This window comes from Vigna unguiculata, chromosome 7 (genome assembly GCF_004118075.2).
Source record: "Vigna unguiculata cultivar IT97K-499-35 chromosome 7, ASM411807v1, whole genome shotgun sequence".
Lineage (NCBI taxonomy): Eukaryota > Viridiplantae > Streptophyta > Magnoliopsida > Fabales > Fabaceae > Vigna > Vigna unguiculata.
In genome coordinates, this window is record NC_040285.1 from 11754441 (window position 1) to 11826529 (window position 72089).

At 35.6% G+C, this 72089-nt stretch overlaps 5 protein-coding genes across 6 annotated transcripts; 1 reads left to right on the plus strand and 4 right to left on the minus strand.

The window, feature by feature from the left end:
* Window positions 1-30045: 30045 nt before the first annotated feature.
* Window positions 30046-31369, minus strand: LOC114191638 (E3 ubiquitin-protein ligase SGR9, amyloplastic). Its single transcript, XM_028080936.1, has one exon. The coding sequence runs from the start codon at window positions 31260-31262 to the stop codon at window positions 30462-30464; it is 801 nt and encodes a 266-aa protein (XP_027936737.1). The 5' UTR covers window positions 31263-31369; the 3' UTR covers window positions 30046-30461.
* Window positions 31370-31827: 458 nt separating this feature from the next.
* On the minus strand, window positions 31828-35941 carry LOC114191636 (pentatricopeptide repeat-containing protein At2g37310). Its single transcript, XM_028080935.1, has 2 exons — window positions 33334-35941; window positions 31828-33167 (listed from the first exon to the last, which is right to left on the minus strand). The coding sequence occupies exon 1, from the start codon at window positions 35490-35492 to the stop codon at window positions 33576-33578; it is 1917 nt and encodes a 638-aa protein (XP_027936736.1). The 5' UTR covers window positions 35493-35941; the 3' UTR covers window positions 31828-33167; window positions 33334-33575.
* A 13967-nt stretch (window positions 35942-49908) lies between these two features.
* On the plus strand, window positions 49909-50781 carry LOC114191166 (zinc finger BED domain-containing protein RICESLEEPER 2-like). Its single transcript, XM_028080348.1, has one exon. The coding sequence runs from the start codon at window positions 49909-49911 to the stop codon at window positions 50779-50781; it is 873 nt and encodes a 290-aa protein (XP_027936149.1).
* A 1234-nt stretch (window positions 50782-52015) lies between these two features.
* On the minus strand, window positions 52016-52903 carry LOC114192767 (pathogenesis-related protein PRB1-3-like). Its single transcript, XM_028082579.1, has one exon. It carries the CDS (start codon window positions 52879-52881, stop codon window positions 52309-52311), a length of 573 nt encoding a protein of 190 aa, XP_027938380.1. The 5' UTR covers window positions 52882-52903; the 3' UTR covers window positions 52016-52308.
* A 9622-nt stretch (window positions 52904-62525) lies between these two features.
* Window positions 62526-65161, minus strand: LOC114191471 (protein GPR107-like). Of its 2 annotated transcripts, none has more exons than XM_028080650.1 (2): window positions 63613-65157; window positions 62526-63172 (listed from the first exon to the last, which is right to left on the minus strand). In XM_028080650.1, the coding sequence occupies exon 1, from the start codon at window positions 64955-64957 to the stop codon at window positions 63638-63640; it is 1320 nt and encodes a 439-aa protein (XP_027936451.1). In that variant the 5' UTR covers window positions 64958-65157; the 3' UTR covers window positions 62526-63172; window positions 63613-63637. The 2 variants fall into 2 exon arrangements, with proteins under 2 accessions (XP_027936451.1, XP_027936452.1); XM_028080651.1 differs by having other exon boundaries at window positions 62530-63071; window positions 63613-65161.
* Between the last annotated feature and the right edge of the window lie 6928 nt (window positions 65162-72089).

Sequence of the window (72089 nt, forward strand, 5' to 3'; positions counted from 1 at the left end):
TCAATCCCACTTTATCCATTATCACCAACCTTCGTCTTCTTGATAGAGAAGACAAAAACCATCATCACTGCCACGCAATCCCCATTTCTCATCTTCCTGCATTGAACCTGAACCACCCTCATTCTCGTCTTCATCGCTCACCTACAAGAAATTGCCAAACCAAACCTAAACACACAAAAAACCACAAATAGTTATATTTTGCAGAACACATCTTCACATGTACTTTTATCTTTGCTTACTCGCTCACCATTATCTTCATCTCACACCTGCATAAAAAATATAAAAAAAGAGAACTGAAACCCCAATTCCAATGCCAAACACGCAAGTCTCATATTCCCTAATCAGCCACATCCAATCATAGCAGAGAGATGAACAAAGGAGGGAGGACGCGCACTAATGGCAGTGGCCCTGGGGTTCGCGTGGAAGTAGTTCGAGTCGCGCCTAACATCGCTGTCGTCGTGAAGGTCACATATCCCTAGGCTCTCATCGTTGAGGTCCATGGTGGACGTCATTATCGTCGATGGCGTCTTTGGCTGGTTACATCGAGGTGACGATCTCTCGGGGATAGGTTTCAACGCGTGTGTGAGAATGAAATCGTTGAGTTTTGCGAAGGAGGTCGATGTCTCCAGCGTCAATTGGCGTCACCGGTGAGCCAACTACGTGGTGGTGTGGTGAAGCAAAGATGGAGGGCGTTTTGGTGGACAGTGATAAGTGACAGGGTCTTGGTGTCGAGAAGAAGAGGCTGCCATGAAAGAAAAGAACTTGGTGGCTCGAGGCAATGGAGAAGGGGCTATCGTTGGTGAAGTGAAGAAAGACTTTAGTTCTAATTAGGGTTTCTTTTCTTTTTCAAACAAATTGGATCTGACCCTTTATTTTTCTCCGTGCACCTTCCACCTTAATATTTGCACCTCCTATGTTTGCATAATTATTTTTGTGTGTTTGGTCCTTGTTTACTAACTGCAACCTAATTTTCATTGTTTACACCTTTTCTGTATTTTCAATCCATTTTTCAGCTTTTACCCGCGCACCTCCTATGTTAATTTTTATACTCCCATGAGTTCATTGTATTGGGCCAATTATATCCATTTGTTGCTCCCCTCATTTTTGCTATTCACACATACGTTGTTTTCTATTCATTATGGGCTGGAAGTTCATTACTTACTACAATCCATATTTCACTACACACACCTCCAATGACTACATTCTGCACCACATTTTTACTATCTTGCACACCTATAGTTTTTATTTTCTCTTTTTTGGTTTTACTTTTTGTTCTGGACTTTTATTTTAATTTTTTTAACACTTTTTAAACTTTCACCTCACTTCCTTCTAATAAATCACTTTTTCTCACACTAAACTTGTGCTTTCGTAATATTAAAATATAAAAAATTATAAAATTTAAAAAAATGAAAAAATGTTTTCTTTCCTTTCTCTTTTAGGGTCTGTCCGGCCGCTCGCATTGTGTGACATTGATTTTTAAATAATTAAAAAATACCAAAAAACATATAAAATTTTAAAAATATAAAAATATCAACATTTCCAAATAGTTTTTTAAGAACTACGTCATCCTTGATTATCCATTGTGAGATACGTAATTCTCATTTAACATAGGTCTAGCTAGTTCCTCAAGTGACCTATTTTTCCTTTCAACATCATTTTGTTGTGGGGTTCTTAGTGCAGAAAAATTATGTTTAATGCCATACTTTTCACAAAAGTGTTCAAACCTTTCATTTTGAAATTCTCCACCATGGTCACTTCGAATAAACACTATCTTGGAACTCTTTTCATTTTCAAGTATCTTGGCAAGTCTTTTAAAAGCATGAAAAGTGTAATTTTTGGCAGCTAAGAACAGAGCCCATGTGTACCTAGAGAAAGCATCTACTATGACTAATGCATAAAGATTTCCACCAAGGCTCATGGTTCGAGATGGACCAAATAGATCCATGTGAACCATCTCTAAAGGTCTTTAAGTTGAAAAACATTTTTGGGTTTGAAAGAGACCTTGGTCTGCTTTCCTTTTTGACATGCTTCACACACTCTATCCTTCTCAAACTTGAGTTTTGGTAGTCCTTCAACCAATTTTTTTTATGTTTAGCCAATTAAAATGCTGCATGTCTATGTGACAAAGTCTTATATTCCATAACCAAGTGTCATCCTCTTTTGTAAGCAAACAATGGATGTTAAATGATGCATGATGCAGATCAAGTATATATATATATTGTTGACTCTTTTTCCTATCAAAACAATTCTACCATGTGCATCATATATCAAGCAATTATTTGGTTCAAACATCACTTTAAAGCCTTTGTCACATAATTGACTTATACTTATCAAATTATGTTTGAGCCCTTCTACCAGCAGCACATTCTTGATGTTGAAAGAGGATCCATTGCCTATGACTCCATTTCCAAGGATTCTTCCTTTGTTGTTGTCTCCATAGGTTACAAATCCTTCTTCTTTCAATTCCAACTTTGCAAATTTGGTCTTATCTCTTGTCATATGCCTTAAGCAGCCACTATCTAGGTACCATAGATCCTTCTTTTCTTGTTTTATGACCTGCAAAACAACATAGTGTTACATGATACCATTTGATAGTTTGGGTCCAATATGGTTATGCCTTTCTAGATCCTTTTGGGATCCATTTCATAATTCCCTTAGGTACATCACACTTTCTAACATGACAACTCTTAAGAATATGACCTTTCTTCATACAATAGTTACAGGAAATGAAGGGCATAGCATTTGGCTCACTCTTGGAAAAGAAACTAGAGAACTTTTCATGGATAGGTGTATAACCAAGTCCAGCCTTTCCAAAAACAAAATTTTGAGAGCCAAGAACAGCTTCTAGATTTGTTTTTCCTCTTGTGAACTTTGCACAAGTTTTCAAAAGATATTTCACTTGATTTTTCAAAGTAGTGCAGTTTTCACAAGGTTTTCTAGCCAGTTGTTTTTCAGAACAATCGACTGAATTACTGTAAATCATTTCCAAATGTTCGAAATCAGTTTTTAAGTTGACTGTTTCTGATTCTAGTTGGCTAACTCTATTTTCTAGCCAGCTATTTAATCCTTTTAACAAATTGTTCATGAAAACCATTTTGTTTGCCTCACTATGCAACTCTTCAAAGTCATGCAACAATTATTAATAGTCATTCTTATCCTTATATGACAAGGAACTTACTTGGCTTGATGAAGATGATTCATATCTGGCCATGAGGCATAGATTTGCTTCCTCACTTCCTTCTTGAGATGAAGTACTTGTTGAATCATCATTGTCCTCCCAACCTATGTAGGCACACCTTTCCTTGCCCTTTTTCTCCTTTTTCTTGTCATCAACCTTCTCCTTCTCTTTGTTAACATTAGGACATTCAATCTTGATATGTCCTTGCTTTCCACAATTATAACATGAGAATTTGGAAGAATTACTTGAATCATTTTGTTTAGAATTGTACCTCCTTTGATTACCTTTGTTGCCTTTCCTCTTGAGATACTTTCCAAACTTCTTGACTAGTAGATTCAAGTTCTCATTGTCAGTAGATTCAACAACCTCTTCCTCGGTTTCATCACTCTTCTTAGAGCTAGCCTTCAAGGCTATGGATTTTACCTTTTTCTCACTTGTTTCAAGCTCACTTAGCCTTTGCATTTCAATCTCATGCTCTCTAAGCTTACCAAACAGTGCAATTGTTGTGATGATGGATAAATCCTTGGATTCAGATATGGCAATCACCTTTGGTTACCAATTAATATCAAGACACTTAAGCACTTTGATGTTTAACTCCTCTTTGTCAAATTCTTTGCCTAGACCCATAAGATGGTTGACTATGTAAGTGAACCTCTTTTGCACTTCAGCTATGGACTCTCCTTTTTGCATCTTGAAAAGCTCATATTCTTGAATCAAGGCATGCTTCCTTACTCTCTCCACTTCATTTGTTCCTTCATGTGTAACCTCTAGGACATCCCATATTTCCTTTGCATTATTACATTGGGAGACCCTAAAAAATTCATCCATGGTCAAAGATGAAGTGATGATGTTTTTGGCATTGCAATCATATTGAGCTCTTCTCCTTTCTTCATCATTCCATTCACTCCAAGGCTTGTCCACCTGCTTATTTTCAACAACACATTTAGGAGCATATGGTCCATTAACTATTGCATCCCAAATTCCTTTGTCTATAGATTCAATGAAAATTTGTATCCTTATTTTCCAAAACTAATAGTTTAGGCCACAAAACATAGGTGGTCTATGAATAGAGGCACCTTCGGCAAAAGGGAGTTTACTTTTAGCCATTTCAAAAAGATTTTTGATCAACTTGAATACCTTTCAAGAACCTTGCTCTGACACCAGTTGTTAGTTTTGAAATGGTGAGTTTAGCCAAGAAGGGGGGTTGAATTGGCTTTATAAAACTTTTTTGAAGCTTAAACATCTTTTCAATTGAATCTAATAGACTGGAAAGTTTGGATGTAAATGTAGCAGACCAGTACACTTTCAGTCGATTAAAATATAAAACAACAAAATAAATTGTTCTTGATGATATGAAACAGTCGATTAAAAAGACAAATCAGTCGGCTAAAATACTGGAGAATTATGCAGAATGCAGAATTCGCGAATTCAACTCAAACAAGAATCTTTTACATACAAAACATGTTTCAATCAGTATTTATAACAAGTATAAAGCCTCAGACTACACAAGAACGCTTTAAATCACACCAAAGATAAAAAATCTTGGTTTTTCTTGAGTTTTTAAAGAGTTTCAAAGAGAGTGAGATGAGGGAAAGAAGAATGCACAACTGTTTTTATACTGGTTCACTCAATCATAGAGCTACATCCAGTTTTCCAGGACAACCTAAGCCTGGTTTACACTATATTCAAAAGTTTTACAAATCACACAACAAGATTACACTTTTAAACACACAAACACACAAGATTTTTGACTCACAAAAATCTAGACACAACCTACAAGAATAACACTTGCAGACCTGAAATCGCATTAGGCAAACCATCCAAAGGCACAAGAACATCCAAACCTGATGGTGGTTGTCCCTAGCCAACCATAGATGTGTTCTTCAAGCTACTCACTAGCCAAAATGCACCTAAGATCAACCAAGATCAACCAAGATCTTCAAAACACGAGTTGCAGTTGTGTATTGCAGAGAGAGAACGCTTCCCAGAGATGAATAACATGATTTCATTCATAAAAACTTAGATTCGCACCTCTACTCGCGAAAAACACAGCTTATATATCTGGTTTAAGTGAAAACAGTTGATTGAATTTTTCGTACAGTCAGCTGATTTCACCTAACTTAAGTGAAATCAGTCGATTGAAAAATAATTCAACTAACTGAATGCATTCATACCAGAAACTATATACAACAAGTCTTTTAACCTATTAAAACCCATTTTAACATATTAAAAGAGACATACTAAGGCACACAAGACATATAACCTATGTCATATAGCCTATCAACAATGTATAACACTAACACATTACATTTAACATGTTATATACAGGTTTAACACACTAAAACTTAATCTTTAAGAGGATCTTCATCAATCTTCATCAAACACTTAAGTTCTTCATGCACATGGCTTTACCAATCTTTTGCTTTCAAGCTTGCTTGTGCCAACACATAGCAGCTGGACATGGATGTGCACAAATAATTTGGCTAAAGCATCAACTCATAGATTTTGGTGTCAAGTCAGAAAAGGTAATATTACAAGTGCAATCAACCTAACTAAAAACCCAATCCAGTATTCTAAAACTAAACACATTGAAATCAGACATCATTTCATAAGGGGTCATGTTCAAAAAGGTGAAAGTGAAATCAAGTTTGTGAAAAGTAAAAACTAATTGGCTGACTTATTCACTAAAATTGCACGTGATAGATTCAACAATCTTATAACTGAATTAGGTGTTCTAGATATGAAGAATGTGTGTTGATATTTGTTTGGTTTGTTAATTTTATTGGATCATGTGCTTGTTGCTTTTAAAGTGATAAATTCTGCAAAAAATGTGAACTATTAGGATTCCAATCTGTTGAATTTGCAAAATCAGCACATAAATTTCACTTAAACTGTCAAAATATGCATAATGTGTGATCTGACATGTTTATAATATGTTATTTTTCACAAAATAATACATAAATTTTACGTAAACTATCGTACCATGAATTTTGTGCAATCTTAAATTTTTAGTTTGTTAAATTTGCAAAACCAACACATAGATTTCATTTAAATTGGCGCTGCTTTCAAATTGTGTAACCTGGTGCATTTTTAATTGAATGACTCTATATTTTTATGTGATGATTTCACTTATACTGATGTGGATGTTCTCAAATTGATTTTAATTGATTGACCTAGTCAAATTACTCATCACGTGACTTTATTTGGAATGTAGTAGTAGTAGTAGTAGTAGTAGTAGTAGTAGTAGTAGTAGTAGTAGTAGTAGTAGTAGTAAATAACAACTAGTGCATTAGCTAAAACCAACTTTTCATATTGCATTAACCATAAAGCACTTTTATTGCATGATTTCCATTGTGCATGCATCTATTATGAATTATTTTGAGTGGATAGCACGAAGGATGCCTAGGAAACATCATGCTTTATGATCAGATATTGATTCCATTATATTTAATTGGCTTTGATTCCAGGTACTGCATTGAATCCATGATATATATGTAAATTAATTGACTAATTTTAATAATCAACACCTTGATTCTATAAATACGTGTATAATCATCATGCATTTGCACTTATATTTGCTAGTAAGAGCCAAACCTAGATACACCATGCCTCGTAGACAAAGAACAACCTAGATACAACATGTTAAAAGGTTTGTTGTATATAGTTTTTGATATGAATATATTCAATCAATTGAATTGTTTTTCAATCAACTGATTTCATTTAAGTAAAATGAAATCAACAGAATGTATGAAAAATTCAATCGATTGATTTCACTTAAGACTAGACTATGTAAGTTGTGTTTTAGAGAGCAGAGACACGATTTTGAGTTTTTGAGCGCAAAAACTTGTCATTCATCACTGGAAAAATCTCTCTCTCTGAATCACATAGTTGTAGGGTGAAGATTGAAGATCTTGGTTGATCTTGAAGGCATTTTGACTTGATATAAGCTTGACGAACTTGAGATTAGATGGCTAGGGAGAGCCACCTTCAGGTTTGTAATAGTGATTCTTACAAGGTTATGGTTGAGATTTCTATGTGAGTCAAAAATCATGGTGTTTTCTATTATTCAAAAGTGTAATCTTGGTTTGTGATTTGTAAAACTTTTGATAATAGTGGAAATCAGGTTCAGATTGTCTTGGTAAACTGGATGTAACTCTGTCATTGAGTGAACCAGTATAAAAACAATTGTCCAATTCTCTTTCCTTCATCTCACTCACTTTAAAATCTCAAGAAAACAACGCAAGTCATTCTTTGTTGTGTTTGAAAGCATTTTTGTGTAATTTGATAGTGTAACATTGTTAGATATACTATTTGGAACGAATCGCGTGTAAGAAAGTATTTCTTTTAGTGAAATTCGTGAAATTTGCATTATGCATAATTTCCCAGAATGTTAGCTGATTGTTTTGACATTTTAATCAACTGATTCATGGCTGTATGAACAAATTAACCTATTGCTTTTATTTTTGACCAGTTGAAAGTGTATTGTCCTACACCTTTTGCATTCAAATTTTGTTGTCTATTTGATTCAATCAAAAGGGGTTTTACGCTTTTGAAAAAGTTTTAAATAGCCAATTCAACTCCCTCCCCCTTCTTGGCTTAAACCATCATTTCATTACTAACATTTATCTACCCATGCACAACTCCAACACTCTAATATGCCAGAGTCAGAATAGTTTTCCATGATTCTTTCCCCTACAAAGAAACTAACATTTTGTTTTAACACTAACATGGTTCACATTAACAAAAAATAATTACTAAATGAAAAATATTACATATTGTTTTAGCATGCCACATTCACCTTAGAAGAGTTTTCCGCATTCCAAATCCATGAGACATGTATGTGTTATTTGATTTATTTTAATAATATGTTTGATCATGATGCATGGTAATATAAACTTAGAGTTTTAAGAATTATCTTGAAACATGGATTGGTGGAATGGTTGTGCATGGAATTAACATTGGCATGGTTATGGGTTCAAACCTTGGTGAATCCAAAATAAACTTTCTTTTTGCCGAAATTCCTTTGGACGTGAAGGTGAAAGGGCAGAGAAACCCTAGCCACCTTAGATGTGCAGAAAGGAGGGCTGCAAAACCACTAAATTATGGTCATTGAATAGTAATTCATTGCTAATTAATTTTCGTTTTGGTGAGTAAATGGCGTAATTATTGGGTGGTAGTGGTGAGAGAGAAGGGAATTAGAGGAGAGAACCACACTGCATTGTTGTGAGGTTTTTGGGCTGCAAAGTTTCAGAGCACCAAAGTTGAGTTGCAGAGAGATTAAGAGCTATTGATTGGAGAGTAAAGGGGAGGCCATTGGAGATCATCAAGAACCTTAACATTGGTCCAATTTTAAGCAAAGGAAACCCAGTTAGGGAGCTGGAATCATTATTCTTAATGTATCATTTAAATTGCATGAAATGTATGTTAACTAGATGCTCTTAATTTGTTAATTCTGCAATGTTTGTGTTTCTGGAAAAATTCCAGAAACCGCTTGGCGGGCTACGAGTAGCCGCCAGACGACTCATGCTATTATTGAGTGTTTTCTGGGTTTCTATGAGGAATCACCTGGCGATGAAGTCCTGTATCGCCAGGCGACACATCCCTGAGCACCCAATTTTCTAGGTTTTGTTGAATTGCCTAGCGATGATGAACACCCGCCAAACGATGCGAATCAATTTTGGTTCGATTTTGATGATTTTGGGGTTCTGAGTTGATTCTGATTGGGAGGAATAGCAGTTTTAACTGTTAATGAATGATTTGATGTTGAAACGCCATGGATTTTGTGTAATTGATGGTTAATTTGAATGGAACAGTCTGAATAGGTGTTAAGGTTGGAAAGTTTTGGGATTGATACTACGAGACAAATTGATGTTAATTGGGAAGTAATTGACTTGATAATTATGATGATGGTAGGGTATTGTAGGCACTTTTATGTTGCAAGGATATGGCAATTTAACTGGTTGAGGGAATATGTATGAGAAGGTGTGAGAAAGGGAGCCTGAACCTAAACCTGACTTTGTATTGTGCAAATACTGATATGGCGCCTGGGGGCAGAGATCGTTCGCTAGGCGATAGTTGCAGAGATAGTGAGGGATGAGGCGCTTGGCGCCTGGCGGCACGCGTTCCTCGCCAGACGATCTGGAGGCCTGTTGCGCCTGGCGACTCGCGTGTTGCGTCAGGCGATACTGTGAGGCAAAGGTACTTTGCTTGTTTTGGTGGTACGTGATCTACAAGGTTTTGGTGATATCTTGAAGGTTGGCTTGCTGGTGTTCCTTGAGTTGTGGCTCAGAACGTATCCCTTGAGTTGTGGCTCGGGATAGGGGCTAAGCACATAGCTTTCCTTGAGTTGTGACTCAGAATGGCATCTCTTTAGTTGTGGCACGATATGGCAGATGAACACGAGGAACTCTTTAGTTGTGGCTCAGGTTGGCAAGTGTTGTCGCTGTGAGTGTGCATGTTGTGGCGTGTACAGTGGGTCTAGATAGGTTGCCCTTCTTGATATAAAATCAACAAGTTTGGTAGTCTTAGGATGTTACGAATGTTATTCGTATTGGGAACTCCACTTGGCGTTACGATGTGTGATCAGTAACATGGTTTCTTGCACGTGCATTATCCGTTGTGGCTGATAGGTCTTGCAGCAAGACATCTTGAGATTCTCATCAGAAGACATAGAACACGGTTGACATGGTTATGGCCATGTGGCATGGAATCAAAGGATAAATTTCCTTTGGTGTGTTTATGGTACGTATGTGCTTGTATATATGACTTATTTTCTTGTTAGCTCACCCTATCTACTTGTGCTTGGCGATGATCGTGTACGCGGTACACTTGAACAGATGACGTTGCAGGTGGATCTGGTGAGACATAGAGCCAGAGCTAGGCTAGTTGGGAAAGGAGTTTATCAAAGTTTTTATTATGTTTTTGAATCAATTGTAAACTTTTAAATTACCAGACTCGGATTATATAATTGAGTTTTATATAATTTGTATTTAAGGTATTATTGATGACGTAATACAATTTTAAATTTTTTGCGTTTTTAGGAAATGATGTTTTAATAAATGATGCTAACGTATTATTTCTCTATTTTATTATTTAAATTTGTAATATCTGGTAGGGATGTTACAAACAACATATTTGATCGACTGGAATAATAATCAATCGGCTTATTTCACTTAAAGTAAGTGAAATCAATAGATTGAAAAGTATTTCCAACGAGTTCAATATGTTAATTAACAAGCTATAAAGATTGTCTTTTTTTTGGGAAAAAAAAAAGAGATATATGTTTTTACCGCAAAATCACTTGGGAAAATCTGAAAAATCTCTTTCTCTTTGAAGAAGTCAGTTGTACTGTTGTTTCGTGATCAACTTGGAGTGTTGGAGTTCTGATTGCTCTTGGTTTATGCATTGAAGAAAGGTTCTTGGTTGGTTAGGGAGAGTCATCGTTCAGGGTTGATATTTCTTGTGCACTTGTGGTGTTTCTTATGTGAGTCCATGTCTACAAGAGTATTTCTTGTTGTACATTTTGGTGTTTCTTGTGTGATTCAAGAAATTAGGTAGTGTGATTTATGTTTACAAGAATGCAAGGGTAAGAATAGTGTAAATTCTCATGTTTAGTGGAAGATCATGCTAAGGTTGTCTTGATCATATGGATGTAGCTCCATTGGAGTGAACCAGTATAAATATCTATGTGCATTGATTTAAGTTTTAGCAGTTTATTTTTTTCAAAGTTGTTTGTATCAAGAAATCAAAGTTAATTGATCTTTAACAATATTTCTTGGGTAATTGCATAAGTTAATAATCCGGTGCATTTGGAATTAGTTTGATTGGTCTTGATAATCACATCAATCAAGTTTGTAATTTGAGTGTTTTATGCGTTTACTATAAAATTCTCTATCAAAATATCAAAATGATATTTTGATATTTCAACTAGTTAAAATGTATGTTCCAAAACTGATACATTCTCCAATTTTGTGGTCAACTTCATTTTGTTCAAAAGAGTTTTAAACTTTAAAAGACTAAAGTTTTTTGCAAAACAACCAATTCAACCCCCCTTCTTGGCCTAAAAAACACTTGTACTTAAAATTTCGTCCTTATTTGCCTATTAGTATGTTGCTGGAAGTGGACATCGTCGGTTGGAGGGGAGAAGGGATGTAAATGGCAATTCGTGTGGGTAGGAGAAAGTTGCAATCTGTGGGTGGCACCACGAATGTGAGAGTTTAAATCATAAATTTAAGTCTTTTAGAGAATTAGCATACATAAAAACATAAATTGAAGTTTGTTGGGAAACTGAACAAATGCAAAATTTAAGTTTGTTCTTCTTTGAACAGACTTAAAACATAAATTTAAGTTTGTTATCAGACTTAAAGTAATGAATTTTATTTACAAAATACCACCACAAATTTTTTAAGTTTGTTCCCTTGTGAATAGACTTAAATTTACTTACTTAAAAGGTTGTTTTTGCTTTAGTAAATTTCTCTCTGATTGATAATTCTAAATATTGTCATATGAATATCAACTAATCACGAGACAACAAGAGGACTTGGCAGATTGAAGACTACAAGAGAATTTCTAGCTGATTAAAGCCTCAAAATTACAATGTTTCAAATTGTTAAAAGGTTGAAAGGAAAGAGCTAATAATTAAGTGAAAGCAATACCCTGTGATTGATTATCAAGAAATTCCAAAGTGAAGATATCTAAAGATATGAAGATATTTTGCATTCGCGGTCAAGTGATACAAGCACAACTATATAAAAAAAGACCTAGATGAAAAAGATATACAAGATAAGAAAGGAAAAGAAGAAGTATTGAAACATCATCATATCTATTCGTGAATAAAAAAGAGAAAAGATAAAGAGAGAATACTTTCTGAACATACATTGTCATTGTAACATCCCAAAGGAATATTACTGATATAAAATACTTAAAATTCGAATTTCATTAAATTCCACATTGATTATGAACTATTTCCCAAAAACACGGGAAATTTTAAAACTTTCACAATTAAAATCCATAAATCCAGGAATCCATGATTCATAAAAACTAAAATAAAAGTTAACGGCTCTAGCCGGATTTACATAATATTCTCAAAAACAAAACAGTAAACGTATACATATGTATCTACAAAATATCCCAAGATAGCCCCCGCTCCGAGTCTACGCATCTCCTGGCCCACCTGTCACATCATCTGCTCCCGGATAACAAGTTATCCGATCATCGCCACACACACACAGATAGGGTGAGCTATGCACAATAAAACATAAACAGATATATATGAAGTAAATATGCTTCCCCACCCAAAACAATATAAGTACAAAACTCAAAATTTCCAAAACACCCAACTAGGACCTCATAGTCCTTCATGAGTCATATGCATGAACTAGGTCTTGGGACTTCCCTGTGCTCCCACAAAACTGACTCATTCGTGGTCCAACCCTATGAGCCTATCCCGCTCATAGTCCTGCCCTACAGACTCCTCGTTTGTAGTAAAAACATCCATGTCTCACACTTGGACCCTGGCACGCACGCAATCACCATACTATGGACTCCTCGCCTAATAGTAGTCGACGGGAACATCACAGTTCCTTGCCCATCGTGCGCCCGACACATGCAATCACCATACTAAGGACTCCTCGCCCATTAGTAGCCGACAGGAACTCAACCAGTTCCATCCCCATCATGTGTCCAACCACCGAGCACATCCCAGACCCCTAATGGACTTAGCCCTTCAAGCCCACACACCACCACACATGCATATACAATTTAACCATGGTATAACAACTAAACACACTCAGAAGCACATAAAAACATAGTTAATCACATAAACTCGCTTAGGCTAGGGAACCCTCGCCCAAGCTAGACCCTCAATCTCGCTTAGGCTAGCCCACCTCGCCTGAGCGAGTTTAACTCAGCAACCAAAACACGCCATCTCGCTAAGGCGAGATCCTCTTGCCTGGGCGAGCCACACGTTCGCCCAAACATCCATTCCCATCTCGCTTGGGCTAAAATACAAGCACAACACCACACAGGACCAAGACATCTCGCTTAGGCGAGGTCATCTCGCCTGGGCGAGACTCGGGTTCGCTCAAACCTTAAAACCCCCTCGCCTGGGCGGAAGATCGCGCTCAACACACCTGATCTCGTCACCATCTCGCTTAGGCGAGTCACTCTCGCCTAAGCGAGGTATCACTCGCTCAACATTAAAACAGCTCGCCTAGACGAGCTACAAGTCCTCTAAACTAGAAACGTAGCTCTGCAATTCTCGCTTAGGCGAGATGGACTCGCTTGGGCGAGACTTGCAGGGTTTTGCCTCTGTACACGCTCTCAATTCACCAAAACCAATACCAAAACGCTTCAGATACACGATCGACACAATCCAATGGCACAACAACTCCAGAAACATGTTTTATACTCATTCAATCCACACAAAATAGAAAACTCAATTATTCCCCTCCATTCAATAATTGCGAAGACAGAACCCCCTTTGATTCCAAAACCTTTCTGTCAATTCACTCTCCCAAACCCGTGCTCCTCTCAAAGGCCAATTCCCAACACTGCCAAAACCCTTCCCTTTACCTAATTTTTGGCTTTTATAGGTGCCTTTAAGATAGTGCCCCATTCTGCTAGGCTTCTCTTTACCCCTTCACATTCATACCACAACTATTAGTTAGCAAAAATAAAGCTTATGCTTTGCCCACCAAGGTTTGAACCCGTAACCTTCCACTCATAAGGCCAAAGCACAACCACTATGGCAAATCACATTTGGTGATACTCACAAATCAACAATATTTTTCAACACTAATCACATACTCATACATATCCTTAAAAAATCAATAACAAAAATAATCACACATAATTGACATACTTAGGGCTTGAAGCCAAGTCTTCTCACACAACCAAAGTACTCCCAACCACTTGAGCTAGTACTTTTCCACGTCACGTTAAACAACAATTAATGCCATAAAGGAGCCTTCTACCCGCATTTATTAATTAATTAATTATTTAATTAATTAATTTTTCCTGGGTCTTACAGTCATATCCATCTTGTTAGAGAGTAATTTTAGGTTAAGCGAAACCATTATAAATCCTTCACTATCTAAAGTGAATCCTATGAGTGTCATTGTGACTCTCCTACATGAGAGAGAATCTTTATTGTAATTATGGGTTCTTTATCCTAGGGGGAGATTGAGACATGATACTTGGAAAGGTGTGTACTCGTGTTCTTAGAGAGGATGAACTCATAACCTGAAAAGGTTGATACTCGTTGCTAGTCAAAGGTTGATTAATGAATTTCTTAGCAGGTGGCTTAGTAGACTGGACATAGCCTCAGGTGAAGGTGAACCAACATAATTTTTTTTTGTGCATTCTTCTTTTCCTTACTCCTTACGTTATTTGTTTTTATTGTAATATGTCTACACAAAAAGATTTTCAAATTTCTACAAGCTTTATTTAACATCCCCTCTCCCTCTATAGCTACTTTGCACCAATAATGTACTACTATTCTTTCTTAATTTCTCCTTTTTGATAGTTTTAGAATAGGTTTTTTAAAATTCAAATTTCATACCATTTTTTTGATTCTTTATACATGTGTCTTTAGTGTTAATATTTTTGCTCAATGTGTATGTTTATGTGTTTAATATTCATATCATTCTGTGTTTGGGGTGTACAAAAGGTCGTTCTTTATATATGTTTGTTTACTAACACTTCTACTCGCTAAATTGCTCTAAAGTTTGATTTTATTTTTTATTCTTGCATTGAGTCATGGATAATGTGAGGGGTAGTGTTAACAGAAAAAGTATTGCACTAGTAGAAGCATATTAGACTTTAGTTTGGAAGTGTTTCTTCTATGGTAACCTTCTCTACAACTTCAAATGTGATCCTCTTTATAACAACTAGGTTCATTTTTTTTTCAAATTCAAGTTGCTTCAATGTGATTGCAAAGGAAGGATAATTTTGGTGAAAAGAAGATTGTTAAAGATCTTAATCTTACTATGGAGTGGGTTAGCTTGTTTTGTAGGTGTTCATCTTTAAGGCTAGCAACTCCTTCCCTTGCTCACACCATGTGGCTTGGCAATGGCAATTTCTCTTTACACCTCCAATAGTTTCTTCAACACCTCCAATTTTTTAAAAAATTTCCAAAATAACCTTTTGACTTCACTCCCTAAATATGAAGGTACTGAATGTCGAAATCTAATTAAGAAAATTAACTAACCAAATTTCGACATCCAAAATAAAAATACATTAGATTTCGACATTCGATATATGTAAGGCCTATTAAAAATGTTTCATTCTTTCTTGCCCAAAATGTAAGGGGCTGCCCTTGCGAATGGGCCTAAGAGCTGGTCCAGTAGATAAAATCACCATTCGTTGCCCTAAGTCTCACTTTTCTCTCATTTTCAGAAAACCTAAAACTACAGCCGTCAACCCCCTCCGCTAGGGTTTGCTTCCGCTGTCACGTTAAGCTAAAGGAACTTGTGCTCCATGTAAGTGTCTTTTCTAGCTGTGCTGGTTCCCTTTTACCATCTTTTCGTATTTTCGATTAAAAGCCTCAGTTAACTTCGTTTTTCTGGTTCCGTTCTGCCCTTTTCAGCCCATAGTTCATCCTTAGAGCTATTGTGCTCGTGGTCGTGTCGTTGGGGTCTTTGCTAAACCTTCCAGGTAAGGGAAGCTAGAACCTTATTGTTTTGGTACAATGATGGTTGTTTTGATGGTGTGTTCATGATTTGCGTGCTTATATGTCACTGTGAGTGTATGGTATGAATTATATTACTGTTTGGGCATGGATATGTGTTGATGGCAAAGAGGAACAGTGGCGAAGTCTGATAAACTCGCCCAAGCGAGTCTGTCTCGCGTAGGCGAGGTTAACAGGGGCTCGCCTAAGCATTTCTTCATGAATGATCGCCCAGGCGACCCACTACAGTTTTGAGCGAGCGAACGTCTCGCTTAGGCGAGGAGGGTCTCGCCTAAGCGAGAACGCGCGCAAAGTCCTTATGCTGGAAGTTGAGCTCTCGCCCAGGCTAAGGGAGCTCGCCTGAGCGAGGGTCCTCCTCGCCTGGGCGAGATCCTTCGGCATGAACGAGGTGCTGGGCGAGGCAGGGCGCAATGTGATTGTTTTCTTGACTTGGTTGGTGAATGTATGGCTTGAATTTAAGTATTGTGATGAGAGTATGAGATAAATGAGTATGCATATGTGAGGTAAATCATGAATTGTGAATAATGGGTTGGTACGAACTTAGCATGAAAATTGTATGAGATGATTCATGAAATTGAAATGATGAGTTTGGTATGAATTCGACATGAGACATGAAAGGGTTGGTATCAACGTGGCATGGTAACGATATGAGATGGAGTTCCATATTCTAGGTTCGAGAATAAGGAGTTTGTATGACTTGGTTGAGAATACGAAGGCGATGAATCATGAGAAATTGTATGAGATGTATGTATATATTTGTGTGTATGCATGCTGAATCTGTTTGGTTGATTAAGGAAGTTTGGTCTATGTCAGTGCGTAATTCCTTGGGATTCTCTAGGTGGGATTCCCAGGGTCGTGCTTTAGTGGTCGGGACGTAATTTCATGGCCCCTGTTAGTGGGTGTCCATAGTGGTGCCCCATCTGTATAACTAGGTAAGGATTCAAGGTAAGGTTGCATCCTGACACTCTAAGGAGTCAGTTAGTCTCACCTAGACCAAACTGACTCCTGTGGTGAGAGTAGCAGGAGGCCTGAAATTCATTAAGGGATAACCTTGTGGTGAGGGAAAATTGATCCATCGTAACACTTGTAACACATAGCTCGAGGGTGAGCAGCTCGGGGGTGAGCAGAGGTATCCACCACAAGTGCAAGCATCCGCTGAATCCGACCCGGTTATACGTATCCAGATGAGTCGAGTCGAGTCGTAGTGTATTGATTGAAAAGTCATAACATGCTTGGTTGTTGTATGGATATTGGATGGTGAAAGTATATTTGACTGTATGATGAAAATGTTATTGGCTCTAGCTTACCCTGTTTGTTGTATGGTTGTCTTGTATGTGGCTATTCTTTCTTGCGATGATCATCAATTTAAATTGATGGGAGCAGATGGGCGAGGTTCCCACGGTTAGCAAGGAAATGGCGATTCCGCTACTTAGCCATCTGGGTTGGACTTTATGTTTCTTTTCTTCATGGGTTTTCTTTAGGGCTACGACCCATGTATTGCTCTATGCTTTACTATTCTACTCTCATTTTGTTAGACTTTTATCTGGTTTCTGTTGGCATCGTGGTGTGTCCAGTTTGTAGGGGTTATGTTAAGGACCCCAAGACATTACTATTTTGTGTGATGTTTCTTTTAATTTCGCTTAATAATTAAATGGGACGTTACAATATATATATATATATATATATATATATATATATATAATTTTCTTTATTTCTTTTGTTAAAAGATTATTTTTTTAATTTAATTTATTTCACAATTTTATTTACTTCTTAATATATTATATGTTGGCTAAGCCTAGTCGACTCAATCTCCCAACATATTTCAACTTAAACAATTCCATCTTACCTCATGGACTTACAAATCTCTTTGTCTTAAGTCATATGACTTAGCTAAGAAATGACTTTTTATTTTCACATCAATATGTAAATTTCAACTTAGTTTGTAATGGTGTCTAAAATTAATGATTATACAATATTTTAAATAGTAAATTTTGCGCTTATGTCAAAATGAAATAATTGGTTTTTACTTTAAAGTTTATTGTATTACTTATTTATCTTAAGTATAGATAACATGGTGGAATGAAAAAAATTCAATCATATGAATTGCAATTTTTCATCACCAACAAACTAGTCATATATATATATATATATATATATATATATATATATATATATATATATATATATATATATTATAGTTTTCTTAAAACATTACATGAGTGAATATTTTACTTTTAATCACATAAATATTTTAATTAATATAATAAAATTGAGTGAATACTTTTAATTGAGTCTAATAACACATTAAATGACTCTCTCTATACTCTAACCTCTAACCAGACGAGTATAATAATATGCATTAAAGAGTTTGTTCATATGTTGATTAAATGCATTTAGGAATACAAAATACATGAGTTTGTCCATACATAGATCTACTTATTAGACGAATCTTAGAATTTGAAATTTAAAATTTGAAATTGAATTTGAAATCGAGATCTATGGCACCTTTTTACTTTGTTTGGCTTTAAAGTCTATATAGTTACTTGTACAGTCTTGGTCATCCGGGCCCCTACCTGATACTCAAAGAGGGATATTTCATGTGAAAAAAATTGACCTAAAGTTTATGGGTCTAGAAATTGGGCCTATGTTCATCATATATTTAGTTTAAGTTTTATTAACAGATACTACCATAAAAGAGATTTAATATGTGGTTTTTATCTTTGTAATCTTTATAATTTTTTGTTATTATCCTTTGTAACTGAAATATTCTATAATATCTCGAAGAATAGACGATTTGTAATTGTTTTGCTTATAAATAAAAAGTTAATATGTTTTTGATCTCTTAACTTTCAGTGAAAATTGGAATTAGTCCTTCTTTGAAATTTTGGACCAATATAGTTCTCCATCTTTAGAAATGCATGAATTTGGTACTTTTAACCAAAATTTATTAGGCTTATTTGACGTTTCAAATGCGATTCTCAGCTAAGATTGAAGTGAAAATGTTTCAAATGATGTAAACAATTTAAATGTTACCAAGAAATGTGTTTGAAACGTCAAATAAACTTAATAAAATTTGGTTAAAAATAAACTTAATAAAATTTGGTTAAAAGAACTTAATCCATGTATTTCTAAAGTTGAGGAACTAAATTGAGCCAAAGTTTTAAAGAGGGACTAATTTCAATTTTCACCGAAAGTTAAGGGGACAAAATCATATTTAACCCTAAATAAAGTACTAACTCCCATGACCAAGGGACAAAATTATTTTGGCCTTGGTGTTATTTATTTGAGTCAAGAGATTTTTCTACATCTTTTATTTTCGGTTTAAGGCCTATAATTTTTTATTGAAACAAATTGGCACACACAGGAGAAGTCGGTAAAACTTGATCCCAACCCCACTCATGATTAAAAACTCACTACCATGAGGAATAACATCAACAAATCTTGCAGACCATTCAGGAGTTGTGGTGCGATAATGATGATATTTGTCAACGATCCAAGGAGGCTCGTGCTCAGTTTAATGTTGCCCAAGCCGAACATGAGTGTTTGCGTAAAAAAGCGTAGAAGTCGCAACAAAGGATGGTGGATGCTAATGCGAGCAAGAACAACTGTGAAAAGCAAACAAGGAGTTGAAACAATGGATTCAAAACCGTGAGAATTCATGAAGATCATGATAGTCGGGGGTTAATCATACAAGAACAACTCGCTCCTAGAGGCGCTCCTCATGTTTTGGCTCAACACGACGAACAAGAAGAGAAACTTCGACATTTCGATAATGTATATTTTACGAAACCTAGATATTAATATACGTAATATAATTTTAACTAACTCAACTATTTTACAGTGATAAATTATTCGAAAAAATTTAAATATTTACATTGATATTTTAATCTAATAAACTTAAATAGTTTAAAGAGATATTTTATTCTAATAAACTTAAACATTTTACAATGATATTTTATTCTAACAAACTTAAATATTTTACAGTGATATTTTGTTCTAATAGACTTAAATATTTAGAGTGATATTTCATTCTAACAAACTTAAATATTTACAATGATATTTTATTCTAACAAACTTAAATATGTTACAGTGATATTTTATTAAAACAAACATAAATATTTTACATTGATATTTTATTTTAACAAACTTAAATATTTTACAATTTTATTCTAACAAAATTAAATATTTTAACAAGCTTAACTATTAAAATGATATTTTATAAAAATTATTTCATTTAATTCTTTATTTGATATGATTTTCTACATATGAAAATTATTTAATTAAAGTTAAATATTTATAAAAATAAAAATTTAAATAATATCTTGAACTATAAATAAATTTATTTTAATAATTAATGCCATTCACTAAAAAAAAAATTAATTTTAGTGGGAGTTATATTTGGCGTTTCTGGGGGTTTTAACCCCTACTAATGGATTTACCAGGGGTTTGAAATTTTCCTGGAAGAACTAGCGTGGCTAACAGATTAATGGAGGTTTTTATCAACCCCTGAAAAAGTGCAACTTACTGGAGGTTTACAAAACCCCTGGTACTGCCTAGGGTTTTTGGAACCCCCGCTACTGCTTGGGGTTTGTGGAACCCCGCTACTGCTTGGGGTTTCTGGAACCCTCATTGCTCCCTAGGGTTTTCAAACCCCTACTACTGCTTGGGGTTTTTGAAACCCCTGCTATTGCCTAGGGTTAAAAACCCCCACTACTGCATTTTTTGTGGTTTGAAACTCTCATTGTTGTCAGTGGTTTAAATCCCCATTTGTCATCAATCAACTCTAAATAATTTTCATTGGAGTTCCCTTTTTTGTTTTTTTAGTATTTTTTAATAATACATAAATCCTAAAATAAAAGCAAAATTATAAAAGGCAACAATTTTAGATTTTTGGTATTTATAATTTACAAATAATATTTATAAAAGGAGCAAAGAACAAAGACTACAATTTTAATATCAAACAATGTAAATAACAAAGCGTAAAAATTAAAATTAATAAGTCATTATTACAGTGTTAGTTGCTTTAATAAAAAAGTATACATAAAAAAAATTAAATAACATCCTTCTAATGTGGTGTTTGATATAATTTGTTCATTACAAACACTTTCCTTAATAAGATACCTTGTATCTCAACAAGGTTCATAATTTCTTTCGCAATTTGGATTCAAGCACTTTATTTCTTCTCTGGTTGGTGTTCCCAAGATCTACAGTACATTGCAACGCCCAAGTTATATATACTAACTTTTTTCATTAATAATTAAAGGATATATAAACCATACACTAAGATTGTTTATGTTTCAAAATAGATTAAAGCCTTGTAATTTATTACAAGTATATGATAGTAATAATTAAACTAACAGATAACATCAATTAATAAGGGCTAAAAAAAATTACAAACTATTAATAAATATAATTTATTTTTAGAATATGTTCACCTTTCAAGTATCTCTCTCTTACTATGTTGGATTTTGATGAAGGAAAAACAGGAACAACTTCACACATCTCTTACAACTCCTAACAATAACCTTTCCAGATACCTCCCTGGTTTTCTCTTATACTGTTCTTGGACATTAGTGTGACCATGCTCTTTATGCGAACCCAAACATGGTTTATGAATTAGCTTCCTAGACTGTTGTAGTATTGCATGTTCAGGGTTTTTCTTTTCCTCATGGATCATAGAAACTTAATTCATGCAAATAATGGAGACTCTGTAAACTCAGATAGTTTTGTGGCAGAATCATATTTGGTCTGTAGAAGAAAAGGAAATAAAAGTTAAAAAATATCTAAAAGAGTTTAATTACCTACAATGAGCATAATTTTCACTATTACAGCTCAACTTACATGGTTTTTTAGGATGATGAGCACTGCCGAAATTCTCATAGTCGATGATTGAAGAAGTACAATTCTTATATGATAAACACTACCAAGAAAAAACTCTAGTACGAGCATACCTCGAGAGCAAGCTTCTTTTGCCATCATGAAGCATGAACCTCTAGTGGTCTGGTACTGATAAACACTACCAACAATGTTAGCATCTTCACCTACAATATTTGAGTGGATTTTCAAAACAAACATATGTATGCTTTTACCAACAGTACAGGAAGGTGTTATCCAGATTAATGTTGTGGTTGTTGACGTGGAAATTCTTATTGCAGCAACTGAAGCTAAAATCGTTAAACTCACTCTAATTTTAAGCACCAAAGAGCTACTCCAGAGAAAAAGTATAAGTGAATGAAAAACCTCCCTCATGTGCTCAACACTAACCTGTATATAGGCTTCTACGAACTAACCTACAAACCTCTTAGAACTGTTCATGACAACTGATAATAACAGGTTAATTCAGTCCTTTAGATAGCCAACAACAGGTGCTCAAGCTTTAGCTTACAATCAGACACGTTAAAGCATTTTGTACACAACTTCAGCTCACTCTTTAATGCATATGTGAAAATATATGATAGAATAAACCTTAAAAGCCTTTAGAAATACATCTTCATCTTCACTATTCAAAGCAGTCTCTTCACTTGTAACTTCATCACGATTCAACAATCTATTATAAAGAGGAACATGAAATTAAATTCTTAAAATTTAACATATTTTACACCAAGAATGAAAGCTTTTTATTACCTGTCTATTACATCATCATCATAATCAATTTGGCTAGATTTTTCAGCTTCATCATTTTCATAATCATGAAAAGGATACATAACACATAAATAGCTAAGTAAACTAGAGTTGAGTTAGATAAAGATACAAGGTTGGGAGTTAATGAGAAATTACCAGAGTGAACTTAACAAAATAAATTCGAGTTGAATGATGGTAATACCTAAGGAGCCTCAACCGTTGAACCTTGATAGCACACCAAAATGAAGGAAAACATTTTACAGGATGATTAAATTTAACCAATAACAGGGTGAAACTAAAACTGAAAGCAAGAAGAACGGTGTTATTACCTTCACTACAAAAAAAAAAAAGTGAACATTTGTGATGGTTAAAATTACAAATCATGAACCTCCTTCCATATCTTTCTACCCTTCAAACGTGGATGGAGTGGTAAGATATCATCCGAAAAAAGTTATGTTCCAGGATTTTCTAATGCAAACTTCACCTGTCATTCCACATTCAAAGATAAAGAACACTTTCATCACCTACAGGTAATATTAACTTCCAAAATGCAAACTCATTTTTAAACTGACAAGAGATAGCATGTAAATAATCCCCGAATAGTATGCTAAACACAAGCAATACAAAGCTTAGAATCCAAAAAAAAATTAAAGAACTTACTATTTTTGTCATCAAATTCAGAACACTGATCCTTAAAAGTACCTTTTATATTTGAAGTCCTTCTTTTGGAACGCCATCTAAAGACACATTATAATCATTATTTAGAGTTATAAATTACTCTGTATCATCATATAATTGTACATAGATGGTTAAGATTATTTGTCATCAAAACTCATGTAAATAACTAGTGGTAACTGGCGAAAAAACTTTGTAAGAATTGAGCACAATCAAATATCAAGGATTTGAAAAAACTCTTATCTTTCTCATGAAATCTCACGAGCAGAGAGGGAAAATTAGTAAACTGAAAGCACACGGGAGAATAACAAAAGAAATTGACAAAATGTCAGAGTAATAACAATATAGTACCTATGAATGTAGGTGAATCAATAATATCTTCTATAATATGAATGTAGGTGGAGCACAAGGTTGATGTTGTGTTTGCTAGTCATGTCCATGCCTATGAACAATCTGTAAGTGCTAAAACTTAAAATTTCTAATGCTTCTGAAAGCCACCAGTGTCAATAAACCTCTTCTCCACTTTGAAGCCAAAACTAGGACATGTTAAATTTAAAATTAAAGTCATTAAGATCTTACAAGCAAACAATACAAAGAAGGAAAACTATTAATACCTGAAGTTGAACCACTAAAAGTTGTGCCCTCAGCTTAAACTCAGGTTCATTGTCAAACCTCACTTTAATGCCTAAAAATGTATCAACTCACATGAACTTTAGAATCCCTAACAATAATTCACTGATCTAGTGGAACAAAAAGTGTCATAATAGAAATTTATTTGACCAAAAGTTTAAAACTAAGTGACAACGAATGAGAATATTATCCCTCAAGACTTATTATAATCATTTCCTTTTCAAAGTAGATTGTTCATCTGTTGTAAGAATTGATAAAAGAATAATATAAATAATAAAAAATAGGCCAACCAAAACAAGTATTTCTGACTTTAATTTTTTTTCTATTTAGATTATTCTTTCAGTAAAAAAAGAAAGGTAATTGATCAATTGTATATAAAGGTGTAACACTGATTTCATTCGGCAAGTCGTTCTGTCTAAAGTTTATTCTAAAAAAAACATAGAATACCAATTTGAATCGAAGGTGTAGATAAAACTAATCACTTTTCTTTCAAGCATTGATTACTTTTTCTTTCAACACGTGTGAAAAAAATTTGTAATTCCTAGTTAAAGTGAACGACTATCATAACATATTAATTGTATGGAATGCACAGATTTTACTTCCATTTAGGAATTAGAAATTAATTCAATTATTTAGAATGAGTATACATCAAATGAACTAAAAACAATGTTCGATCATAATAAGAAATGTGAACAAAACAATGTATGACTAAACATCTAAATCAAAATAAATGGAATAAAGGTTGGTTTCATATATTTTCTGACCTGAAGATCCCCAATTGCTATTTCATTAAAATCTTATGGGTTTGGAAATGTGAGCCATTAGCATCCCAGACTGTAAACAAATACATGGACTTTGAGCCATGAGGTACAAATACAAAAACAATTATTCATTTTCTAGGTTAAAATGAAGTGGGCAGCAGGGAAATGAGACCATTAAGTACGGGATTTCTCAAACCAGTTTGCTGATTTCCATTTTGATGGTCAGCCTTTTTCTATTGCTTTGACACATCAAACACTAACTAGTTCAGTGGTCAAACAGTTTCAAACTAGTTTGAAACCAAAGCATCACAAAGCCTACCATATCCTATATGAAATAACATCGAAGGATAATTAGGTGTATATGTGTGTTTGAAATCACACTCACTAACTAACTAGTTTTTAGCTAAAATTTTGGTATTCAATTCAATCAGAATGGTAACAACCAAAATCCAAAAATCCTAGCATTCTTTTCAACCAGAACGGTAACAATTCTATAAAATTTGACTACTGAGAGATAAAAAAATAATAATAATATATACACACGTATACTTTTCAAAAATCAAGATTATCAATACCAGAAATCAAAATTGAACCAAATAATATTGAAAAGAATAGTAACTATATCAAACAACAGAATAAGAGAAAAATATAATAAACAGAAAATTTTCTCCTAAAGTGTGAGGAGTAACTTCTACCATAAATTATACTTAAAGAACTCTTTCATTTTAATCACAACTACACCTAATAATGGTTAAGGTTAGGGTGGAAAAAATATGGAAAATCAATAGAATAACAAGTTTCAAACCTATAAATCAAAGTATGATTGGAAAATACTCCTACCGTTTTACTAAGAAGAAGAAAGACCATATTGCTTCAAGAAAAAAGGAGACCGAAAAAGAGATCAAAATTATATTGATAATTGTATGAAATCTAAAAACGAATATTGTAAATGAAATTTGGGAGCGAGAATAAAGAAGCAAACGAAGAAGACGAGAACAACCCTGAAAATTAAAAACTAGAGAGAACAAAGATCAGAAGAAAAGAAGAATGAAAATTGCCAAAAGAGGAAAACATGAAAAAAATTACAAACCACTGAATTGTTGTGCAATAAGTACTCTACAACCAATTTGAATTTTGGTTTGATATTGTTTGCAACATTGAGCGATATGAAATCTCATTCCCTCGTCGAAATTCCCAAACCTATTTGAAAGACATTCCATAAGTAAAGTCACTCGAGTAACCTCACACCTAATAATTAAAATAAAAAAATTTAACTAATGTAAAATTTGCGACGGGTAAAATAATTGACAGAAACATTCTTATTTTATAGCGGTTTAATATAAATGCTAAAATTACACCGCTAATAAAAAATAAATTTTTTGTAGTGCTTGAGCTTCAAACACGCAGCGTGAACAATGACATGCATTATGAAATCAAAGAGACGAAATTAAACTGAAACAAAAATGAAAGCATGGAGATGAAATCGAAATTGCGATTATGAAATTGAAAGCAACGAGAACGAGGTTTATTACCTAATTTCAGGAAGAACGTTGAAATTGAAAGTACCAACGCCTTCCTTCTAGGGCACGAGCGAGATCAGCACCTTGAGCGAACGCAGTTTACCTTGATCGAAATTGAGAGAGTGAACGCAGAAAGATGAAATCAGAGACATGAATGAGAGGTACGCATTTTCCCATGAGCAAACACTAATAAGCACGAACCTGATTATCCGTCTTCTCAACACACCAATAAAGAAAAAGAGAAAAAGTAAAAGTCCCTGGCCAAATTAAAAATTTTAAAAGTTGCAAAGAAAATAAAATAAGATAGATAATAATTTGTATGGGGTTTCATAAAAAAACTTATGTTACTTACCGAGGGTCTCTAAAACCTCTACAATGTCTACTTTTTACTAGTTTTTACTAGGGGTTATTATAACCTATGCTATTAAACCCCTACTAAAAATATATATTTTTGTAGTGATTGTTATGTATATTTTGAGTTATAGATGTACATGTTATGTAAATTAACCTTGATTTGGTAGTTATATTCATTCCTCTGATTTAAATCAACTAACTCCAAGCTTGGCTGGGGGGATGCTCGCTTAAAGCGATATTCTAGCTCGATTGGGATCAGATAGTAACCTGACTAAAAAATACTAGAATCTTACAATTCTAACTCAATTGAGAATAAACATGTAACTTGGCTAAAAAATACTATAGATGATGATTCCAGCTCGATCAAAAGATGACATATAACCTAACTAAAAAGTACTACACACGATGATTCCAACTTGGTTGGGAGTAGACATGTAACCTAACTAAAAAATATTAAACATGACGATTCTAGCTTGGTTTGGAGAAGGCATGTAACCTAATTAAAAAATACTACAAACTATGATTCCAGCTCGGTTGGGAACAGGCATGTAACCTGACTAAAAAATACTACAAACTATGATTCCAGCTCGTGTGGGAACATGCATGTAACCTGACTAAATATACTACAGACTATAATTCGAGCTTGGTTGGGAATAGGCATGTAACCTGACTAAATATACTACAGATTATGATTTGAGCTCAGCTAGGAGCAAGAATGTAATGTGACTGATTTCAACTTGGCTTGGAGCCATTGTTCTTACAAATTTGTTATGTTCATATTATAATCACATTCATACGTTGAGTGTTCACTGATTAGCCTAGCATATTTGATTTATTTATTTACTTTTTACCCTTGGATGAATGCAAAGTTATATTGACCATTTGTAAAATTAAGAGGTTTGATTTGTCGTTAAAAAGATTGCTAAGATCATATTATTATTCGGCCTTGATAGAAATCAAAGTGCTGAAGGCTCACAGTTAAGCACTAAGGGGCTCATAGTTAAGCATTGAGGGCTCATAATTAGTTTAACTAGTTCAATTATTCAATTACTTTCTTTATTTATCAAAAAGCCTTAATGAAGAATGATAAGTCGAAAGATAGTCAAGCTTTATTCTTGACTTATAAGATATATTGTAAGTTTGTATTTGATTTTACTATTTTATTTTGTTGAAACATCACATGCATATGATAAGTAAGTTTTCACACCTAGTTATTCATTGGGAGTTGATGAAGGTCGTTGATTTAACATAAGAGTAAAGATCACGGATTATAAACTTGTTATTTATATAAACTTGTCATTTGTATTATTTTTTCTTGTCTTTGAGTGTTCATGAATTGCCAATTTCACAACGTAAAACAAAAGGAACTCAAAGCTCGATTTGGGGGGGTAGGGACGCCCATTTAAAGCAACTAACTCAGCTTGGCTGAGAGCTTACCTAAAGAGTTAGTTTAAATCAAGCCTGGTCTGATTGGGAGCTGTTTACTAGTCAACTAAAACAAAACCAAAAAGTTATTTATTTTGCAGATGAAGTAAATCAGACCATAAATTAATAGGTGGCTAAAGAAGATGCCAAATTTAACAAAAAAAAAAAAAAGAGAAACTTACCTAAAGATGGTGTGAGAAAAAGTAAAGTCATAGAGTGGAAACTAAAACAAATTTGCGCAAAAATATGATGTCAAATTTAAAAACTAACCAGACAAGAGAATTAGTTAAAACAAATCAAGTGAAATTTGACAAAAAGAAAAAGTATTTAATATTAAATTTAGCAAACTTTTTTAACCTTTACATCTCATAGACTTTGGCTCTAAAACTGGAATTGTGTACCGTTCCGAACATTAAATTATTTTATTGGAAAGTTAAATGATTTATTATAAAAAAATTCAATTACTTATTACAACTAATATATTATGATTTTTTTACATGAATCATTTATTTTTTTCAATCACTTCTAAACTCTTTCGGGTTCATTTTCAAAAAATATTTAATTATAATTTAAATTAGTATATGTAAGTTTTTAATAAATATTTTATTAACTATTTTATTAATTATTATTAATATAATTATTCTTATTTTAATTCAAAAATAATATATAAAATTAATAATCTTGTATATATTATAAATTAATTTTTATTATTAACTATTAAATTTTATTATAAAAAATGTTTAATTACTCGGATGATACCCATTTTGATAGGGTTATATGTGGTTGCCTGCGGGTGCGGTTAAAAAAGTTAATTGCGTCTCCACTTTTAAAAAGTATCTCAATTAGATCCCTTTCAGAAAAAAAAAATAATTAACATTATTAACAGCACGCCACATGTCAGTCTCTGGTTTTTTGATTTAATTTTTCTTTGTAAATTTTTTTTGTTACCACTTGTCAAGTCCTTGTATTGACATGTGACAATGTCAGTGACACATGACAATGTTAGTGTCATGTGGCAGGATGATGTTACATGTGCCAAATGTTATTGTACTGATTTTAATTTAGTATCCACATATATCTCATTGTTTCAATTTAGTCCCCACTTTTGTATTTTTTGTTCAATTTTATCCCAATTATTTTAGTAATTGAAGTATATTTTTTAATCCATTTTTTATAAGATTAAAACTAATTAAATATAAATATTTTTAAGTACTGATATTTATATTAAAATTTAGTGGTATAAAAAATGTTATACTAATAGAACAATATAGTCACCCACTTTTTTTCTCAAAATAGAACAATATTGTCTCTCTCCAATTCTAGACCAAATTTATTATATGTATAAATGTTATACTAATATTTTTTTATTAAAAATAACTTCTTAACATCTTGCATTATTGTATATTATTAACCCATATTTGTTAATGTATTTTTTGACTTCTAAATTTTAATATAAACTTAATTTTGTAAAAATATTTATACCTAATTAGTTTTAATCTTATAAAAAATGGATTATAAAAATATATGTTAAATATAAAAAAATTGAGACAAAATTGAATCAAAAATACAAAAGTGCGGACTAAATTAAAATAATGAGTTATATATGAAGATTAAATTAAAATTAATACAATAACATTTGCTATACGTGATATTATCCTGTCACGTGACACTGACATTGTCATGTGTCACACCACACGTAACAAAAAAAATTATAAAAAAAAATAGAAAATAGCATGTAACGTATTGTTAACAACATTAATTATTTTTTTTAAATCTAATTAAGACACTTTTCAAGAGTGAAAACATAATTCCCATGTTTTTAACTGTGCATATCAAATTGATATACTCTTACAAAATGATACATAATTAAACCTATAAAAAGAAAAAAAAAAAAAAACTCTTCATTGCACGTGTATAAATACTAGTGATTCTACATTATATTATTATATTGAAATAGCTATGGATAGAATGTTTGCCACTTCAAAATGAGTGAAACAATTATGAGGCTTGTGGCAAATTAGCATTTAATGCAAATCAAGTGGCAACTGCAATAAACAATGAGGAACACATTCTGAAACTAAAAGCTATTTAACAGTTTATAAAATATTAATATTTTAATATTCTTACTTGATTCACCTCCCAATGTTGAATATTTTAAAATAAAAATATTCTTTTATAAGTATTAAACAGGTGTGGAGATAAAAATGTGATGTTTATTTATCATCACCCTTCATCTATGACTGATTCTATGGACATATATCTATCCGAGTCTTACACTGTCTTTACATTGACGATTGTTACATCCAGAACCTCACACTTGTACGTTTTATCTATCTATCATCTATTCATTTGGCCACACAATCAAACACTTCGCCCTCTACCACATGAGTCCCTCTCTAAATTAAAAACATCAAAATCAAAGTCCTCACAATAAAATCACCAAATAACAAACCCCAAACTGTGGACCCACCTACCTAGGTAAGAAACTAAAAAATAACAGTGCAACATTAATCAACATTAAGTAAGATGTTTCTACCCCGTGAACCTCTCTGCCCAGATTCTGTAACCATTTGATGTTTTTCTTGTTGCAACGGTTAAGGAAGTAGTAGCTACGAATCTTTTGCAGCCGTTTTAACCAAGATTTCCCACAGCCGTTGGATCTCTCCGAAGACATCATCGGACGGTAACCGAAATCTGCAGCAAGGACACGTGTTCCTCTTCCCAAGCCAGGGTAAGATACACACCCAATGAAACAAGTGCTGACATGGCAACTCGCATACGTCTCTCCCTATTGTCATCTCCTCTCTGCATATCGCACACTCTATCCCACCGGTCCTCACCTCCACCGATGGCAGCGCCACCACCGCCGTAGCCGATGCAGCCACCTCCCCCGATTCCTTTCCTCCGCCGCAGTCCAGTGCACCGACGAGTCTCCAGCACCGCGTCACGGTCTCAACGAAGGGAATCAGCACCGTGCATGACCCAAAGGGTGCAAAGGAAAGAGTCAACAATGAATCGGAGAAGATGGTGCTGAGGTTGACCCTCCATTGGGAAAAGGGTGCCTCGAGGGCATGTGGATTGTGGTTGTGCGTTTCGCAGAGGAGGAGGAGGAGGAGCGCAGCGTCGAGGTCGCGCTGCCTCGTGGTTGTGGACGGCGGCGGGGAGGTGGCGGTGAGGAGGTGGAGAGAGGAGAGAAGGTGGCGGGCGATGAGGAGCGTCTTCTGGGGGAGGGAGAGGTTGTGGAGGTGGTGGAGGGTTAGAGAGAAGAGCGTTGGGGAAGAAAGGAGGAAGGCGAGGCGGCGATGGTGGTGGAGCGTAGTGGATAGAATGGAGTGCGTGAGATCTGAGAATTGGGAAGGGGTGAGGGTGGAGAGTGCCGCCATGATGATAGATGTTGATGTTTCTTCCATTGTGGGATCATGTGCTTTTGGACTTTGCTTTTCAGACCATGGAGGAGGAAGAAGAATGTGGCTTTTTATGTACGTGGATGAGTGTGTTGGGAGTTTCCGATTATTACTAAAATAAATACACAACTAGGTCTTGCACTCTTGATTGTATTGACCAATGTGTCCTCCGTTTCTGTTTCCGATTATTATCTTCTATGTCGGTTGTCCCTTATATTTTTGGGAAGATATGATTGGAAACGTCACTGCTTGACCTTTCACTTCATCATTCGGTATGTATAAGTATGACAATCATTTCTGTAACTTTGCAGGAGGTAATAATCATTCTAGTTCTAAACAGTTTAATGGTATTATTGTCAGGTTATATATTAAATTAAAGTAATAAATACACGGATCAGTAGAATGAAATATACATCGAAGAGATTTTCATTAGTAATTAATAACAATACATACCATTTGATACTCTTTGACTTGGTCATTAATGTTCTGAACATCAATAATCTTTCATATCGCAGTCATATTCAAATATGTAGTGAATGGAGAATGTAAAACTTACAGTTAAAAACAATTTAAACACATTAAAATCTGTTCAATAGTTGAAAAATATTTTTCTTCTAAACTTCAAATCAATCTGTCCTGAATGTTGGCAGTAACAGGTTGTGGATTTTATTTAGTTATTGAAGGCAGTAGAAAATCCGGGAGGGTTATGTTGAATGTGGAATAAATAAAGGTGGTGTGACCTGTGGTCATGGTGACCTAATGGTTTGTCCACACGTTAAATGTCCAGAGCAAGCACGTTTCTTACTCTAGTGCTTTTCGTTTTCTCTTTCAGATGTTTTCTCCCGACCGATTTTGCTAGGGTCAACAAAACAAGCAGAAGAGGAAGTTCCTTCATGGCCCATGCGCATGGCTCGCTCCTCTTGTCACTAAACCAAATTTACAAAAAGCATACAATAATGCATTTCCGCTGTAGTTGGGCATCTTCATTATCTTCATTATATCATCCTTTGTTTTCATGCGCGATCTAATTTCTCAAAGCTCCGGTGTCTCTACCTACCATCGTAGAAACCTTGCAAATTGTTTTCGTGGGGCGAATATGGAAGCGATAAAGTATTTACTGGGATCGTGGGCATTCTGCACAAAATATTAAAATATAAAGCCTCGTAGCCATTAGCCCATTGTCTATTATTGAGAAAGAGGGCACAATGTTGGGAACCCAGGCTATGATTAAAGGAAAGGATATTTAACAGATCTTGGATGCTTTATTAGCAAGAAAAGAGACACGAATGGGGTAAAGATGTGAAAAGGAACAGGGGGTGCAAGACAAGCCCCACAAAATAAGCCTATACAAATGAAACAATTATGCTTCCTGAGTTAAATTCCAACTGGCAGCGTCAAAATCAATGTTAAATGCATTCCCCCAAGTCTCATCTCACCAATTTGGCGATCTCCCAAAAATCTTCTGGCCATTTTCAACAGAAAGTGTCCCTTTGTTAGCTTTACACAAAATATTAGGTCCCCATCTCCGTGTCTACTTAAATATCATACATTTTAATGAGAAAAAAAAGAAATTCGTCCTGAAATTTGGGATTCTTAGTCGCATAACATGACCACAGTGTGGGTTTCTTTTACAATTAAATCAATATATGATATCATCATATCACAATACACTCCCCTTTTTACCTTCCCTTTTGCTTCTCACCTTCACCTTCTTCACCTTGGTGCCAGCTCAATTTTTCCCAAGACCCATTTCAGTAATGTGTTTCCTTTAGCCTAAACAAAGTATTTTACGACAAGGAAGCTCCTTTGCCCATAAACATAATGTCTGGAACTAGGACAAAAGTTATTGCTGCCAGCCAGAATATAACTTTTTAGCTTAATCGCAGAATTGTGTCACAAGTGACAACCTACCTGGATGCAAATCAGAGTAGCTTTATCAATTAAAGCAATCTTAACTGAACCCACACAAAGCAGGCAAGGGTAAAATCTCAGTCCTTCACCACCCAAAAGAAATTATTAATCAGCAAGAATAAATTTAGTATACACAGTAAAGCTTGATAAAAAGGGCAGTTCATACCTAACCTAGTGCACCCAGTAAAGCATCATATTTTGGCTGAGTATTTTGATAAATGTGTTATCTAGTTTCAGCATCTCAGAAGTTGAGTGACCTCTTTTTCTCTGGCTATACTAGAGGTGAATGACCATATTTCAGTATAAGTTACCTCATCCAGTTATTAACTTAAAATTCTCGTAGTCTAACTCTTCCTGTAAAACATATCCTTCTTCCCTCATCAAACCAAGCAACCCTTCCAGCAACGCCTAAATTTCATCAGATCTACCAATGGACACATCCTTGGCAATGAAACTCAGTAACCCTCCACTCGTTTCAATCCAGCTACTTCCACGGACCTTCTGTAACCCAATTTCTTTCATTCTTTCCCTAACCTCCCTAGCTTGTTCCCATTTCCCAGCATTTGATAATAAATTGGCCATAATCATGTAATTCCCAGTATTTTCAGGCTCGATCTCAAACAAATGATCACAAGCAAACTTTCCCATTTCAACGTCACCATAAACCGAAGCCCCATGCAGCAGAGCACCCCAAACTTTAGCACTTGGTTTAATTGGCATTTCAGAAATGAACAGTTTTGCTTCTGAGAGTTTTCCAGCTCGACTAAGAACACCCACCATGCACGCATAGTGCTCTACCAAGGGTTGAAAGCCACACTGTGAAGGCATCGAATTAAAGATATCCCAAGCTTCATCGACCAATCCGGAATGAGCACAAGCTGTCAATACAGAAGTTAACGTCACCGGATCAGGTTGAATTCCTTTATCTAGCATCTGAGTATACAGACCAAGTGCCAAACTAGCATCACCATGAGCAGCGTAAGCAGATATAATCGATGTCCAAATAACCAAGCTCCTATTCGGGGAAAGATCAAAAACCCTTTTTGCCCCATGAATATACCCGAGCTTCGCATAAGCATCAATAATGGAGGTTGCCACATATACATTTTGCTCATAACCTCTCCTTATAGCATAACCATGAACCTCTTTCCCTCCTCGCAGGTTTGAGAAATACGAAAAAGAAGGAAGAACACTAGCAAGTGTGACAGCATTGGGACACAAACCAGAACCCTGCATATCCCGTAACAAATCAAATAACCCTTCAAACTCTTCATTCTGAACCATACCAGAAATCACAGCATTCGACATATTCAATCCAGGGTTCTCCACGCGTCGAAAAATATTCATGGCTTCTTCCACAAACCCGTAATCCATGTACCCTGAAATAATTGCCCCATAAGTAACCTCATCCTTCTCCCGCATTTCTTCAAACAACTTCCGCGCATACTCCAAATGACCACACTTAGCATACATAGCGACCACAGCATTGGAAAGCGAAATATCCATCTCAATTCCATTCTCCTCCAAGAAACGGTGTACCTCAATTCCAAACGCAAGATCCATGGACTGTCCACATGCCTGCATCATGCTCATCGCCGTAACCACATTGGGTGCGACTCCAGAAGAAGTCAACATCTCCATGTACAACCTCTTACACTCGTCGTAGTACCTCCTCTGAGAATACCCACCAATCATCGCGTTCCACGTCACGGTGTCTCTGTTGGACATTCCGTCGAACACCTTCCGCGCAAGACAAACCTCGTCGCACCTGCAGTAACACGTTATCAACGCGTTGAGAATAAAAATATCCGAGTCAAACCAGCGACGAAGAACGAAACAGTGAACCTCTTTCGCCAATTTGGGGCTACAAAACGACGACGGAATCGTCTTCAAAATGCAGGATATGGTGAACTTATCGGGGGAGGAGTTGGCGTTTGAGGAGGAGGTGAGCGATACAAATAGATTAAGCGCGTCGCGGAACATTGCGTTGAAGGAGTAGCCAAGGAGCATGGCGTTCCATGTGAAGGTGTTTCTGCGGGGAGTCGCGTCGAACACCTTGCGCGCTTCGCGCGCGTGGTCGCACTTGGAGTATAAGAGGATGAGTTTCGACGCGAGGAAGTTATCGGGTTTGACGGAGAGAAGGATGAGGCGAGCATGGAGCTGCCTCCCCTGGCGGAGGAGGCGGTGGTCAGAGCAGTACTGAATGGCGGAGCCATAGGCGGAGAAGTCGACGCCGGGGCGGGAGAGCCGCTGCCTGAGGTTGCCGGTTACGGCGGACTGTGTTTGAAATTGAAGGGTCGGAGCCAGCAGGCTACGGATCCTCATTCATTGATTTATCTACGCACTTGCTAAATTCAAATTTTTCACCCGTTTCTCCGTATTCAACAACATAAAGTATAATTTGGGTTAGGTCTTAGGCCCAATTTATTTTTAAGGGCTTTTAACATCCATGAGTCACTTTTTGGCAGTTCCTTTTGTACCTCTATTATATTTCAACCTGCAGCCCATAAAGTTGTAAAATGATATATTTGTTCTTATCTTCTTTACTTCGTCTTCTTCCTTCACTCGCACCCTTCTCTGTCCCGCACTCATCTTCTTCTTGCAAGAGTCTTACTGACTTCTCCCTTATTCATCTTCCTCTTCCAACATCGGTCTTATATCTCTCTCTTCCACACTTCTCTTCTTCTACCCACACCAATTCTCCACCTCTCTCCGCACTCTTCATCTTCATTATGTTGAGAAATATAGTTCGGATTGTGCAATATGTTCTTATAGAGTCGAAGTAATATTTTGCAAAGGCTTTTAAGCACTCCAAATCCTTTGTCTTACTAGGTACTCATCCTCCTTTAAACACTCGTCTCTATTTAATTAAACGAGAATTGTGTCTGCAGAAAACACTCCAATACTTAAGTTAATTAGTCGCCTCAGCAAGTAATTAGTATAGTAATTAATGAAAAACGTAATCAATTTATCTTGAGCCATGTGTTATTTATGATAATATTTATGAGTCTTACCTAGATGGGCCTAAGCTAGGAGCCTTAACTACTTCTAGATGGTTGACAACTTCAACTAAATTAACGCTACTCTTGTTTATACGATTTGAGGGGCCAGTACATATCGGCTTAGTGGACCAACAAGTACCTGGCCAAGGGAAATGGTTGTTGAATCTTGGGAATGGGTTATAAGTTGGACTAAATGAGTTGTTATGTACCTGACCGAGAATCTTTGTCAAGGTCGGGGACTAGGTTTGAGCTAGACTAAATGAGCTTATACGTATCTGGCCTAGAGTTTATGTCGAGGTCGGTTACTATTTAGCCTTGATTAGCACATCAGCCTCCAGTCTTCAATATGGGTCATACTGAAGGCTAAAAGAGATTTAGATTTCTGTTGAGGTCGGGGACTATTCGGCTTTGATCAATACATTATCCCATAGTCTTAAGTATAAGTCATGGTGAAGACTATAAGAGATTATGCAGTGTTGGAAGGGTACATACTGGTTCTCGGACCTCGACAATATGAGTTTTGTTGAGTTGGGTAGTAGGCCTTTTGTCCTTGGTCATCTGAGTGTTTGTAAAGAAAATTTATACTTTTTTGGGTTTGTACTCCTATAGGTATAGTAGCCCCCACCCTCAAGAAGTGTAACGACAAAGAGGTTTTAATGATGAAATGATTTATTTGACATGGTGGTGAGTGAAGGGGAAGGGGTGTGAAGATGAAGAGATGTTGTTGGTGGTGTCATAAGAAACAAGTTGAGAAGATGTAGAGTCTTTACCTACCCTTAGCCCTTGGATTTGCAAAGATCTGATGGTTGGACTGAGGGGGCGGGAAGATGAAAGGTCTCCAAATTATTCTACAAAAAGGAGCTTCATTATGACATTTTCCTATCAAGTGTTTGTGAGTTGCGTCTACTGCCGATATATCTATAAGAAGAGTGTTTTGTAAGTGCCGCCTACTGGAAGGTATGTCTCATAGTGGTTTGAATATGGGATTAGGGGAGGGGTCAAGTAGTAGGAGTAATTGGTGATCCTTATCATAAAATGGTTCGACATCTAGAGCAATTGAGGTAGTTATAGAGACTATAACCAACACCAAAGAGGACCTAGTCGAAGAGCCTGCCAAGATCGGGTTGCCTCGCAAGGATGGGTATGAATGGGTAGATCCTCTAGTGAGAGGTCATTTTTCGTTGTATAGGTGTGAGAGGATATTGAATTCTTGGTTAGATAGTATATAATTTTGATAGGGTCCCAAGATATTGTGCAGAGAAGGTTAACGTCGTGGATAATGTCTGTCATGGCCTAAGAAAAATAATTATTATTACAAGAATGGTAGTTGGAGTGAGAAATGTTATTTAAATTAATAAATAAATAATTCAACTGAAGTGATATGTAGCACAATTGGTTAAAGCTTTGTCATGGGTTGGTGGTCAAGGTTTGATTCTTGATGTGTGTATTTGGTGTCTTTATATTTAAATAATATTTTTATATATTTATTTTTGAGGTGTTGAGTATGCTTTGATGTAATTTGTATTTTATAAATTATTCATAATACAATTGGCATGCTTATAATTTTATTTTTTTCGAATGCATTAAAGGTGTGGGTGTTATTGTATGTTGTTGTGTGTATGGTTGATAAGAAAGATCTGGTAGTTTATATGGTTTGGAGTGTTGGGTTGGAACTTAGAGGTGGTGAGTTTAAACCTTGGCTAAAGCAAAAAAGGGTAGAAGTACTTGCTTTCTTTTTTTGTAGTTTTATGGAATGGAGGAATTGTGAAATACATCTTTGGGTTACATTTTGGTGTAAAGGGTGTTAAACCATTTTCTTGATATTACATGATTATGTATACAAAAATGATTGTGTGTATAGAAATGATTGTAAATTGATTTATGGAATGAAGGAATTGAGGAATGCATCTTTGGCTTACGTTTTTTTGTGTAAAGGGTGTTAAGCCTCATTATTAGATTGTTGTGTATGGAGAATTGGTTGCATTTAAAAATATGAAATTATAAAGTGGTAATTTCGTTCTTAGGATGGAATATGATAACAAGTTTCTTGGTTGAATTCATGGTAGTAGTGTGAAATGTATCGTTTAGGATTAAGTATGGAGTAAGGAAAGATATTTTTGTGTCTATGATTGCTGTCATTTTTTTTTTTTGTGGTGAATATGAGATGAGATGGATGGAAATTTTGTTTTGATGGTGGGGTTAAGATGTTAAATTCAGTTACTTTAATTTTTGGTTTGGATGAATCAATGGGGGGAAATTAGGGATTTTGATCTTCATCTTATTACCATGTGAATTTATTTTAGGTTAGAACAATGTTGTAAATGGAACTTGTTTTCCTTTAGAGTGTTAATTATGGTTGAACTAAGCATGATTTGATAATAGGTTTTTGGATATGGCTATGGAATTTTGTGAAGTGTGAGGTGTTTGGAGGTAAGCTGATTGAAAATTCCGTTTAAAGTAATTGATGGATTGAATTTGTCATTTAGAAAAGTAAAGGTGAAATGTTATATGGAATAAAATTGTTTTTTGTTGTTGTTCTTAAGCATATGGAAAATCCATGGTGTAATAGCAATTGGAGATGTTTCCTTGTGATGATGAAATTATGGTTTGTGTTGGAGTAGTATGATTTGGTTAATTTTTGGGTATTGCATAAAGTTAGTGGAGTGAGTATGATACCAATGTGTACTGTTAGTTTAGGTTCAAGTGCAGTAAAATTTATTGTGTTTATTAAGAATTCATGAGTTGTGTGAATGCTTGGGTGAATTTTAGTTCTATGTTTTCCCTTTGCATCTTCGAAGCCAAATTCACAGGTTGTGGGAAAATCCACTGGTCACATGTGGAACTCATTATTTTTACTCTTGCATCTTCGAAGCCAAACCCACAGGTTGTGGGAAAATCCACTGATCACTTGTGGAACTCGCTATTTTTACTCTTGTATGTTCGAAGTCAAATCCACGGGTTGTGGAAAAATCCATTGGTTACCTTTGGAACTTGATAATTTACATTCTATATATTTTAGAGCCAAATCTAGAGGTTGTGGAAGAATCAACAAGTCGTTTTTAGAACTTGCTAGTTCGTATTTTATTTTTTGGAGCTAAATCCACATGTTGTGGAAAAATTCACTAGTCACCTGTGGAACTTTTTGTTTTGTTGTTGTGGTTTTTTTTAAATATGGTGTTGTTGTTGATTAAAAATGTTGTTGATTTTGTATTATTTGGTGCATAATTTTTGGGTGAGTTGTATGTTAAAATCCTTAAGAGTAAGGAAATGATGCTTGGGTTATAATGTGATGATGATGCATGGTTTATCTTTTGATGATGTGACATGATAAGATATAATTGCATGATGAATTTAAGTATGTTTGATCTTATGATGAGATTTTGTATGTATGTGTATACATATGTGATGGAACAGTATGAATTCTCTGATAATTGTAAAGCCTAGATGGTTCTTTCACCTAGAGGGATTTGTTGAGTTAGGGTAAAAATGTTTCTTTTAGCCATAAGTCTTTGGCATGAGTTGAGCAAAAGTGCTATTACCTAAGGCTTTGTCGAGCAAGTAGAGTTGTTGCTTGTAAGTCTATGGAAAGTAGGGGAAAGCCCTTTCTAAGAGGCGTTGTCACGTAGGAAAGGTAGAGTGGTGGTGATAATGTAGATTTTGTAAGACCTGCAAAATTTAATTAATTAATTAAATGATTAATTAATAAATGCGGGTAGTAGAAGCCTTTATGGCATTAAATTTTGATTGGTATGACGTGGAAGAGTACTAGCTCAAATTGTTGAGAGTACTTAATTATGTGAGAGGACTTGGGTTTGAGCCCTATGTATGTCAATTGTGTGTTATTTAGTTATTATTGTTTTGATAATATGTTTAACCATGTTTCTTATGATATAATGCTTGAAGTGTATTAGTTAGCAAGAAACATGAATTGGATTGATGGTTTAGCATTGACTTGGCATTAGAATGGTGATGGGTTTAAACCTTGGAGAACCCAAATTAAAACCTTATTTTTTTGGTATTTTTGGCTTTGATTTGAATATGAAAGGTTGAGGGAAAACCCTAGTAGTATGGTAGCCGAGAGGTGGCTGGAAAATAGCCATAATGAGTTGGTAAATGTCATCAACAACTAATTAAAACTTAATTTTCGTTCTAGGTAATTAACCTAGTTTTTAGGCACCCTTTAAAAAGCAAAAGTGGGTTAATAGAGAGGGTTTTGCAAGGCTGGAAAATATACTCAGAAAGAGAGCACGAAATTTGAGACTTTGTGAGGTTTGAGTGAGATTCTTGGGGGCTGAATTGAGAGGAGGCTAAGGAGGCACTTAGTGTAGGGAGAACTTTGAATTGTTAAAGCTTTAAGCGAAGGAAAACCAGGTTAGGGGAGTTTTACTCGTTATTGATTATGTGAGTGAATAATTGCATGATGTGTAGTATGAAATGTATGATTATAATCTGTTTATGCTTGAATTGTGACGTTTCTGGAAAATTTCCAGAAACTGCTTGGCGGGCTATGCATAGCCGCTAGACGACTCATCTTGGTTTGGAGATTATGGGTTCCTGAGGAAGGAATCGCCTGGCGGTACATCCCTAACCGCCAAGCGATGCATGAGGGTTTTACCATTTCTGAGTTTCTGGATGATGGGTCTAGCAGTATTTGACTGAACCGGCAGGCGACACGAGTTAAATGATTCATTTTTAGTGTTTTATGGGTTCTGGGTTACTTTTGATCGGAGGGAAGGTTAACTAGAGTTCTTCAAGGATAGTATTGATGTTAAATTGTTGGTATAACCTTGTAATCAATGTCGTAATCAAATGGAACAGTGACGAAGTGTTTTAGAGTTGAACAATTAGGGATTTGATGTCGCGAGTATTGCTAGCGAATGAAATGCTTTTGAATATTATTAATTGATGTGTGTATAGACTTAGAAATATTATGATTATAAGTGAGTTTGCGCGAGAGGTAAAGGAGATTAATCTGGAATGAAAAACTGGAAAAGGGTGGAGTTTGCAGATGCAGAAATTATGGAAAATTGCCAGAATTATTCGTGCCGCCTGGCGGCATGGGGCTTGTCGTCAGGCGCCAGTGTAGTGGCAGTGCTGCTGCGTGGTTGTGATGACAGGCGCTGGGTTGGGTTCTGTTACAATTTTAGTTGGGATTAGTTGATTGAATTCTGTGATATCAGGGGAAATTTGATGAGGGAGTTCGTGGGCACGAATTTAAGAGGTTGGGATTACCTTAGGATGTAATGATATTAGCTATTATAGGTCTTGCTTATATCAATTATGGCAGAGTAGGAATTATGGACTTGGATAAGTTGGGTGCAAGGGGTTTAGAGACTTGACCTCTTGTTATGAATGGGAGTTTAACTCAAAGCTAACACTAGAAAAGGGAATGAGTTGAGAATGGCTGTAATGACTAGAATTAAGTTAAGGAATAAGCACTGGGAGTGCATTGTGGTGTGGTAGTGTTGAATAAGGTTAAATTTGAGAAAACCAAGTTGCACCCTTATATGGTTGAATTTAGATGAAAGTAGGGAATTGGATAGTAAGTTAGCCACTGGAAAGGCAATTCCATAAATTGGGGAAGATAGCGTAAGTCGTTATGCTTGGGTGAGTAGTTTAATCTGTGTAGGGTTGTAAAGAAAACAGAATTGTGCCTGTACTGATATAGCGCCTGGCGGTGGTGTTAGACCGCCAGGCGATAGCAACAGCGTCAGTGGGGTCTGGTATGAACTCCGCTTGGCGGTGAAGGTGGATCCGCCAGGCGGTTGCGATGGAATCAGTGAGGTTTTAGCGTGGATGCGCTTGGCGGTGTGAACTGTCCCGCCAGGCGGTGTCTTCATTTGTTGGTGGTTGTGAGGCGCTTGGCGCCTAGCGATACGTGTCCCCCGCCAGGCAGCCTGGAAGCTGATAGCGCCTAGCGGTACGTGTCCCCCGCTAGGTGATTTGGCTGCTGTAAGTCCTAGTTGTTGGACTTTTTAAGCGTGATCTACAAGGCTTTTGATGATCCTTCAAAGGTAAGATTGCTGGGTTCCTTGAGTTGAGCTCGGAACGTATCCCTTGAGTTGAACTCGGGATAGGGGTTAAGCATGTAGCATTCCTCGAGTTGAGCTCGGAATGGCATCCCTCAAGTTGAGCTCGGGATGGTGGATGAACATGAGGAACCCTTGAGTTGAGCTCGGGTTGGCGAGTGTTGCCGGTGTGAGTGTGCTGGTTGTGGCCAGTACATATGGGCCAGATAGATTACCCTCCTCAGTAATTAGCTAACGAGTTTGGTAGTCTTGGGACAATACGACTTATGTTCGTATTTGGGAACTCCACCTGGCGTTACGATGTATGATCCGTAACAATGGTTTCCCGCACGTGCTCTATCGGTTGTGGCCGATAGGTTTGGCAGCAAATTACCTTGGGATGGGTAATTACTAAAAGAGGTAGAACACGAATGATCTGGTTGTGGCTAGGTGATATGGAATAAAGTGAGAGATTTTATTTAGATGTTTGCATAAAATTTATAAATGACTACATCTATGTATATCAATATGTTTGTGTGTTGTTTTATTAAGCTCACCCTATTTGCTTGTGTTTGGCGAGGATCGTGTGCGCGATACACGTGAGCATAGGATGTTGATGCAGGTGGTGCCGGTGATGCTTAGACACGGCGCGGGGATAGCATGGGAGTCTTTATGTTATTTATATTTTGGAAATAAAGTGTAAACTTTTATGAGATAGTTTTGGATTATTCCACTTTTGTAATTGTGGATGTTAGTTTTATCCCTTGAATTTATATAAGTTTAAATTTACCGCACTTTTGGGAAATGATATTTATTCGTAAAAGCGACGTCTTTATGACTTTATTATTTTATTTACTTTAAAGCCATAATATCCTGACGAGATGTTACAGATTTTTACCATTATCTTGGTTATCTTTTGCTAACAAAATCAACTCCTCTTAAGCTTTTTACCCACTTAATCCTCATTTTTACTTTGTTTTTGTGAATAAATACAATATGGGTTACATAGATCTAATTATACCATAATCCCCATTTTTGTGACCAATTTAATGATAGGAAGTTTTTGTCTCAAGCCAAAGCAGTTGTCAACCGGAGAAGAAAGAAGAAAAAAAGCCAAAATTGAAGATATGAACATAGCAGTTCAAGGCTGAGTACCAAAATTCAAGGTTGAGCCCTATTCCTCTCTCATTTTCCAGCGCTCAACGTTAGAATTCAAGGCTGAGTGCCATTCTTCTCGCATTTTTGGGTGCTGAGCGTTGATTGACTCGCATTTTTTGGACGCTGAGCGGTGTGGGGACGACGCTGAGCGACACTTATGCTGATGTGGCAATTTTAACCTATTTCTTCTGGTTTGCTCAGTGGGAATACATCTTTGGCAGTTTGGGACGCGGTTTTTCACTCTTGGAGAGCTTGGAGGTGTGCTAGGGATTGTGGGAACTATCCCTTCCTCCTCCTTGTATCTTCATCTTCTTCTATTTGCAAGCTTCAGCTCTCCATGACAATGGAGAGCTAAACCCATTTTTGCTGGGGTTAGATGTAGCCACTGCACTCTTATGTAATTGCAATGTTTTGATTATATATATATATATATATATATATATATATATATATATATATATATATATATATATGTATATATATATGCCTCTTTCATTAATTGATAGTCTTCTTGTTTTTTCACTTAATGCTTGCATTGATTTGATCATCCATTGCATGATATTTGGTTCATTGGGTGTGGAAATATCTTTTGGAACCTTGAATTGGAACAAGAAAACCCAATGAAACTTTTATCTAGGAATGGGACTTGACCTATTGGTTCTCTTAAACCCTAGTGCATAATGCGGATTTGCTTATTAAGAGTTCAAGGGATTGACTCTTAATAAGGAAATTTAGGCTCATTCCACTAAGGAATTAGGGTTTGAGTAGATTTGTGGGTTAACATTAGCATATTAATGTAGAAGATGTAAAATTGTAGTTGCATGAGAGCATAGTTAGTGAATTCTAACCCCGACAATATCAATTTATATCATTTCTAATCTTTTCCATTCACTAAGTGCCTCTAACTTCCAAAGTTTAATTTTAATCATTTATGCAAAATTAAATTTCTTACATGAAACTCAAAATATGGATTCATTCTTTAGTTTAAATTAGTCACTAATTACACAATTATTTAGTATACACGAGTCTCTTGGGAAACGATATCTCAGTCTTACCGATTACTACTTGTGCGACTTGGTACACTTGCCAAAGTCTTAGCAGGTGGGTTATGAGAGAATTTCATACCATTGGATATTACATGGTCATATTATGTTGATGATTGCATGTTTTTAGTGTGGAAACATGTGATGGGTGGTTATCTTGGTTGAGTTATGCGTATGTTGGGTTAATGCACAGTGAGTTATATGTGGGTAAAATACTGTTGTATAAGGTTTTAATTGGTTAGCTCACCCTTGATTTGGTTTGTTGTATATGTGTGTGCGATGATCGTATAATGTGTGTGTTATACGAGAGCAGATGTGGATGCATATGCTATTGGAAAAGCATAGTTATGAGGAGCTCATGGGAAAGCTTTTTGAGATTTTTTATGAAAAGCATTTAAAAGTGTTTACTTTTGAATAAGGCAAATGTAGTAGTTTGATTGAGTTTTGAACTTGATATAACTTGTAATGAGTTTTGGTTTTAACGACTTAAATTGGTTTGACGAATTCACCTTGGGTGTTCTTCGTTGTCGCAACCGAAATCGCGACGGGACGACGAACCAAAAAATAAAATTTGAAAAAATAAAGAGTTTTGGAGTCGTCGTCATAGTTTATTTTGGAAAACTAAAGAAAAACCAAAAAAAAGATAAAACAAGGTATGCGAAAAACCAGATTTTGGGTCAGGGAGTCGGTTACGCGAAGGGAAGGTATTAACACCCCACAACGCCCGTCCTAAGACGGTACCTTTAATTAAATGTGCAAAAGTTATGTGGTTTTTCAAAATATTTATTTTTCCCAAAAAATAATAATAAATGAATTTACAAAAGAAACAAAAATATTTTTTTTGGTTTTGTGGGCCCGATAAGGATTAATCCTCGCTCCTACGTATCTCCATTTATAATGGAAAATCAGGGTTACGTAGTTCTTTTTGATAAAGCTATTTGGAAAAATATTTGAAAAATGATTTATTTATTTTTAATAATTTTGAAAACATTTTCATTCAAATTTTTAGTATTATTTTATTATTGGTGTCATGCGACGCGAGCGGCCAGACCAACAATGAAAATAAATTCTTTTTTTTAATCTTTTTAATCTTTTACAATTTTTTATATTTTTTTAAAGTTATTTAAAAGTGGATGTGGGTGTCACTACGACGTGAGCAACCAGATAGATATTAAAAAGTAATCAAACAAAGCTATTTTTTTATTCTTAGATTGGTATATATTTTTTAGAAAAAAAAGAACAAAAGTCTAAAATGGGTGTCATGCAACGCTAGCGGTCGAGCAGACACCAAAGAAATAGGAAATATTTTTTATGATTTAAACAAATTAATGAAAATTAAAAAAAAATCAAAAGAAAAAGAAACTAATAATGACGTACCTTCTGCCTTTTCTTTTTTTCTTGTCTCCTTTTATAACATTTTTGTGTTTTTTTTAAGATAGATAAAAATGAGATGCATCCGTGTGGGTGGTAATGAGAGAGAAAAAGAGAGTATAGAGAATCTTCTTATCTTTTTTTTTTACCTCCTTCAATATGTTTTTTTTAAGGAGAGATGAAAGAGGAGGTGTGTATGTGGGAGTGGTGATGTGAAAGAATTAGAGAAGTGTAGAGAATTTTTTTTCGGTCCTAACAGAGCGCATATTTATACATGCACCTTGCAATATCAATGCAATCTCAGCCTTAATTGTAATGAACAATATAAGGAAGGAATTGGTCATGATAGCAACACATTATAGAGATCAAATCATAGCAAATCAGAGCACAAAATCAATCAAAATCAGTAATATCGATTCTAACCGTTAACAAAATCAATCCCAATTAGTAATATTGATTCTAATTATATGAAGAGATATTGCTTTTAATTATTAGAATTATATCACTAATTTCTCTATCAGAACAAAGGTAAAAGATATGTTGAGCTGTTGGGCTCATGAAGAGGGATGTGATAACAAATTAGGCTCTTCTTCCTTTTTTTCCTTTTTTTTTATCTCTCTTTTTTTTCTTTTTTTTTCTAAAATTAAAGTTTGAAAATCTTTGAAGAAAATTTTGTTTCACATTTTTTTATTTTCCATTAACTAAAAAAATGTTTTTTTCAAAATAAATTTATTCACCCGGACGAAATTGGGTGTTGACATTCGTGTTTTAAGTGTTGTGTCAACACAACTACATCTAAGTATTTGGGGTTACTTCCTGGATCATTTGGGAGGTTGAAGTGAGATCTTACATATAGTGGAGTTCATGTATAATAATAGTTATCACTCTAGCATTGGAATAGCACCATATGAAGCTTTGTGATAAAACTTCTTGGACGGTGGTGAAGATGAAGAAGCTCCATACGTCACAACGGAATGGAATGGAAACAAGCTTGAAGGCTCTTGCGGTAGTGGTGTGGAGTGGTGAATGGTAGAAGTTTAGGAATAGAAGACTATCATAGAGGAAGGTGGCTAGAGGAAACTAAGTAGAATCCTAGTCGTGACTCTCTCATAAAAAGTGTACATTTTCTATGACTCTTGGAATTATGACACTAGAATACCTGTCATAGTAAGCTCGTTTTACCTATCATTATAAGCCCATTTTCCAGTAGTGAAAATAATTGACTTCTCGATGAATTCAGTCCAAGGAAGGATTGGATTCGGTGGTTATTCCTGAGATTCGAGCAACCATGACTGTACAAGGGGGAAAATCATGTGTATAAAAGGGGGTCTTCTTATTAAAGAAGGATCATCTGGTTTTATACTACTTTAACATAGAAGAGAGTGGTATCTGTATGAGTATCTACCCTCGTTAATCATCCGAGCATACCGAGGCCTACATCCTCGGTGTCACCCTGCTCAGACTTGGCGAGAACAATAGTATCATATTTTGTCAGTTGAGTGTCAATCAAATGTGAAATAAAATTATTGACCCAAATGATAATTTTAGATAAAGCCGTCAAAACGGGTTATAACCCGTGAGCCAACCCGGCCCACCACAGGTTCGAGCCGAGTTGGGTTAAAAAAATTAAAATTTTTCGTACAGGCCAAAAATGAACCCGGTCCACTAAGAACCCGGCTCACCCGGGTTGAACCCGTGGTGAGCCGGGTTGGCTCACCAACCCACCCAATTATAAATATTAAATTATTTAATTTAAATTACATTAAAAAATAAAAATAGAAACCCTAAAAACCTAAATGTGTCTCCTTTCAAACGAAAGTTTCTCTCTTTTTCTCCTTCTTCACAACTTCTGCTCTCAGTCTCCACCCGACAACGCGATCACTTCTCTGACTAACAATTGTGCTCCTACGCAGCACAGGCTTCGAAGACAACGGCGCTGTGTTGTTTCCCATCCGAATGAGCTCCTCCTCCTTCGCAGTCAGGTGTGATAAGGAATACTAGGATTTACTTTTTTTAAGCTTGTGTTATTGTAGCTTTGGTTTGATTTTACAGTTGTTGTTTGTTATTCTATCTCAGTTGCTTTTATTTTGTATTAAAAGAGAAGGTTGAGATTGTAGAAGAAAGCATATTCGGTGGCTGCAATAGTTTAAATAGCTTCAGTAGAATAAGCTAAATAACAGTAACTTTGGGAAGATTTATGGGAAGTCATATGTGGTTCGGTGGTATGTGGGATTAGGAAGATTTATGACAGTAGCTTTGGTCCTAAATGACAGGACGCAACATTTCCTTCCGCTTCCCTATTTTCCCTTTATAATTGTTAAAATTAATGTTTTGTTTTAAAAAAGTTTATCTAGTTGTTGTTGATTGAAAAGAGATTGAGGTTTTTTTAACTGTATAGCCTTGCTACTTTGATCACTTTTATCAGCAGAAGGTTTTGCTCACATTTGACTCCTAAACTGAGGGAAAGGTATGTCAGAAGATAAACTAGTGCTAGATTAAAAGGTTAATGAAATATTGATATACATGCATGAATGCTTTGTTCTTAAATGTGCATGCATAGAATTAGTTGGGATGTGTTTGTTTGACATGGAATTTATCCTTTCTCACTAGCCAAAATAATAATTGCATAATCATATGGTTCACTTTAATTTTCTTTGAATTTGCGACATAAATATATCATTCTATATGTGTCCAAAACTAAATTAATTAGCTTGCCACGTTGTTTTGTGCACGTATATCCAAATCATTTTGGAAGACTTTATTTAGCATATATCATCCTAAAAAACATTGTTTTTATGAATTGTGAGTAAGCCATCATGGCCAATTTTGTTTGATTTCCTTGCCTATACGTTGACACTTTTGTTGGCAAGCTTCGAGATTTTTCTAAGTGTTTAAATTGTAGTAATTTTTCAAGAGGAGTATTTAGTATATGTTGTTCACTTGCCTAGTAAAGTATTTAGTATATATTTCAAGTCCAATAAAGTAGTGGTTTGATGATGCATAATCATTCCCCACCCACTGATAATATGAAAACAGGGATGCCATTTGCCCTTTGGCTCCATTGTGAGTCAAATCTTTTACTTCAGTTCCCAACGTGTAGAAACTATGTACCTATCTTATTATATTCTTGTCCCACCGCCATCACTGCCTATGCTTATAAAAATTTCAAATATGTATTCTAGAGTGCAGATTGTTGTTGAAGAGTTGTTGATACAAGAGGTGCATTCCAAAGTTATTGATACTTGTCACAGAGAGTTTTTTCTTTGTTAAATATTACTATATTAGTTCATACTTCATAGAGTATTTATCAATTCTTTTAGACTTGAATGAATGATTGATGATATTATATCGTGTTATTATTACAAAACAAAATGAATTCTGAAACCGTAGATGATCAATGTGTTCATGATAATTTGAATAATTTTTTGCCACCAAGTGTAGAAGAGATTGAGAATGAGGATAAGGATTGTGATAGAGAAAGTAAGAGACCTAGGGTAGGTACTTCTAAAGTTTGGGATCATTTTACAAAAATTGGTATAAAAGATGGTAAAGAAAAGGCAAAATGCAATGGGTGTGGTGCAGAATACGTTGCTGGTGGTACAAAAATAGGAACCTCAACAATATTGCGTCATTTGTCAAAGTGTTTGGTCCTAAAGAAATTAAAGGACAATGACGTGGGGAAAATGATAATTGATCACGCTGGGAAATTAAGATCTAGGGAAATTGATCAAAAAGTTGTAGATGATCTTATTTCAATGGCTATTATTCAACATGGGCTTCCATATAATTTTGTTGAATATAAGTGGATTAAAGAATTACTTCTGTATCTAAATCCAGAAGTAAGAGTTCCAAGTAGGAATACAAATGTGTCTAACATTTCAAAGAAATTTCATGAACACAAAGAAAGGGTGAAACTTGCAATGCGTAAATCTCATAGTCAAATTTGTTTGACATCTGATTGTTAGACTTCTATAAATCAAGAAGGGTTTATTTGTTTGACTGCTCATTTTGTTGATGCTAGTTGGAGGTTGAATAGTAAGATTATTGCCTTTTGTAAAATGGAACCTCCACATACTAGTCATGATTTGACACACAAAAATTTTGCTTTGTTGCTTGATTGGGGAATAGATAGGAAGATTTTTTTCTATCACATTAGACAATGGTAGTGCCAATGAGGTGTTGCAAAAAATTGAGTGAGCAATTGAAATTGCAAAATAGTTTGATATGTAATGGTGATTACTTTCATGTAAGGTGTAGTGCACATGTGTTGAATATTATTGTGCAAGAGGGATTAAGGGTGGCTTCTGATGCTTTGCATAAGATTAGAGAGAGTATCAAGTATGTGAGAGGATCAGAGGCAAGAAAAGTTGCATTTAAAGAATGTGTTATTCAAGTGAGGGGAATTGATACCAAAGTAGGTTTGAGAATGGATGTTGTTACTGGATGGAATTCTACCTATCTTATGCTTGAGAGTGCAATTAGATATCAACGTGCCTTTGGATGTTTGGCTATCCGTGACAGAAATTATGTTCATTGTCCATTAAATGATGAGTGGAAAAGAACTGAAAAAATGTGTGAGTTCTTGAAGCCATCTTATGTAATGACTAATTTGATTTCAGGTTCTTCTTATCCAACTTCTAATCATTACTTTATGCAAGTTTGGAAAATTAAGTGTTTGTTGCGGAAAAATGCAAAAAGTGATGATCCGACAATTAAAGATATGTCATTGAATATGGTGAACAAGTTTAGTAAGTATTGGGATCACTATTGTGACATTCTTGCTATTACGGCTATTCTTGATCCACGTATGAAGTTTGTAGCAATTCGATTTTGTTATTCAAAGATTAATCCTTGTACTTGTGAAGAAAAGATTAGTATTTTAAAGCACAACATCTATAAGTTGTTTGAAGAATATGTCAAATTGAATTCAAATGACTCAAATACTTCAAGTTCTCAAGTTTTCCCTCCAACACAACTTACTTCTTTTTCAAATGATGAGCCAGTGATGGATGCATTTGATGTAAGTTTTTAATTTTCAAATTTATCTATATTTTAATTCTTACTTATGAATCACATATTAATTTTTTTTTTCAATATTGTATTCGGAATATGTTGATTATTTGAGCCAACATGTTAATGATACTGGAAGGTCTGAATTGGATCTTTATTTAGATGAAGGGAATCTTGATCCAAAGTTTTTTTATAAGTTGGATGTATTGAGCTATTGGAAGGATCGTCGAGATCGATATCCAAACTTGTCTAAGATGGCTTGTGATGTGCTTACCATTCCAATCACTATCGTTTCTAGTGAGTCTGCCTTTAGTCTTGGTTCTCGTGTGCTAACCAAATATCGTTCTTCCATTCTTCCCAAGAGTGTCGAGGCACTCATTTTAACTCAAAATTGGTTGCATGGTTTTGAATTAACAGGTAACATTATTGTTATTATTGTGAAATTAATTTAATTATTTATTACTTAGTATTTCAATACTGTTAGTTAACATTCTTTTTTATTGTAGATGGGACAAAGAAGATACATCAAGAGATGAAAATGTTGTGGATTTCTTCATTCAAGACTCTAATGTTTTAGTTGGATAATAATTTGGATTGTATTTGGATGTGACTTGTGTGTCATATGTAGATTTTTGGATGTGCATCATCATGTAATGTTGTGGATTATTTTGTTAGATTAATGGTGTATTAAGGTTTGGATAAGAGTGGATGATTTTGTTAAATTATTAAGAGGTTTGGATGACAGTGTATAATTTTCTTAAATTATTGGTGTATTCAAGTTTGGATGACAAATCTACAATTACGTGAATATTGCATTAGATTCAATTGAATTCACTTATATTTGCAGTGATGGCATTTGAATCATGAACTTTAGTGGCATTTTTTTGTAATAATGGTTGTGTTTTATTTTTATTTTTAATTTTGTAACTTAAAGCCACTCAATGCCTTACCTTTATTTACATTTTAATTAGAATAGGAATTTAATTTTTTTTAGAATTGAAAAAATAATTTTTTTTAAAATAAGTGAACCAACCCGTTTAACCCATCAACTCGTGGTGGGCCAGACCGGGTTAGCATTTTCTTGGCTCGCAAATAAATGAGCCGGATTGGGTAGGCTCACTGAGTGGCCAACCCGTGGTGGGCTAAACTGGTTGACCCGTTTTAACAGCTCTAATTTTAAAATTATCAACTTCATAACATAATCCCAAATAGACTTTTGATGAAAAAAGTTTTTCATAACATAACTCCGATAGAAATTTGCAAAAGAATTGTATATTGAATGATATTAATAGATGTGCTATAAATACACACAAAGCTAATACTAGAAGCCACAAGGAAATGGGCATGAGGGCCTGCCTAAGCTAACATCCTAAACTCTGACGAGAAACCTACATTACAATGGTTAAACCACATTTGTATCAGCCATCTGGTCGATCATACATGGAAATTTATCCCGAAGCGGTCTGTCAATTAATCTGAACAGAAGCTAACAGAACTATGTGATTACGATTAGATAGATGTAATGTTGGAATGTTTGAGGTGATTGTGATCAGACATGTGATTGCAAAGGGTTCTCGTTGGCGTAGTTACCAGGAGGATCGTATTCGCACGCCATGAGCATGCCCAGATCAGGGTTGTGGCAATTCTGAAGAGCGCAGCCGATTCGTTCGGAGTCCCGCCACACTACCTGGGTGAAGTGGCCGCAGGCTTTTGGCGGTGGGGCGCACGTGAGAGTTTTGAAATCGTACCAGTCCTTCTCCACGTACCAGTAGAAGGTAGCATCGGAGGGGTTCCAATGGCGCGTCTTCCCCCAGAAGATGTTCTCGCCGTAGTTGGAGTTGGAGTGGATGAGTTTGCAATCCTCGTAACGCTGCATGAGGTACTCCCGCGCGTAGGACGCAAGGTTCTCGTCCCAAGCGAGCAAGGGAAGGTTGTACTGCTTCCTTACCCAGTTATGTGTGTTCATGAACTCCTCAGCCAGCAACGTTTGGTTCGCGAAGGTCTCGTCGACAATCGCGGGGACGTAACCGAAGTAATTTCTGGCGTCGACGCGATCATGGGCGGAGACAGCTGTGGCGAGGAGGAGGAGGAGAACGGTGCACATGACTGGGAAGGAAGACATGGTTTGAAGAACCTTCCTCCTGCGAGAGCAACTACTACGGAGGAAGAAATATGGGATTGGGGGTTTTATATATATGTGTGTTACTATTTTTAGTTTCCTATTTGCAAATGTTAAGGCTATCGAATTGCATCGAAAGATAGAGCGTGTGAATAGTCAAGAAAGTAGAAAGCAAATAAGGAGAATGATACATTACAAATTACTAAATAAGGTAAAAAATACTATTTTTATTACTTTTTATTAAAATATAAAAAATTAATCTACTTTAATCCAATTTATAGAATGTTTGTCAATTTTGTCATTTTTTTTTGTTTTTCTAGGTCAGTGTATGGAACAGGAGACCCATAAAAATAAATTTTCAATACAAATATTTTCAAGAAAGAAAAGTGAGTTTATAAGTTAAAATTAATTTGTATAATTATAAAAATTAGAACAGTTATACATAAAGTATTTTACTCTTTTTTTTCTAAAACATCTTAAATAAAAAAGTGTATGATAATCTTACTTCGAGAAATGTTTCATGCATCTTGAAGAAACCTAGATTGGAAAAAGAAATGTAATGTGTTTGATGTTTATCTTTGTAGATCTTCTCTGGACACTGAAGCTTTTCTTTAGTTAAGAAAATGTAAATTAAAAGGTTGAAGACAAAATCTATCAGGTTAGAATTTTATTGCATACATCCAATAAATTTCAGGTAGCAATTTCTTTGTCGGCAGCTAAAGATTACAAACTGATTTTTGTTTTTACTCTAATTTCAAAACTTTTTATAGGTATAATGAAAATAAGAAATAAGAATATATATATATATATATATATATATATATATATATATATATATATATATATATATATATATATATATATATATATATATATAAAGACCAAAAAGAGCAATATATAAGTCAAAATAAATTACAATTTATACGAATAATTTTTTTATTTTTATTTTTTGAAAAAGTTAATTCCCAAAAGGTTATGATTCTAACACGATAAGTAAACTCAGAATTCTTTTTCCCCTTCTTTTGTTGGAAGCTCGGTTTTTGTTGTGATTCTTGGAACCATTTGGAGCCCCATGAGGCTGCATATTATTATGGCAGCTAAAAGCAGTTCCAAATGATGAATAGTGGTTTTAAATGATCAATCAGATCCAGGTTATACTTGAAAGGAAAATTGTTAGTTATTATTTTCCACACTTGTTTTCCATAATTATATTAACATATCTAGCTTTAAATTACATCCTTAAACAAGTTATTGGACCTGTTATTCTTCTCATTATTTGGTTTTATTGTCTTTATTTTAATTGTCTACTGTAGTGTTGCTCTTTGTGCCTTTCGAAAAAATAATGCTTTGATTTGTACATTACTTGTTACTTCATTCTCTATAGCTATTCATCAAGATTCTCAATCTTGATTTTTTTTTCCAAAAAGCACGGTTGATCAGTTTTTTTACTTAAATAGCATACTGTAGTTTAAATTTATGTGAAAGACACGGTTTTTTTTTTTTCAGTTGAGAATTCGGTCCTCTGGCAGCCGAATTCCAACTTATGATGCTTTTTTTTTTCTTTTTATTCCAAGTCAGAATTCGGTCTCCAGGGATCCGAATTCTGAACTTGTTTTTTTATTTTAAATAAATTAGAAATAATATTTTTAAACTTTTTTAATAAAATATATATGAGTTATTTTTTGTTTTCTTTTTGTAAAAAATGTTACATTAAAGGTTAAATATATTTTTTTAAAATAGATGTAGTATTGTGTTTTTAGTTATTTTAGGTATTATTTATTATTCTTTTTCTTTCAAATAATACCTAAAATAACTAAAAATACAAATCTATATCTATTTCTAAAAAAATATATATTTAACCTTTAAGATAAAAATTTTACAAAAGATAAAAGATAAAAAATAAATCTTATATCTATTTTATTACAAAAATTTTAAAAAATTAATTCTAATTTAAAAAAAAAACCAAGTTCAGAATTCAGATCCCTAGAGACCAAATTCTGACTTGGAACCAAAAAAAAAAAATAAACATAACAAGTTGGAATTCGGCTCCCGGAGGACCGAATTCCCAACTAAGATAAAAAATGTGTCATCCATGTAATATTAATGTACAGTGTGCTATTCACGTAAAAAAAAGCGGAATAGTGCTGTCTGGGAAAAAAAATCTCTCAATCTTAGCAGTTATATCGTGATATGAACTAATTTCAAAAGTCAAAATTTATAAGAATGTTTCATTTTAACGTCCTAAAATGGACATTGATTGCAGTACGACGCAAAGGGCGTCGACTTAAGGGACACAAATCCGATTTAAAGAAGCAAAAATATATAGAAAATAAATTGATAGCGTGTCGAAGAGGTGATTGAATTTAAAAAAAAAAAACAAATTCTTATGAAATTATTAGGTGGGAAAGTTTGCAGATTTCACAATCCCCTTTTTCCCCTTTCGAGAGGTGAGTTTGAACGAGTGCACAAAGAGAGTGTGAGACCCACTATGTCCCTTCACCGAGTATCAAGAGTGAGCGACTTTTAGATTTGTCTATGATTTCCTTCATCCTTCAGCTCTGCAACGATCCTATCTTCGACTACGAAGAAAATCCCTTTCTCTGCGGACACTTGCGAACATTTGAAGAAGAGCTTGAGTAGCCCTTTCTTTGCGAACAGAGAAGCCACTCCGTTCGCGACAAAGAGGTGATTGAGTGGCACATTTGGGAGGTGATTCAGTGGCAACATTTGGACATTGTGAGGCAAAGGGGGTTTTCGTTCGCAGCTGGTGGATTTGTGAAGCGTCTAGGTAAGTGATAGAAGCTCATTTACTGCATTGTTGATTAAAAGTGATAAACCCTAATGGCTAAGTAATTTTTTGGTACTGAGTTCCCAAATAGGTCTAAGCGTTTTTTGTGAGATGAAATCATAAACTGTATATTTGATTTTTGAGTTGTATTCTCAGTTCAGTTCTCTCATGTTTTTTTTCTTTGTAGTCACTGACGAGAAATGTGATCCCAACTCACTATGAGACCTTTACCATTGCAAGGTCCATGACTAGAATGTTTGACATTTGATTAGTTGGCTCTTAGGGGCCCTCTTGGACAGAACACGGTATGCTTAGAGGCTATTATTGCCTATTTTTCATTTTTTGAATGATTGATTTTGTTTTATGTAATTCTTATGTGTTATGCAAAGTATATATATATATATATATATATATATATATATATATATATATATATAAAGAATTAATTATGTTTTTAGTTCCTTAATTATTAAAAGATTTTGGTTTTAGTTTCTCTTTCAAAGTTTGTTCTAATTAAGTCCTCATTCAAAATTCATGGCATAAGTCTTTAATGATTAACATAGGTAATATTTATTTTTTAACTTGGCAAACGGAATGCTATATTAGTATTTTATTTAAAACACGTGACAGATTATTTAATTTAAAAAATAAAATGATTTTTCACTCCATCTTCTTCTTTTCGGGTAGAGCTTCTCCCTCCAAATCTCCATGAAAGGTTGCTTCACCTCCTAAATCTCTGTAGAGGATTCTTCTCCAATATCTACCCAGATCGAAGGTCCTTCCAAGACGAGACCCTATTATCGCTAATTGTCGTCGTGTCGTCGCTTTCACTACGTTGCCACGAGAGACATTCCTCTTTTTCTTCTTCAATCGCACAGCAATGGATATGGCAGGGTACTTCTTCTTCCTTCGCGCTCCTTTGCTTGAGTAGGAAATTCATCGACGAAGACAGTTGCAATCGGAAGCTCCATGAGCATTTTCCCTTCCCCTCTTCCAAAATTGTGAGGGATGAAAAATCCAGTGAAAAATTTGGGGTATTGATATAGGTTCTTGTAACAAGTTTCTTTAAATTTGGTAACAATTTTGTTTTGGAATAATATTTTCATTTTGACTTAAAGATGAAACTGTTTAATATGCGACTAACCGTTTAAGGCTCGATGCATTGGAATTTGTCTCCATTTCAATTTTCCATTCTCATTTGTTCTACGACATACCTTTCTCTCCTTTCTTTGTGCATTGTCATTGTGTTCTTCCATTGGAGTGCTTTCCGTTTAACCTCATTTAATGCATTTAATTTAATTTATTTAATGCATTTATTTTTAACTCAGCATAGTGGAAAGATCAATATGTGCAAGGGATCTATGAGGCTGGCAGTTGATAGATGGGGCGTATTGAGGTGACGGAACCTGCAAATTTTGAAGTTAAAGAGGATAACAAGTTTTTTTAGTTGAATATGAATTAGTTAACAAAAATTATAGTTTGATAAAAGGAAAATTTTTATAAACTTGACAAAGTTTGTTTTTTACACTAAAGATACTTAAATTTTAATTTTTAATTTTTATATATTTAATTAAGTTTTTCACATTGGTTGAAAAAAGGATAAAGGATAAAGGATTGTCAAAATTTATTAAAATTTTCTTTATTATAATATCATTCCCCGTTAGTTAATGTTGTTGAAGAGACATTTATTTTTAGGGTGAATCTTTGGGTTTATCAGAGGATTTAATTTTTATTTTAATCATTCAACAATTGACTGCGTTGCAATTTTCATATGGTACAATCTTGTTTATTTATTCTTAAGATTGTTGTGGTGAATTCAAGGAATTAACTCTATAAAATAGAGAACATTTAGGTATTAGTATATGCTTTTTTTAAATTAAATTTGATAATTTGATTGTCAAAGATCCATTTCGCTGCCAAATTGGTCTATCTCAACTTTAAAAGTGAATTAGATTAATGGTCTAAATTAGATTTATTTTTAAAACTAAATTAATGCACAATGATCTAGGAATTTAGTTATTTTAAGTGTAGTATAATTTAGATATATTGTTATTTAATTTTCTATTCAATTTCAACGTTAAGAAAATCAATTTGTGAGATTTACAAACTTAACGTCGGTAAATAAAAGTTAAAAAGTTTATATTCAACATTAATTTTCTATTCAATTTCAACATTATGTAGTTCAAATGACCATTGTCCTTCTAAAAGGTAAAAACAATAATGTTAATGAGGAAACAAAACATCACCTACCACTTCTAAATACATAAAGATAAAAATACAAAAAATAAAGTATAAATAATAGACGAAACACGAACATATTGAACTTTCGACTTCAATCTTTATTCGCTAAAAAAGAGAAGCTGGGTTCCGATAATAGTAGTTTCATCTGGATTGGGTTAGTGTTCAGTGTACCTATGCTTCTTTCGATCTGCTTTCTAGTTATGAATAAGACTCGTCTTCAAGTTCAAGTTAATATCATAGATAAAGATAAGAAGTGAAGAAAGACAGAATGAATCTCTTATCGCCATCTTTATCTTTCTAGCAGTGCTCTCAACTATTATCTTATTATATAGAATACATATCTTTATTCTCTTCTGCTCTTTGCTATCATAGCCACTTCTACATCAAACTGTGCTGCAACCTTAATCCTAAGAAGACGGGGTAGGACTGGAGTCTCCCCCTGATACTATGTAATTTGGTATTAGTTGATGCAATAAGAAAATTGCAAATAACAAAAACAAACATGACAAAACTTAATCATTTACCAATAGAATATCAACTTATTTGCCTTTGGACTTAACATCCAGGTAGATAAAGCAACAACCTTTTTCTACATCTAAACCAAAAAGAATAGGAGTGCGGGTGACTAGGTTTCTAAAGTTCCTTTCAGCCTTTGGGACTCAAATTATCCCTCGAATGGTTCAATCAATTCTCTCTTCCTTTCGAACCCTACATTTTCAATCAGCATTCAATTAGAACAAATTCAAACAACCATAACCCTAAATGACATCACCAAACACATAAACATTCAAAAAAATGAAACGTTTATGCAAATTAACCTCACTTGTAGAAATCGCGATTTCAACCCCCTCTGTTTGAATGCATTTTTTATTCTCCAAATTCTTCTACGTCGCTTTCTTAACCTATGTTAGAACCTTTCATAAAAATTGTGATTCTTCCTTCAATATGAAAACCAAATCACATGTGATACATTTTATGGAATTTCTCAAATCCCTTGTTAGTTCGAGTGAGTGAAATAAACGATAATGTGGTGTCTTCCTCAAATTCCATCCCTGCTAAATGAAAATAACATGTCTAATTATTCATTTTCCAAAGTAGCAAGTCTCACACTAAACATGTCTTAAAATAGGGTGGTGATGTGACACTTTGTTTGTCACGTCATAAAAATCACTAATAAAATCAGTAATGTTGTTTGCCATTAAGGACTATCCTATGAATTTTGAAAGAATGAAGACCTAATTAGACAAAACTTTAAAAGAGAAATTAAAACTAAAATCGCTTAATAATTAAAGGACTAAAAATATAGTTAACCCATATATAAATAATATACTTTAAAAAAACTTAATATTTTCATGTATTTTATTAAAAGACATTTTAATTTTTTATAACTTCTAAACTGATAAAAGAAAATTTTAGATGAATAAAAAATATCATAATATCCTATTAACCATAAAAAAAGAAAAGGAAATATAATAAACAAAAGTTAACATTTCAATACTTTAAAATTTTTATTTATATTCAGTTTCATATATTTTTTTATCAGAAAAAATAAATATATTGAGTAAGGACAATTGGATTGTCTTGACTTATACATAAAGTAATATATACAAAAAGAAAGACAAATGGCAATAATATACCACCCCCTCTCTGATGAAGGATTGACCCCAATCAAGGATGAAGGCACATGCTTAAGAAGACTAAGCATGTTTAGAAAGGAAGTTCATTAATCCTTCATCCCTTTTCATATGTGTTTATTATTTTTGATTCCCAAAGTTGACTTAGTTGAATCAACTTTAGTTGACTTGTTGACCTTTGACTAGGTTTGACTTATTGACTATAGTTGACTTGACTTAAGCCAACATGCTAATCTATGTTTATTTGCTTTGTAGGTTAATTAGGAGTAAGAAAGCAATACTAGGTGGCGCATGGTGATTGGGGAGCATAAATGATGTGGAAGAGAGAGTAAAGCAAAGGCATAAAGCATAAAGTAAAAGGCATGAAGCAAGTGTACCTATGTACCTTTGGTCTCCTTTGTTTTTAGCACTCTTTGGCCACTTTTTGGAGACATATGAGACACATTCTTTGTCTCCTTTTGTGCTAGAATGAAATTAGCCTTGCACACACCATAGCTAGCTCTTTTGTCTCTTATTTTTTGTAACCTTATTTGACCTAGTTTCTAGAAGCTAGGGTTAGGTTTTTGTAGAGACATCCTTAGGTATCTTTTATTTGCTTAGAGGCCCCTAAACTCTTCTATATAAGGGGTGCTCCTAGACATGTAAAAGGGTTGAAGATTTTGAAGTAAAACACTCTTGTGTCTCAACCATTTGTGAGAGTTTCCTCCCTTGAGAGTGAATACTTTTAAGCCTTATCTTGCATAGCAAGTGGCGGCACACATCCACTCATCTTCAAGGTTGCCATGGCTTCTAGCCTAGCCTTGTAATGGCGTGCTTCTCACATTTTTACCATTTCTTCCCTTTCCATTTTATGTTTTCATCTTCCTTTAATTATTCTTGGTTTTCTATGGTTTATGTGCTTTCCATTTTCTTTTTATTTTGAATCAATCCATCATCTTCTTCTCTTGAGCTTTGTGAAAGGAACCTTCACATCTAGATAGCTTGCTATCTTAATGTCCAGTGGGGATTTCACTTAGCTTTCTTAATCAACTCACACCATATTCAATATTCTTAAAAAGGAACAAGATAATCCTTCATCACTCTCTAAATGCTAATGCCAAAAACATCTATTTAAATAATACTCCATACATACATACATATACATACATATATATATATATATATATATATATATATATATATATATATATATATATATAATTGAATCAAACATAATTTCAATTCTTTTCACAATAAATTTTGTCGTCTTTCAGGAGATCATCCACATAATTCTACAACCATGTAAAGATCACATCATACAAAAACAATAACACCTTACTAAAGAATTTACTTCACTTGTTTATCCAAGTTTAGCATAATCCTTCAATATAACATCAACACAGTTACAAAAAATGATTAAAACATTACCATAAATTTTTTTAAAAACGATTAAAATTAATACTTTTGGATCAAAACCTATTTTCACGCACATTCTTAACAAAATGATTATTTTTAACAACTACAATAATATTAAAAAGTCATAATACACTTTTATAAGAACATTAAAAATTGTTATGATCAAAGTATTTTCATGAGTAATAAAATTGATTAAAATTCATTACATGTTTCCAATAAAAAAGTATTGTATTTTCCAACACGTGGATGCCTAAATTTAATGAATAGGACGAATCTTATCAATCCCTTGCTATGAATGTCTCCCAAATCTTACCAATTAATTTTTGAAAATGTTACTTGCTTGAAGAAAACCAGACATGTATCCAATCAATTTCAAAACACAGATAAATCTAAATAGAAACCATATAAGTGTAAGTCTCATTAACATTTATCATGTACAATTTTTTTAACATTTTTCATGTATTAAATCAAATTTCAAAACACAGATAAATCTAAATAGAAACCATATAAATGTAAGTCTCATTAACATTTATTAAGTACAATTTTTTTTGACATTTTCTACCAAAAAAAATGTATTTTATTAATCGCATGTGCGTAACCTGGTTTTAATAATGATTAGAAGTGTTAATTCTAAACTTATAAAATAATAAAACTAAACTAAATTTAAAAAATAATTATTCACGATTAATTTAAACAAAATGATACTCAAACTCACGTAATTAAACTATACTAGGCTTCTGCAAATTTCCAATAAATTCTTCTAAAACAATAAGTTATATGGCAATTTCATCAAGCAAAATTTTGTATGAACAAGTTTAAAGTTAGATTAAAATCCTAATTTCATCCTATAATTTCCCTGAAAAATTCAATAAGATCTTCCTTTTTTATCTTATTCAATTAGTCCTCTAATTCTTTAAAATAATTCAATTATATACTTTAAGTTAGATTAACCTTAAATTATTTTTCTAATCACTTCATCTAAAAAATAAAATTAATTTGAATATTTAAACTTCTTAAATGAAGTGATTTGATATATTAATTTCAACCAAAATCTAACATCAATTTAACCAAAAACAATCTAATTAAATCATTTTATAAAATTAGAGGACTAAATTAGACCAAATAAAAACTAGAGATCTAATTGAATAAAAACTAAAGATCTAATTGAATTTTTTATAAGAATTAGAAGATTAAAAGAGTATTTTAGCCTTTTAATAAAGGAAAGAAAACTCTATCTATACCTTTCTATTTTAAGTAAAATTTCATAACAAATTATCTTGTGGTGGCAGATGATCATTCGAAGATATAACCAAACATTACTTCCATTTTCTCTAAAGAGCCCATAAGTGAAGATCAGATCCATGCATTGCAAAAATCTGTACACAACTATAATAAACTACCAAATCACTTGGACCATACAAAATTCAGGAGGTAAGGGTTAATCGGAGTATCGGACTAAACACCGTTTTGCACTCAAAGCATCATTTCTAAATATGAACATACAAAACATCGGCATCACAGCAATCAAAAGATGACACTAATATAAGCTGACTTCAAACCAAAAGCATGAGTGCACCAAGTTCAATGGATGAGTAAACCAACACAAATTATATCCTGTGCCTTAAAAGTTCATAAACTTTTCTGTTGCATCAACAAACTTCAAGAACTAGAACTATACTCAGTTTCTACATGAGCACCAATAGAAGATTATCCTCTCACGCAGAACTAGATCTATACTCCATTCAACTCGAACGGTTGGGGAAACACTACGAATACCAGAGAGATTATGATGTAAAAACCAATATGGCCTACCTTTTACAACGTAAGGTCGGGCTTTTTTTCCTAAACAAGTGAAGTTCACTGAGATAAGAACAGACATAAGGTGACTAGTTCTAACGCTTTCAAGCAGGAAACTCTACACTGAGTATCCGTTTTATATGAGTCTGCACAGTTTATATATCAAACAATAAACACAACAGCATTTCTAGCACATCTTTCACAAAATAGAACAAGTAAATACCAAGGGCGAATAAAAAATCATACATACATTTAATACGTAACTAGTTACGCAGTATAGTTAAACCACAAAATCCCCACTTGCCCATCAATCAAGTCTTGCTTTGCTTCAAGGTACTCTGAAAAAAAATGCGGAGCCAGGTATTACTCTGTTCAATTGCACCTTCATTTGCTCAATATGTCAATTTTCTCCTAAGTCATCCACGCATGCAACCATGCACTGATAAAAAAACATCAAAGCCCTTGTGAATTAAATCTAAAAATCAATCAATATTACAAATTATGACAGGAATGCCTTTTATCATAGAAGGAACACACACATGAAGAAAACTGCAAGACATCCTATGTAACATAAATCAAGAAGCAATTGCTATCACTAATTAAATGACAACCCTGAACAAAAATAGAGAACAACAAGAAAAGTTGAGATTGTGGACAGTAAAAATGCATTTGAGAGAGAAGTAACAACTAAGCGTGTACAGTACGGCTCCTAAAGTGAAAATGGCAGAGAACATGATCACACTCTTCCTTCTCTTCTGTTCCGCATATTAATTGCAAACACACACAAAAACTTAACATACTGACACAGTATTCAAGTATCGACACATCTCTAACAGTAGATGGATCAACTATCAAGTAGCAACAAAGTGATTGAAGAACCTGATATGTAGTCAGTGAATTTGTTTCACAGCTCAAATTCTTCATCCCTGAGGGCAATCTCCGCGGCCTCTTCTTCCTCCTCATCGAGCACAAAGTATTCATTCCTCTCCACAGGCCTAAACATGTAGAACATGACCACATAAAAGGCTAGGCTAGCAGTCTCCTCGGCGAGATTGCTCACCCACTGGTACTTGTACGCCGCAATGGTTTTAAGTGCAAAGACAACAATGCGCGTGAAGTACAAGTAGCCAATGACAACAATGTAGAACTGTCTGAAGAGGGTTAACTTGGCGAGGTTCCTGGCGGCTTTTCCGTCGGTTTTGGAGGTTTCCCTGAGAGACCTAATGGACCAGACGATAGGGAAGATTATGGCGCAGCAGCAGATGATGTCGACGAGCAAGAAGACCTGGTTCCAAGTGACCCAGTCCTTGATGAAGGGGCCGGTTTCACCGATGACTACGGAAGCGACGTTAGCGAGGAGCTGGAGGGGGATGACGATCATAAGGACCTTTTTTTCGCGCTCCTGGAGGAAAGGTTTGAGGAAGGACCAGCCAGTGCCGACGAGGACGATGACGGTGAAAAGGAGGACGACGCGGATGAACTGGAAGATGTAGAAGAGGACGTCCCAGCCATGGGGTGTACCCGTGATTTTGACGTAGTGCTTGTCCTCGGCGGCGCAGAGGAGGTTGAGGGCCTTCATGAGAAGAAGGGCACCCATGAGAAGGTGGATCCGGTGGAGGGAGCGGCGGTTGGAGTGGCAAAGGTAGAGCCAGAGGCCGAGGAAGGCGAAGTAGGCGACGGAGAAGAGGGAGAAAAGGGAGGGAAGCTGGGTCTGGCCGGCGGAGAGGTAGTCGCGGGAGTTGTCGGGGTCGAGGTTGTAGAGCGCCGTGTGGACCGCCATGGAGACGGAGGTTTCGGGCGCGCAATTGGCGAAGAAGAGACTGTATTCATTGGCGATTGTAACGGGGAAGGTGCGGTTGACGGAGGCGGCTGGAGGGGGAGAAAGGTCGCGGAAGGTGAAAAGGCTCTTGATGTAGTGCGAGTCAAGGACGCAGAAGCTAGGGTTTTGCTGGATCTCAATTAGGACTTGGAGAAGGGACTCTTCGCTCAGGAGGAAGAACCCTAACCGGGAAGGGTCTGGTTGCGACCCTGACGACGCCACAACGGACACAGAGGATACCGCGATCGACACGTGGCCAGTGTGCGTGAACCCGAATTTTTCCAAGAGGATCATGGGGCGAGTGTCGGAGGTTATGGTGAGGGTTTTTATCTCCGCCGTGGAGGGGGGAACGAGAAGGAGGAGCAGGAAGGCGGCGACGACGGTGGCTAAGGCAGTTTTCCCCATTTTTGACCGGCTAGGTTTTGACCGTTGGAAATTGGAAATGAGAAATTAGGGAAAGGAAAGGAGCAATGACCTGAAGATCGAAGTAAACGAGTGTTCCCTTGGGTTGTTGGCGTATGGTTGAAGGCAAATACGGTCGCAGCGTCGATGATTGCAATGTGGACAAACAATGCCGCGTTTGCAAACGACGTCGTGAGCAATTAGTCCTCACGCAACGCGGATATTGCAACAAATTTTAATATTCCCGAAAAGTGGCAATTTTTACATTGGGTTATTGTGGCCCAACTTCTTCACCGACCCAATTTTTTTTGGGCTTCTCCCTACACCTTCAATGATTTCTCTTGTACCTCTAAAACCTAAATTATTTCCATGTTTGTCTATGGTAAAAAAATCAGTTACTGTGAAGCCATTCACCGCGTATCTCTTCACCCCCGAAACCATACACTGCACCCCCCAAATAAAGCAGATTCCCTGCTCCAGCCTGCACCCCCTGCACCCCCAAGAATCTTTGACCTCTTTTATCCCTCCTCTTCTTCCCACGCACCCTCCCCACCTCCACACACTCCTCATCCTTTTTCTCCACATCCTTTTTCTCCCGCTGTTAGTGTTCTTCTCCGTTGTTCTTCTCCCAGCAGCGCACGCAGGCTCCTGTTTTCGTGCAACCCCATCTTCTCCATTTGCGCAGTTAAGTGTGTATGTTGTAATTGATTTTAGCGATATTTCACTGATCCATGTCTTGTTTTTTATATTTCATTGATGCGTTTGTAACATTCGTGAAAGGGAACACATGCCGTTTAGGTAGATCACACGGAATACACATTCCGTTTAGGATTTTTTTTTTTACTAAAACGGTTTGTGAAAGCCGTTTCCTAGGTAGATGAAACGGAATACACATTCCGTTTAGGGTTTTATTTATTTTTGTTTTCTGAAACGGTTTGTGAAATCCGTTTTGTAGTAAGTTTTTTTTTTTTTTTCTGAAACGGATTGTGAAATCCGTTTCCTACATAGATGGAACGGATTTCACATTCCGTTTAGGTTTTTTTTTTCTAAAACGGTTTGTGAAATCCGTTTCCTACATAGATGAAACGGATTTCACATTCCGTTTAGGGTTTTTTTTTTTTTTGAAACGGTTTGTGAAATCCGTTTCCTACATAGTATAATTTTTGTGCTTTTGCAAAGGTAAAGAGAACATTACAAAGGGAGTTTAGGTTTAGGTTCTACTTCTATTCTTTAGTGTTGGAGAAGAGTAATGAATTATTTATATCCTTGGAATGTTCTCTACGGATGCCTCATATTGCCACAACTTATGTCGCAGTTAATACACTTATTACTTTGGGTGGTCAGAAATCCCTGGCATCAATTAATAGGTGGTCAGTTTATGTGCTCAACGCAAGTTTTTTTATCATATTATGTTCCATTATTTATTTGATGGAGCTAGTTTGATATCTTATACATCTATGTCACTTCAATTAAAAATAAGAAATTATAGTGATATCTTGTACCCCTTTTTAATTATATCTGATGATAGCTATTCTCTAAATCTTTTATAAAGTAGGATATAACTTTTTGTGGCTTACAATTCCATGTATTTGCTCTCTGTTCACAAATGCAATGCACCACCATTCACACCTATGAATGGTGACATTTTTTATTTTCTTGTGTTTGTGGAGCCCCTGTTGTGTAGAAACCAATCTGCCACCACACATTTGTCTGAAGGGTGTGAATTCATCTGCTTTGTTGAAAGCATTTCTTTAATGCGGTTTATTCTCTTTGTTGTTGAGACATGCATAGTTGTTTGTGAAACCTTATTTTTCTAATCAATCTTTTCTTTTCAATCATCAAATACTTTATTCAGGATGCATGATGATGGAGAAATTGATGTTCGAGCTTGATGGAGACATTGCAATTTTTTTCTGAAACGGATTACAGAATCCGTTTCACAGTGTTATGAAACGGAATCTGTATTCCGTTTCAAAAAAAATTGCAAATTTTTTTACGAAACGGATTACAGAATCCGTTTCATAGTGTTATGAAACGGATTCTGTAATCTGTTTCGTAAAAAAATTTGCAATTTTTTTTTGAAACGGATTACAGAATCCGTTTCAAAGTGTTATGAAACGGATTCTGTAATCCGTTTCCCATACATTTTGATTTTTTCGTAAAACGGCTTTTGTATTCCGTTTGGTAAAAGTTTGAAACGCATTCCACAATCCGTTTCATAAAAGATTTCGTTATATAGTTTATCCAACGGAAAACAAATTCCGTTTCACATGCAAACAGAAAAAAACTTAAGCTTGAAGGTGAAGGTTAACCTGGATGGGAACTAGCACTTGGAGAGAAGATAGCGCAGTTACTCACAATCCTAAACACAACATTCGATCACAATAACCACAAAAAGTTAAGACACTGAGAGTAATTGGTGTAACATTCTTTAAAAAAAATAAATGAAAGTGATACAAACCAAGAGGGACTACCACCACCAGAGAGAATGAACGAATGAAGGACAAAAAAATTAAAACTCTCAGGGACCACGGACCACAGAGAATGAGAGCAAAATTTTAAATGAAAACCGATACTGGGATGGAGAACAAACGAAACGCGAGTAGAAGAAATAACGTTTTGGGGGTGCAGGACGTTGGCGACGCAGTAAATGAAATTTATTGTGTTCCACCCACTTTCACCCACTCTCTCACCCGTAGTAAATAAGGGCATAACAGTCTTTTTTGGGGGTACAGAAGAACTATTGGAGGTGCAGGGAGAAGCCCCCATTTTTTTAATATTTATATCTGAGGTCTTCTTCCTGCACCTCAAAGTACTTCGTCTGTACGCTAAACATTTTCAAATTTCCTTATTAATCCTACCCTTTTACCATTGTCTAAGTAAAAAAAAAAATCCTCTCTCCTTAGAATTACCCCATCACCCTCACCCTACACACTGCATTTCACCTTTCTCATACCCATCCACCCCACCCCCCACCCGGCCAGATGTCGAATAATAAAACAATGAACGTCTCAAAATTCAGTTACCAGATTTGGAGACATAACTGGATTTCGAAATCCAATAAAAAAAACTCTATCGTATATTAAAATCTGGCTCAGAAAGAATAACAATTTTCGAAATTCAAAAAAGAACTTAACCGAATTTTAAAATCCAAAAAATAGTTTTTTTTCCATAAGTATGGTTTCTTATTTTATTCACATGTATAGTATAATGTGCTTAAATATTACAATGATAGTAGGGTTTTCTTTCAAGTGGGAATTCGGGTCTCGGGACTGAATTCCAATCTTATTTTTGTCAATTTGTTTTTTAATTATGTAAAACCCATTTATTTTCTACCATAATTCTAGAGGAGCGGTCTCAAATCGAGTTGGGCCTAAGGCTGGCCCATAAGGTAATAAAGACCCTAATCTCAGCTAACCCTCTCATTTTTTGCCTTTATAGAAATCACAGCCGTCTTGCTCTCCCAATCTTCTTCGTCAGTGCTTTGTTAGGGTTTTGAGACCCATTTGATCCCAAGAGAGTTTCCCTCATCCACGTAAGTATTTTCGGTCCGTACTCTCCCCTTTCTTTTGGATTTTCGTATTTTCAGTTAGGGTTCACCGTGATAACCCTTTTGGCAACTGTTTCCACCGTTCCTTTCAGCTCCCCAGATCTACCCCCTAAACTATGGTGCTCGTAGCCTAAGAGTCGAGATTTTCCGCTAGCTCTTTCCAGGTAAGGGAAGCTAGAGTCCATTTGTCTAGTTCATTTTCTGCTTGTTCTACTGTTATTGCATGATTCTATGGTCTGGATGCTACTGTGAGTTGATGAGAATGTCGTTTTAACTTTTGGGAGTGTGTTGTGTGACTGCTGCATGGAAGAACAGTGGCGGGCACTGGTTTTCTCGCCCAAGCGAGCATGCCTCGCCCAAGCGAGACTAAAAGAGGCTCGCCCAAGCTTTTCTACGCGAGCTGTCGCCCAAGCGACTCACCTTCTTTTTGAGCGAGGAGTGATCTCGCTTAGGCGAGAATGAGCTCGCCTGAGCGAGAACCCGCAGGAACCATTGTTCCACTACTCACGTTCTCGCCTAGACGAGAAGGAGCTCGCCTGAGCGAAAGGATCTCTCGCCTGAGCGAGGTCTTCTAGCCTAAGCGAGGCTGAGGTAGGTTTTGTGCTATAGCATGAATGGCCAATGGCGTGGTTGTTTGTTTGTTTGACTTGGATGCTTTCCTAGAAAAGTTTGAGGGATGATGCCTTGATTATATGTGGGGTTGAGATGTAAATGATATCTTGCTTCATGGTGTTTGAATTGGAAAGCATGAGCTGTATGATGGGTTGCTATGCATGATATTAGTATTGTGGGGACTTTCTGATTGGTTGGTGAATCATGTACAAAGTGTGAGCAGGGCATAATTCCATGACTCTTGTAGCGAGAGCTCATGGTGGCGCCTCATCCGTCGGACGTAATCCCATGGACCCTCCTGATGGGAGTCCCTGGTGGTGCCTCCCCTATTGGACTTAATTCCATAAACCTCGTGGTGAGAGTTCATGGTGGTGCCTCAACATAAGGACGTAATTCCACGCGAATATCGTGATGGTGCCTCAAGGGCGGGACGTAATTCCACGAAGGCCACGTGGTGGTGCCTCTTGTAAGGGTGTAATTCCGCGAAGGCCTCGTGGTGACGCCTCACTGCTAGGACGTAATTCCACTGCTTGGTGGTGGTGCCTCAGTTTACGTATTCGGATAAGTCGAGTCTTGGGGTTTCAAATGATTTGGTAATCTATGGATGAATGTCTGCTTTTTGTGACTGATTTTGTAAACTACATGTTGACTGTTATGATATATGTTTCCTTTACACTAGCTTACCCTTTTGCTTGCTTGTATGTTGTGCGTGATTTTCTCTATTGCAATGATCATCAATTTCATTGATGTGAGCAGATGTGAGAACCCCTGGCAGTGGTAATGATAATAGGGATGCTGCAGCTTGATGGATTGGATGGGTATTGGGCCCCCTGTGGGGCCCATCACTGAAGGATTTTATTAGTTATGATTCTTTTGTCCGAACAAGACCTAGTATAATTATTTGTTTTTCTAGTGTATTTTGTTTGGGCCGTGTGGAGCCTTTTTCATGTAATCTAGGTATATTTGGCAAACAGTACACCTTTATACTCTAAACTCCGTACTCTCCTAATATTCATGTATGTGATGTTTTATTAATATGAGGTTATCCAGTTTTTGGGATGTTACATTTATGGTATCAGAGCGGTCATTCCTTAGGTCTATGGACTTCGGTGTCCGCTTAGCTTTCTTTGTGTCTTTTTGAGTATTCTTAACTAATTCCTGTCTTATCGAGCCTAACCAAGTGATGTGTGCCAATGAACTATGGCACCATCTCGTAGGACTCCGCAATCTTCCTAGGGTGATGTGCCAGATATCGCCAGAGCGATTGAAGCAATGGTAGCTGCTATGATGCAGCAAAGTACGGCAATGATGCAACAACATGAGGCATCAATGCAGCGACATGCGACAACACTTGAGCAGCACTTAAGCAGCACTTGAGCAGCAACAACTGGTGATGCAGCAGATGGAGGCTGCTAGGGCGGCTGTTGAGGACGCTCACAGACAACATATGGAGGCCCTCTGCCAACTGGAGGAGAACATGGTAGCTGCCCCTGCTTTTGGCCCAGAGCCACGACCTACGGCCAAGGAGTGGAGTCTGGAGGACTTTCTGAAACACCACCTAGTGAAGTTTGGAGGCAAGACCAATTCGGACGCAGCAGACTAGTGGCTGAAAGATCTGGAGAGAATATTTGATGCTAAGATGTGCCTCGAGGAGAGTAGACTAGCATTCGCAGTGTACATGCTCACGGGTGAGGCTGAGCACTAGTGGATCAGCATGAAGTTCATCATGGAAGATAGGTAGGAACCAGTTACTTGGGATGTCTTTAGGAGGAAGTTCCTCTCCGAGTATTTCCCTGACAACGTTAAATACGCTAAAGAGGTGAAGTTTCTACAATTAACTCAAGGGAAAAAATCTGTGACTGAGTATGCGGAAAAGTTCAAGCATCTCACTCGTTTCTACACCATGCCACTGGATGAAGAGTGGCGATGCAGGAAGTTCGAGAACGGCCTCCTTGGAGACCTCCGTTTGATGGTGGCCCCGCTATCCATCAAGGACTTTGCCGCCTTGGTGGAGAAGACAAGGGTCATGGAGAAGATGAAGGTAGAGGTGGAAACTCAGCACCCATCCCAGCAGAGAGTGGGACCATCTGGGTCCAGGCATAGGCACGAGGAAAGGAGGAAACCCTATACTAGGCCCCATTTCCAGTCTCAGAGGTCTAGGAAGTCTTCTTTCCAGCAGAGTAGGATTTAGTGCTGCCAGTGTGGGGGACCACACAAGAGGAATGTTTGCCCACAACTTGCAAGCTTTAAGAGGTGCAAAAATTGTGGCAAGGAAGGCCACTTCGGCAGGGATTGCCCCACCCTCGCGATGACAGCGACACGTACCCCAGTTCCGGCCCCAGCCCAGAACCAGCAGAGGAGTGAAGGTAACAGGCCCCAGACATCGGGCAGAGTATACGTCATGACTGGAGCGGAGGCAGCAAGTTCAAGTAACCTCGTTATAGGCCATTGTATGATAGTTGGAAAAGCTTGTCGTGTGCTATATGACTCTAGAGCGACACACTCATTTGTGTTAGATGCATGTGTGAAAAAGTTGAGTCTGCCAGTGTGTGAGTTGCAGTGTGAACTTGTGGTGTCTACTCCGGCAATGGGTTTGGTCAGGACGTCGTCCTTGTGCGCTAGGTGTCCGGTGGAGGTAGAGGGATGAAGGTACAAAGTGAATATGATCTGCCTACCTCTACAAGAGTTGGAAGTGATCTTGGGGATGGATTGGCTCTCTGCCAATCGCATCCTTATAGATTGTCGAGAGAAAAGATTATTGTTTCCCGACTCAGAGGAGCTTGAGTTGTTATCATCCCAGGGAGTCGTGAGGGAGATTTAGAGGGGCGCGCAGTGCTTCATCATTTTCATTCATTTATTAATATGAGGTTATCCAGTTTTTGGGATGTTACACATTCTCTAGTCAGAATTCGGTTACCAGGACCCAAATTCTGATTTGGTTTTTATTTTTTTTCGTTTTTATTAAAGTAAATT

Coding starts and splice junctions, on each gene's coding strand:
- LOC114191166 (XM_028080348.1), top strand. CDS start 49,909: ATGGTAGTGCCAATGAGGTGTTGCAAAAAATTGAGTGAGCAATTGAAA.
- LOC114192767 (XM_028082579.1), bottom strand. CDS start 52,881: ATGTCTTCCTTCCCAGTCATGTGCACCGTTCTCCTCCTCCTCCTCGCC.
- LOC114191471 (XM_028080650.1), bottom strand. CDS start 64,957: ATGGGGAAAACTGCCTTAGCCACCGTCGTCGCCGCCTTCCTGCTCCTC.
- LOC114191636 (XM_028080935.1), bottom strand. CDS start 35,492: ATGAGGATCCGTAGCCTGCTGGCTCCGACCCTTCAATTTCAAACACAG.
- LOC114191638 (XM_028080936.1), bottom strand. CDS start 31,262: ATGGAAGAAACATCAACATCTATCATCATGGCGGCACTCTCCACCCTC.